Consider the following 59,597-nt stretch of genomic DNA (forward strand, 5'->3'; position numbering starts at 1 on the left):
ATTTATTTTTAATTGAAAAACATTGCTTTACAAAATTTTTTGGTTTCTGCCAAACGTCAGCACCTTAAAACTCCTCTCCCAGCTGGGTCATTTTTTGGAGGTGATTCTGAAAAAGCAGGGGATAGAATTTCAGGACAGTACCCCTGACAGATGACATTTTTTCAGAGATGGTTACAGCAAAATCTTCCACTCTTCCTGCTCCTCCACAATGTGACTTCGCCACCCCTGCCCTTGAGAGGTAGGCGACCCTGCCCCTGGAATCAGGGTGGGCTGTGACTGCTTCAACTGCTAACGAACCTTCTAAGCATTCTGGAGCACTCATCCTCAGAGTTGGAGCTGCCATATACGTCATCCGGTAAGGCGAGGCTGCCATGCTGGAGCGGCCACGTAGCATCCCATGCTCTTGAAACTTTCAACCTATATAAAAACCCTACCGTGTGCCTCATCCCCTCAGTTCTCTGCTCTCCTAAGAAACTGGGGAATCATCTGTTTAGCTGCTTCCAGTCAGAGGAGTGCGCTCTCCCAGTGAAATCTATGAGTAAAAACTGCTGTGAATGGCTCTCTAAAGGTAAGTTCACAAGGGTTCATATGTATTCTCCGGCTCAGTCATGTCTGAGTCTTTGTGACACCATGAACTGTAGCCCACCAGGCTCCTCTGTCCAGGGAATTTTCCAGACAAGCATATCAGGGCAGGTTGCCATTTCCTACTCCAGGGGATCTTCCTGACTCAGGGATTGAACCTGTGTCTCTGGCCTCTCCTGCACTGGCAGGCAGATTCTATAATACCTAAGAGCCTCTCAAGATTCTAGAATCAGTGAGAATAAATATAGCCCTCAGGGAGTTACAATATATCTAATTGTTTATTCTTCTATTCATCTTCCCCAAATGCTTCTGAGCTTGGGAATATGCAAGATATCTCTGATGTGTATCATATAAGAGTGAGCAAGAAAACATTTCATTGCCTTCAAGTTCCTCTCCCTATCATATCATCTTCCATGTGTCACTTCTCTGCCTTTATCTCTGTCTGGTTAAGTCACCTATTTGTTTACTTATCTACTCATGAACATGAGTTTAAGCAAATTCAGGGAGATAGTGAAGGACAGGGAAGCCTGATGTGCAGCAGTCCACGTGATCACCAAGAGTTGGACGTGACTGAGCAGTTGCACAACAACAGGCCAAGGAAGGAAAAAGCACATGGAAACACAGAGGCATAAACTCAGGAAAACCCACTTTGCCTGGATCACCTTTGTCAGAGATATAGAGGGGTCGACATCAGAAAATGAGCTGGGCTTGGATCAAGATCTTTAAGCAGTTGCTTTAGGGAAACTGGTATGCCTGTTCTTCAAGGCAACTGTAACCTGCAGAAACCAGGGAGTGTGTCCCTGCCTTTTTTGTTTTTTGTGGGGTTTTTTTTTTTTTTTTTTTTTTTTGGTCTAGAAATACTTACTCAGCAGGAGAATGTGGGATGCAGTGGTGAAGTGCAGGGACTCTGAAGCCAAACTGCCCTGATTCAAATCTCAGCTGTGTGGATCTGGCAAGTTCCTAACCTGTCTGTGCGCCTGCTTACTCACCTGTATATGGGGGAATAAGAGTGTCTCCCTCATGCAGGAGTTGTGAGGATTGTGTAATACAGTGCATAGCGCTGTGAGTGCTCTTCTGAGTCAGCACACACCAGTGGCCGGCCAGTTGAGAGGCATCACCTACCAGCCACACCCCCGTGTGACCTACTTTATTCCTGACAGGGCCAGCCCTCCAGTTCCACTGCTGTAACCAGCTTCTTCAAACTCAATTAACTTAGCGTGAGTCCATCTGGACTTCCTTCCCATATCCCTTTGTTGGAAAGCTGCCTAGAGGCTCTGTGTTCAAGGGCTGAAGGCTGTGCTTTACTGGTTATGATTGGGAAGAAAGTCAACTTCTACATCAAGTACCCCCAAAACATCATTATTTGCAAACTATTCTTCTTGGGCCCATTCAATTACAACAAAAGGGAGATTCGTCCTGTCTCAGGTTCGGGAAATATGATCCAGACCTCTGGCATCTGGGGAGCAGGGCAGGTGAAAGATGCTGGGGAAAGGTGGGGGGATTCCACTGTTCAGGGAGCAGACTGTACTGCACCCCCTTCTCCAGCTCTCTGCCTGAAATTGAAATTCAAGTTCAATTTCTCCAGAAGATAACCCCACTGTGGGTTGGGAGATGGGCATTGCAAGGCTAATCGTCTGAAGTGATTAGTGTGGAGTGTGGGTTGACCATCTGGAATTTTTTAAAAACTCACCTGGGGATTTTTAACATTCAGCAAGTGCTTGAGAACATTGCCTTAAAGTAAACATACCAAATGTCAGTTATTTGACTACCATCTTGTTGAACTGCTATCTACTTACAAATCTCTTAGAAGCTGGCTTTTAATTTACATTTTATATGAAAAGGAAGTGTCATATCAATAGTGTAAATAGAAGACATGCCTATCCTTTGCCAAACCTACCTAAACATATAAAAGAACAAAGAGAACCCTCTCCTTGTTCCCTTTAGCCTATTTTGTTTTACTTTTTTGAAAGATTTGTTTTGATGTATACCATTTTTAAAGTCTTTATAGAATGTGCTACAATATTGCTTCTGATTTATGTTTTGGTTTTTTGACCCCAAAACATGTGGAATCTTAGCTCCCCAATCAGGGATTGAACCTGCACCCTCTGCATTGGGAGGCGAAGTCTTAACCACTGGATCACCAGGGAAGTCCGTGTTTTACTCTACAACACTTGACACACGTGGTTCAAAGGGTAAAGAATCTGCCTGCAAGGCAGGAGCCTCAGGATATGCAGGTTTGAGCACTAGGTCTGGAAGATCCCCTGGAGAACGGAATGGCTACCCACTCCAGTATTCTTGCCTGGAGAATTCCATGGGGTCTCAAAGAGTTGGACACAACTGAGCAACTAACACTAACACACACCACCTGAAATATTGCTCATTTTATTCCCCCCTAGAATACAGGCTCCATGAGTGCAGAGGTTCAGGCCATCTTTGCCCAGGGAAGCATTCTGCATCATGGACACTAACATGGCACATGGTAAGGTCTTAATAGCTAATAACTATGGTTAAATAAGTGAATAAATAACACAAAGGCAGGAAGGTGCTTGTGCTCAGTTATGTCTGACTATTTGCAACCCTTTAGGCTGTATAGCCTCCAGGCTCCTCTCTCCATGGGATTTTTCAGGCAAGAATACTGCAGTGGGCTGCCATTTCCTTCTCCAGGGGATCTTCCCACCCCAAGGATGGAATCCACATCTCCTGTGGCTCCTGCATTGCAGGCAGATTCTTTACCCACTGAGCCATCCGAGAAGTTTAATAAATAAGAAAGTGAAAGTTGTTCAGTCGTGTCCGACTATTTGCGACCCCAAGAACTATACAGTCCATGGAATTCTCCAGGCCAGAATACTGAAGTGGGTAGCCTTTCCCTTCTCCAGGGGATTTTCCCAACCCAGGGATCGAACCCAGGTCTCCCGCATTGCAGTTGGATTCTTTACCAGCTGAGCCACAAGGGAAGCCCTGAATAAATAAAGGAAGCCATAAATAAATAAATGAAAACAAACCAGCTGGTTAAATTTCACCTAGTAGGGCTACTGTGAGATGACTATTAAGCCTGAAGCCTGTTCTTGCCCTTAACCAGAGAGAAGTGTTAAAGCCTTTCAACTCCTGAGATTTTCTCCTTCTCTATTCAAAGGACTAAAAAGGAATTGGACATGCATGTGTTCATTACTGACTTGTCGGCATCTAGAAACAGTGTCCAGCACCTCGTAGGAGCTCAATAATATTTTCCAATGCATGAGAGAGACTCAGTGTGAGCCATTGCTAGGTATTGCACAGTTGAAAATCCCCAGTGTTCTCATCTCCCTCTCTGGAAGATATTGTCTCAAGTCATTCTGACAGCCAGTCCTGACACCCAAGAAGCACCTCCCGCTGCTGTTGCAAGGCAACCTCAAGGAACAACGTCACTCTCATTCCTCTTCAGGTCAGTTCAGTTCAGTCTCGACCCCACGAATCGCAGCACACCAGGCCTCCCTGTCCATCACCAACTCCCAGAGTTTACTCAAACTGATGCCCATCACGTCGGTGATGCCATCCAGCCATCTCATCCTCTGTCATCCCCTTCTCCTCCTGCCCCCAATCCCTCCCAACATCAGGGTCTTTTCCAATGAGTCAACACTTCGCATGAGGTGGCCAAAGTACTGAAGTTTCAGCTTCAGCATCAGTCCTTCCAATGAACACCCAGGACTGATCTCCTTTAGGATGGACCGGTTGGATCTCCTTGCAGTCCAAGGGACTCTCAAGAGTCTTCTCCAACACCACAGTTCAAAAGCATCAATTTTTCGGCGCTCAGCTTTCCTCACAGTCCAACTCTCACATCCATACATGACCACTGGAAAGACCATAGCTGTGACTAGATGAACCTTTGTTGGCCTCTTAGGCGTATCCAAATTGAGGTGGGCCAGACTATGTTTCTCATCCTTCCCACTGACACATCTCTCTCCATGGAGGTTTAAAACCACATGAAGCACATTTGATTATGAGTAGGTTTTTGGTTTTGTTTTTAACTCCATGTATGGTTCAAGTAGGTAGGATCTCAGGCTAGTTACACATCTGTGCACAATGCTCACGTCAGCTACACTGAAGCCCAGTCAGCCATGCTTTGTGTAGGAGCAACTAAGTAGCCGAAGTAACCCCCATCATTAGTCTATTCACCCGGAGGAAAAAGTCACTGAGGATTGGGTTCGGGATTGAGCCATCCATTCATGACAGAAGTTTTGAAAGACAGCTCCCTTGTCTGGCCACCTTGGTCCCTGTGGAGCTATTCGCACCATGAATTGGGAACCAGCACATGACTTATAGATCAACATCTTTATTTAAACACCCTTCCCCTTCTTCCACCTGTGGGATTATCTCATCCCACAAAGAATCTGCCTGCAAAGCAATTCCATGGACAGAGGAACCTGGCTGTCTATAGTCCACGCAGTCACAAAGAGTTGGACGTGATTGAGTGACTAACACACTTTCATCTCATCCCACAAGGGGAGAGGGGACCACAGTAAAGTACTTAGAGAACTTATCTCCAAATACTTAAGGGGGACACTCTCTCCTGCAAACCTTCACTCTTCAGCTGAGCAGCCCTCTCAGTGCCCAGCAGGTTGCTCCACTGGGGTGAACATGTCTGATTCACTCTGTCTCACTCCAGGGGTCACAGGTGGGTTCACCTTCCACAATCTGAATGCACAAGGTGCCTCACAAAAGGGTCATGAGAGAGGTGGAGGGTGCAGGAGGAACCCAGAGGAACTAAGGGATTCTACTTGTCTGAGCAAAGGAAACTCCTTGTAACTTTCTGGTATATTTCCCAGGCCTGCAGATCTGAAACCAAAGGATCTGAAACCAAAGGCTGGGAAACAGGAAAAGCAAAAGCAGTGCAACATTGTTAAGGAAGGTCATAAGAACACTGTTTGATACTATATGGGATCCAGCATTGAAAAACTCAGTTAGAAAGGAACAGAGAACACATCTGTGCTGCTACCTGCCAAGCATTGTTCTAAGGACTTTACATACTTTCTAAATTCTTCTTTGCTCCTAAATACTTCAGGGAGCATTTCCTAAAAATAAGTACACCCTTCTTACATAACTACAGTAAAGTTTTCAAAATAAAAAATTCAGTAGTTATAATACAGTTACCTAATCTCTGGCCCTGAGTTGGACTTGGGCCGCTGTCCCCCTCCAACTGGTAAAAGCAATCTAAACATCAAGTGCTGTGTTAGGTTGTCATATCTCTCTTGTCTCCTTTACCCTGGACTGTTCCTGAATCTTCATTCATCTTTCATGATGCTGACCTTCTTGAAGAGTACAGGCCAGTTGTTTTTTAGAATGTCCCTTAATTCAGGTTTATCTGATGCATCCTCACAAGTAGATGGAGATTATGTATCCTTTTTGTCAAGAGTCTCACAAAAAAGATGTTGTGTGCTTAGGGTATCACGCCCTGGGAGGGGGGGCGGGGGGCACACTGATTGACTTCATAGAGTCTAAGTCATTTACACCCCACCAGAGTTCAAAGGGTAAACCTCCTCCTCCTCTTCTTCTTCCCCCTTCTTCTTCTTCTACCTCCTTCTCCTCAATCCTCTTCCTTACTTCTTCCCATTTTACAGGAGATCAGACTGAGATTTACAAATGCTAAGTAACCTCATTAAAAGGTGAAATAAGTGATGAAAGTTGGGGTCTGAATCCAGGCAAGCAGGCTTCCCAGGGGACTCTAGTGGTAAAGAATCCGCCTGCCAATGCAGGAGACACATCTTTTGATGAGGGTTCGATCCATGGGTCAGGAAGATTCCCCTGGAGGAGGAAATGGCAACCCACTCCAGTCTTCTTGTCTAGAGAAACCCATGGACAGAGGAGCCTGGCAGGCTACAGTTCATAGGGTTGCAAAGAGTCATGATGCAAAGAAATGATGGAGCACGTGTGCACACGCGGGCGCACACACACACACACAAATGAAGCTCCAGGGTGTATGCTCTGAATCACTCATTTTTGCTGCTTCTCCAAAGTCCTCTGCTGGAAGGCAGTTTTCTCTGAGACGATAAAGTTTTCAATGACACCGTTATCACAATGTTAGAAACAAGTCTCAATTATATGCCAACCACTGTGCCAACATAGCGCTTTACATGTGCTATCTTATTGAATGCTTTCAATATCCCTTCAAAGTAGTTCTGTCATCATACCCACTCTCAGGTGAACGCCCAGGCTCCGAAGAACAGAGGGGAGGCGCGGGGCCCCCCGCTTGGGTCTGACCTCACCACGTGGACCTCCTAGCACTACCTTCTCTTGGCTTCTGCACTCACGCTCCGCTGCTTCGCAACCAGGACAAGGACAGCTCCTGGGCTTTCATAATCACTGGTTACACATTCTTGAGAGTTTCCTCATGCCGGTCTTCGGCCTTCACAATACACTGAAATCATCTGATCCTCCCTTGCAGAGGAGCCAGGGCAGGCCCAGCTAGGGAACTGGCCTGGGGCTGGAAGGTCAACCGGTATCTCAGAGCACCGGAAGGTCAACTTGTTCTCAAGGTGAAGAGAAATCTGGGGACTTGAGACACAAGGCCAGGTCAACACGAGCAAGAGGCAGGAGGAAAGTCCAAGGTCAAGGGCAGGACAGAGCAAAGAGGTCCAAGATCATTGCTACAACAGGGCTGGACAGCTGCAGCCCATTCTGATTAATCTCTGGCTAGTAGGTTTCCTAGGTTTGTCTGTCCAGCTTAAAAGTACAGAGTAGAAGTATAAGAAATCCATAAAAAAAAATGATCATAGAAAAGAGAACCATCTTCCTCCTATGTAAGGTAAAAGAACCTCTACCTACTGATTCTCCCTTAAATCATCTGTACATTATTCTTTGGTAGCTTATACTAATTTTACCAGATAACACATTTATCCCACAAACATGGTGCCAGTACTTCTCCCAAACTCGTTTCCTTTTAAAGTTAGGGCATTCACATCTCATATCTTCAACTGCTTTCATCAGAACCATTTGCTCCTGCAAGTAAAGTCACACTGAAATCACGGTTGACTGGAAAAAGCACTAGATCTTTCTCATCCAGACTTAGTCCTATTTATTAATGACCTTCTCAAGGAATATGTTCTGGAGTTGACTTTTGAATGTTAAACACGATTGTTTGATGCCAATGACCCATTTTTGGACCCACAAAATATTTTAAAAATAGTATAAGTTACAAATATGCTCTGTTTCATGGGAAATAAAATTTAAGCACATACCTATTAAATAGATAGGTTGATATATAAACATATCAGTATATGAGGATTCTTCTAGCCTCAGAAGGATTCCCTGCAATTCCATTAGCAAATACCCTGACAGCTTTTAAAATATTAATAAGATTTGATCTATGTGACACTTGTCAACTTGTCAGGGAAATGGGTGTTAAAGAAAAGAACAAAAATCTACAGATGTAAGAAAAAGCCATAATCATTTGCTAGCATCACTGATTTCATTAAAAAAATTTTAAAACAATTTATAATATTAGCCAAGAAAACTACTATACAACCCCCTGAACCAAGCATTACTTTTTAAAGACATATGTGTGAGAGAATGTTTGATTTCCAAATTAATGGCAGAACTGGCATTTTAGACCTTGTACCTTTATGAACGCATATGCTACTATGTGAGGATATTGGTTATTTTTATCAGAAAGAAAAATGTAACAAACTTGGAAGACGAATGTAAAGACTGGAACACATCGCTAATCTGGCTACGCATCTCTTCACCCTTGATCTGTTCTTTGAATTTGAAGCCAAGGTAAATATAAGCTTGTAACTATCACCAGAGGCAGGAGAAGTTTTGAAGGTGTTTTGGAATAAAGACTGGGGAAGTCCTAGACCACAAAGAAAATCTTCAAACACTTAGGATTTCTCTTCCATCCTGCTTGCTATAAATATCCTTTGGGAAAAACAAACGGGCTTCTCACATGGTCTTGTGAACTGGACCTGCAGGAAAACACGAGGTCTCTGTTGCAGCATGTTCATCAGATATGTATGTGCCAGCAGCGAGACAAATGGGGAGGCTGCAGGAACCAGGAAGCAGGACAGAGTTTGATGAACTTAAAAATATTTAAGCTTTGGGCTTTTCTAGTGGCTCAGTGGTAAACAATCCGCCTGCCAATGCAGGAGATGCAAGAGATGTGAGTTTGATCCCTGGTCCAGAAAATTTTTAGATTCATGTATAAGTGATAACGTACAGCATTTGTCTTTTTCTGTCTGACTTTTTTCACTAAGGAAAATACTCTCCAGCTTCACCTATGTTGTTACAAATGCAAATGGCAAAATTTAATTCATTTTTATGCCTAAGTAGTATTCCACTGTGTGTGTGTGTGTGTGTGTGTGTGTGTGTATACCACATCTTCTTTATCCATTCATCTGTTGATAGATATTTAGGTTGCTTCAGTATCTTGGCTTTTTAAATACTGCTATGAACATTGGGGTATATGTATCTTTTCAAATTGGTGTTTTAATTTTCTTCAGATATATACCTAGGAGTGGAATTGACGGATCGCTTGGTAGTTCCACTTGTAGTTTTTTGAGGGGCCTCCATGCTGTTTTCCACAGTGGCTGCACCAGTTTACATTCCCACCAACAGTGTTCAAGGATTCCTGTTTCTCCACATCCTTGCCAACATCTATTATTTGTAGTCTTTATGATGACAGCCGTTCTGACAGGTGTGAGGTGGTATGTCATTGTGGTTGTCATTTGCACTTCTCTGATGATTAATGATGCTGAGCATCTTTTCACGTGCCTGTTGGCCATCCATTATATCTTCTTTGGAAACATGTCTGTTCATGTCTTCTGCCCATGTTTTGAGTTGGTCGGTTTTTTGATATTTAGTTGTAGGAGCTGTTTATGTATTTTGGATATTAACCCCTTATCAGTCATATCATTTTCAAAGATTTTCTCCATTCAGTAAGTTGTCTTTTTACTTTGTCCATGGTTTATTTTGCTGTGCAAAAGCGTTTAAGTTTAATTAGGTAGAAGTTACTTACATTCCTTTCATAGACTTGCACAGCCATCACCAAAATCAATTCTGGAGCATTTTATCACCCCAAACAAACCCTGTACTTATTAGCAGACACTCTATTTCCTCCCCAATATTCCCAACCTAGGTGCCCCCCATCTACTTTCTGTCTCTCTGCACCTATTCTGGACATTTTATGTAATTGAATCACACAGTACATGCTGCTTTGTGACTGACCATTTTTACTTAACATAATGCATTCAAGACTTATCCATGTTACAGCATGTGTCAATACCTCATTTATTTTTGTTGCTGAAGATCCTCTATGACCCACCTCCCAGAATATTGGAAATAAAAGCAAAACTAAACAAATGGGACCTAATGAAACTTAAAAGCTTCTGCACTGCAAAGGAAACTATAAGTAAACTATAAGTAAGGTGAAAAGACAGCCCTCAGATTGGGAGAAAATAATAGCAAGTGAAGAAACAGATAAAGGATTAATCTCAAAAATATACAAGCAACTCCTGAAGCTCAATTCCAGAAAAATAAATGACCCAATCAAAAAATGGGCCAAAGAACTAAACAGACATTTCTCCAAAGAAGACATACAGAAGGCTAACAAACACATGAAAAGATGTTCAACATCACTCATTATTAGCGAAATGCAAATCAAAACCACAATGAGGTACCATTACACGCCAGTCGGTTTGGCTGCTATCCAAAAGTCTACAAGCAATAAGTGCTGGAGAGGGTGTGGAGAAAAGGGAACCCTCTTACACTGTTGGTGGAAATGCAAACTAGTACAGCCACTATGGAAAATAGTGTGGAGATTTCTTAAAAACGGGAAATAGAACTGCCATATGATCCAGCAATACCACTTCTGGGCATACACACCAAGGAAACCAGATCTGAAAGAGACACGTACACCCCAATGTTCATCGCAGCACTGTTTATAATAGCCAGGACATGGAAGCAACCTAGATGCCCATCAGCAGATGAATGGATAAGGAAGCTGTGGTACATATACACCATGGAATATTACTCAGCCGTTAAAAAGAATTCATTTGAATCAGTTCTAATGAGATGGATGAAACTGGAGCCCATTATACAGAGTGAAGTAAGCCAGAAAGATAAAGACCATTACAGCATACTAACACATATATATGGAAATTAGAAAGATGGTAACGATAGCCCTATATGCAAAACAGAAAAAGAGACACAGAAGTACAGAACAGACTTTTGAACTCTGTGGGAGAAGGTGAGGGTGGGATGTTTCGAAAGAACAGCATGTATATTATCTATGGTGAAACAGATCACCAGCCCAGGTGGGATGCATGAGAAAAGTGCTCGGGCCTGGTGCACTGGGAGGACCCAGAGGAGTCGGGTGGAGAGGGAGGTGGGAGGGGGGATCGGGATGGGGAATACGTGTAACTCTATGGCTGATTCATGTCAATGTATAACAAAACCCACTGAAATGTTGTGAAGTAATTAGCCTCCAACTAATAAAAAAAAATTTTTTTTATTAAAAAAAAATATTTTTATTGCTGAATAAACTTCTAGTATATGGATATATCACATTTTATTTATCCACTCATTAGTTGCTCGACATTTAGGTTGTTTCTGCTTTTGGCTTTTATGCAGAATGCTACTATGAACATTCATGTATAAGATTTTGAGTGGACATATGTTTTCATTAATCCTGGGCATATACCTTGGAGTGGAAATGCTGTGCCATATGGTAATTCTATGTTTACACTTTTGAGGAATTGCCAATCTCTTTTTCAAAGCAAAGTATATGAGGGTTCCAATTTCCCCATATCCTCACCAACACATTTAGGTCAGGTTGACACATAAAATCAACTATCACAGTCTATTGCATTAAGCCTGGAAGGGTGTGGGTGGTCTGCCTTCTAAACTGATAGATGGGCAGAATGACGATCTGGGATAACTATGTAGTTTCTAGGTCACCTTCATATCTGGACTGGCTATAAAAACAGTTTCATCAAGCTGACACTTTAAGGCAGGGGTCCCCAACCTCCAGACTGCAGACAGGTACCTCATGTCAGATCATCAGCAGCATTAGATTAGAAATAAGTGTGTAGTTGGCACATTAATGCTAGCCTTAAGCAGATGATACCACCCTTCTGGCAGAAAGTGAAGAAGAACTAAAGAGCCTCTTGATGAAAATTAAAGAGGAGAGTGAAAAAGTTGGCTTAAAGCTCAACATTCAGAAAACAAAGATCATGGCATCTGGTCCCATCACTTCATGGCAAATAGATGGAGAAACAGTGGAAACAGTGGCAGACTTTATTTTTTGGGCTCCAAAATCACTGCAGATGGTAACTGCAGCCATGAAATAAAAAGATGCTTACTCCTTGGAAGAAAAGTTATGACCAATCTAGACAGCATATTAAAAAGCAGAGACATTGCTTTGTCAACAAAGGTCCGTTTAGTCAAGACTATGGTTTTTCTGCTAGTCATGCATGGAAGTGAGAGTTGGACTATAAAGAAAGCTGAGCGCCGAAGAATTAATGCTTTTGAACTGTGGTGTTGGAGAAGACTCTTGAGAGTCCCTTGGACTGCAAGGAGATCCAACCAGTCCATCCTAAGGGAGATCAGTCCTGAGTGTTCATTGGAAGGACTGATGTTGAAGCTGAAACTCCAATACTTTAGCCACCTGATGCGAAGAGCTGACTCATTTGAAAAGACCCTGATGCTGGGAAACATTGAAGGCAGGAGGAGAAGGGATCGACAGAGGATGAGATGGTTGGATGGCATCACCAACTCAATGGACATAGACTTGGGTGGACTCTGGGTGTTGGTGATGGACAGGGAGGCCTGGAGTGCTTCAGTCCATGGGGTCGCAAAGAGTCGGACACGACTGAGTGACTGAACTGAACTGAACTGATTCGATGTGTATGTGTGTATAAAAATTAAAAAAAAATGTACAGACTTTGCCCAACAATTTTACCTCACTAGTAATGCTTAAGTATGTAAGTTTATAAATAAATAGTGCATATGAATAATTTGCTAATTACAAGTTTGTTCAAAATTGTATCGAGATGGTAATTGTGCATGTTCAAGAAGAAACTACTTAATAAAATACAGCAAAAACAAACAAACCAAAAGGAAGTGTGGAGTAAAAATACTGCGCTTGAATTATCCCAAAACCATCCCTCCCCTCTCTGGTCTGTAGAAAAATCGTCTTTCAGGAAACCAGTCCCTGGTGCCAAGAAAGGTTGGGGAGCACTGCTAACCCTAAAACCTTCAATATTCTGTGGTAGAACTTCCTCAAAAGTTGATTTGCTCCCACTTTCTGTCTAATCCATACCACAAGGCCCCAGAATTGAAGCACAGATTGTCCACAGCCTTAGTTCCACCTCCATTTCAACAATGAGTTCTGAAATCAGCTGAATGAATAATAAAAACTAAGAGGAAAGGCTTTTAGAAGCAGCACTTGAGTCATTTTATGTCCTTAAAGGACAAGGTTATTTCTTGATACAATGAAGTTTAAAGTAAGATTACTATTGTGGAACGATATGCGATTTGCCTAGAACTCAAGAGATAATGTCAGGGTCTTCTACCTCAGATACATGCAAAGAGGTCAGCGCTTTTCTTTAATGTTCTAATTTTAGAATGGCTTTTTACTCATTTAACCCAGACACACCAATCTGTGACTCATAGATGGTGAGCGCCTTTGCTCTAGGCCCGCTTTCAACCTAGCTGTGTCAACAAAAGACTGCCAGACAGTTAAGAGCAATGACACCTGTGAAGATAACATGATTTCTTGGAAAAGCCTTCTATGGGAAATGAAATCAGTGTCCTGAAGAGACAGCTGTAGTCCCATGCTCATTGCAGCATTATTTACAGTAGCCAAAATATGGAGACAATCTAAGTAAGTGTCCATTGATGGAAAATGTGATATATACATGATGGAATATTATTCAGCTACTAAAAAAGAAGGAAATCCTGCCACTTGTGACAGGATGAATCTGGAAGACATTGTGGCAAGTGTAATAAACTAAGCAGAGAAAGACAAATACTGTAGGATCTCACTCATATGTAGTATCTTAAAAAAAAGAGTTGAACTCAAGGAAGCAGAGAGTAGAACGGTGGTTGCCAGGGCCTAGTGGGTGAGAGAAATGTGGAAATGTTGGTCAAAGATCTCTGGTGCAGCATGGTGACTATAGTTAACAATATGGTAATGCATGCTTAGGGCTTCCCTGGTGGCTCAGATGGTAAACAATTTGCCTGCAATGAGGGAGACCTGGGTTCAATCCCTGGGTCAGGAAGATCCCTGGAGAAGGGAATGGCAACCCACTCCAGTATTCTTGCCTGGAGAAATTCATGGACAGAGAAGCTTGGTGGGCTACAGTCCATAAGGATGCAAAGAGTCAGACATGACTGAGCAACTAACACTTTCACTAAATGTATGCATGAAATCTGCTGAGAGAGTAGATACAAAGTGTTCGAACCATTATAAAAAAAAAAAGGTGACATGTGAAGTGATATATGTTTTTATTGACTTGATTGTGATGTGATAGTCATTTCACAATACGTATGTGTATCAAATCGTCACGTTGTACACTTTAAGTATGTATAATTTATTTGTCAATTATACCTCAATAAAGTTGAAAGGGCAAAAAAGAAAAGCCTTCTGGGGATATTCTGGATGCAAAGTACCCATGGTCCAGAGGAGAAGCTTCGCAGAGAGCAGATGAGAGTTTGCCTGGGGTTGTGGGGGGTGAGGTGGCTGGCTTTCAAAGGGCACAGAAAAATTTTGGAGTTATTTGATTGAGCTGATGGTTCCACAGACTTATGCTAAAACTCATCAAGTTGTACATTTAAATATATACAGTTCACGCTACATAAATTATACCTCAATAAATCTAAAATATTTCAGAGGGATAAAAAAAGACTTAGTCTTATAGAGAAAAAAAATCTTACAGAGCTCTTTCCAAACAAGATGGATCATCTACACTTGAGGTATTTGCCAGAAAATCTATCTTGACTTACTGTCAAAACCAGGTTGAAATGAATGGTATCTGAGAAGGTCAGGCCACAAGAATACTAACCATCCATTTGCTCATGTTTTGATCAGCAAAAGGAAAACATATGAACCACATAAGCCTGGTACCTCATCAAAACGTTCTCACTTAACCACAGTTTCTCATAATGTTCTCAATTATTTTTAATCAAGGCTTGATATAAGAAGGAGCAATGTAAAAAAAAGGGAGCAACGTGAATATTTTTGTTTTGAAAAAAAAAAAGGAAATAAGAAGAAAGATGGAAATTTATGATAAGTAGAATTATAGTCCCTCAAAGATGTCCACTGGCTTCCCCGGTGGCTCAGATGGTTTAAAAAAAAAAAAAAAAATCCACCTGCAGTGCAAGAGATGTGGGTTTGATCCCTAGATTGGGAAAGTCCCCTGGAGAAGGGAATGGCAACCCACTCCAGTATTCTTGCCTGGAGAATCCCATGGACAGAGGGACCTGGCAGGCTGCAGTTCCATAGGGTCACAAACAGTTGGACAAAATTGAGTGACTAACACTTTCACTTTCGAAGATATTCACATCATAATCTCTGGACCCTGTAAATATATTACCTTACAGAGCAAAGGGGAATTAAGGTTGCAGGTGGCATTAAGAATGTTAATCAGCTGACCTTAAAATGGGGAGATTGTTTGGATTATCCAATAACCCAGTTACCTGGGGTAGGCCCAATGCAATTCCGAGAGCCCTTAAATGTGGAAGAGAGAGGCAGAACAGAAGAGCCTGATGGAGATGTGACTGTGTAGAAAGGTACAGAATGATGCAGCCATTTCTGGCTTTGAAGACAGAAGAAGTGGCCGGGATCCAGGGAATGTGGGCTGACTCCAGAAGTCCCGAGTTCTTCCCTAGGGCTGCCAGGAGGAACACAAACCTGCCAGCTCCTTGATTTTAGCCAAGATCCCTTTCAGACTTCTGACCCCCAGAATTATGAAATAATAAGTTACTGCTTTCAGTCAGGAAGATGGTGATACTCTATCAGAACAGCAATAGAGAACAGAGTCCTTCCAGTGAAGTAAAATAGCACTGGTTTCATTTTACTCACACGTTCACTTAACAAATACTGAAAACTCTCCCTGGGCAAAGCATTGAGTTGGGTGCCCTGCTGGGAACAAAGCAGGTACAGGTGGAAATGAAATCTATGGTGCCCATGAATGTAGAAGCCAGACAACGGTCAGATACTGGAAAGAGAACAAGGAGAGGTACCACGCAGGATGAAGTGAAGTGAGTGAAAGTCGCTCAGTCGTGTCTGACTCTTTGTGATCCCATGGAATGTAGCCCGCCAGGCTCCTCTGTCCATGGAATTCTCCAGGTCAGAATACCAGAATGGGTAACCTTCTTCAGGGGATCTTCCCAACCCAGGAATCAAACCTAGCTCTCCCGCATTGCAGGCGGATTCTTTACAAGCTGAGCCACAAGGGAACCCACCACACAGGGCTTTGGTCGCGAACCCTACAGGGCCTGCATCTCTTCCATCTACAAACTGCTATATGATGTGGCCCAGCCTTCAGTGATCACTTCTCTCCTATCTCAGAGAAATAGAAGGTCCCTCTATTCCCACCTCATTTTAGGTTGCAGGCCCTTTCCTCCAGTTATAAACGTGCCGAGAGCATTTGAAAACCTCAGTCAAAGGTGGAAACTACAACCCGCCACAAGAGTGTGCACGCGAGGTGACTGCATTTTTTTTTTTTTTTTTCCTTTCCTGCCAAACCAGAATTAGCCGGTATGGGAATGAACAAGCGTGCAGATTTGAAATTGCACGGATTGGAAGGAAGCTCAGGTTAGGTTCGGGCACCTCCAAACGCACCCCACCCCCTTTTTTCTTTTTAAAAAAAGCCACATGGACTGAGGTCTCGATCTCCAAGCTCCCCAAGACGGAGCTGGCCCGGCAGCGAGAGGCGGAGGCGCCGGGAGCCCGCACCGAGCGCCGAGCCGGGCGGAGCGCCGAGCCGCGGGCGCAGGCAGCTCCGGGATGATCCGCGACATCGCCACAAATCTCTCCGCCCAACCGCTCCGGGGACTCCGAGGAAGGCAGCGAGTTCGGAGATCCGGGCCGGGAGCCGAGTGAGGCCGCCGCCCGGCGGGCTGTGGGCGGTGAGTATCGCGGGCCGCGCTGCGCCGCGGGCCCGGGGATGGAGAGGCGCCGGGGGCATCTTGGACTGCGGTGGCCGCTGCGCCCCGAGAGGCCCGGGAAGCGGCGGTGCGGGCCCCCGGGCCGGATCCGGGAAGGGGCTTCGGGCGATCGAAGGCAGGGCTGCGCGGAGGCGCGGCGGTCCAGCCCAGGCCACCCGCCTGGGGGCTCGGGAGCCGCGGGCGAGGTCACCTCGGGGCGGGCGGACTAGCGCCCGGCCGGGGCGGAGCGTGGGGACACGCGTAGCTCCCACCGCGGCCAGGGCCCCGCGCGCGTCGTCCAGGGCGCACGGCGCCCCTCCGCACTCCCGCGCGGCCCGGGAGGCGCCCTCGGCCCCGCGCTCAACCTCGCCCCCCGCCTCCTCTCCCGACCCCCGTTAGGGACTCGAACTACAAGTGGTGGGGCGCGGGGAGGAGGGAGCGAGGGGACCCGGGTCAGGGGACTTTCGGGGTTGCGGGAGGACTCCTGGCGCAGGCTGCCGGGACTGCGATCGGCCCCGCTTCCCCGCGGAACTGGGGGCTCCCAGCGTGTGCGGAGACGCGGGATGGAGAGGGGTGAGGGGGTCTCGAGGCGCTGGGGAAGGGGGAGCACGGAGTGTCCCGGAGAGGGCGGCTCTTAGGGGGAGGCGGGTGGCGCGGAGGCCGGATCGCTGGGGTCCAGCCCCAGACGTGAGATTAGGGTCCCTCAGAGCGGTTCTGATCGAGTCCCTCAGTAAGGGAAGGGGAGACAAAAATGAGGCGAGGGGCCGGGGGCGGCCTTGTTGGGACTGGACGCCGCTGAGGCCTCGGACGGTGTTTTAGGAGCTCAACTCTGCTTAACAATCAAGCCGTTTTCTTTCCACGGAAAAGCTGATCTAGGCTCATTAGCGAGGATGAGTGAGGGTTATTATTGGACATTAGAAAGGTTCCTTTTCGCTTTGCCTGTGATGTGTGTGTTTGTGTGTGTGTGTGAGAGAGAGACAGTCGGTCAGTCAGTTAGTTATTCACCATTCACTAGTGATGGTGGATAAAATAGGCTTTGGAATCCCTCAGACCCAGGTCCATATTTGGCTTACCACGCAGGTGGCGCCAGCAGTAAGAACCCACCTGCCAGTGCAGGTAGACTTAAGAGAGGTAGGTTCGATCCCTGTGTTGGGAAGATCCCCTGGAGGAGGGCATGGCAACCCACTCCAGTATCCTTGCCTGGAGAATCCCATGGACAGAGGAGCCTGGTGGGCTATGGTCCATAGGGTAGCAGAGTCAGACATGACTGAAGCAACTCAGCACGCCTGCGTCTGGTAGTTTAGCCTCTCTGAGCTGTGTGGCCCCCATTCTACAAGTAGCCTTGATTTCCTTATCTGTGAAATGGAACATTAGTATCAACTGGGCAGAATCGTGGTGAAGCCACCGAGCACAATCCCTGGCCATAGGAGGCACTTAGGTGTTCAGTTCCCTCTAATTCATCGTGAACTAGGGGTACCCGACAGTCGTTTCTGCTGTGCTGTGGTCTCCGCACTAGCTCAGCTGCTGCAGGCTCTATAGCCTGTTGACCTCAAGTGCACCCTCCAAAGGCTGGATATTTCCAGTGCACACCAGGTCTAGAGTGCAAATATTGATAGAGCCAAATTACAGAGGGGCCCACTACATACCTACATCTAATGACGAACCTGCTACCAGCTTAGCCGCCCACCTCTGGGGAAGACTGTATTTTAAATTTTATTTTGGAGCTTTCCCTTTCACGTCTCATTTATAATGAACTCCTTACATGCTAACATAATTGACCCTGATGCTGGGAAAGATTGAGGGCAGGAGGAGAAGGGGACGACAGAGGATGAGATGGTTGGATGGCATCACTGATTCTAGGGACATGAGTTTGAGCCAACTCCGGGAGATAGTGAAGGACAGGGAAACCTGGCATGCTGCAGTCCATGGGATCACAGAGAGTTGGACCAAACAACATCACCATAGTCAAATTAAAAATCGATGACTTGCTTATAAAACTTACTCCTCTAAGAGCGGTGTGGAAAGTTTAATTTCCTTTTAATCTCTGAAACACTCCAGCAGGCTCTGAATTATTTTCATTTCTGCCTGTTACCAGGTAAATATGTAGCTGACTTCCATGTCATAGCTTGTGTGTGTTACTTCATTTACCCCATAAGGAGTTTCTCTTTCACTGGTAATGAACTCACTTTAGGGAAGGATGAGAAGTTGACTATTGGTCCCTAATCTTTCCATCTCCTTCCTTCAGCTTCTTCAGTGCACGGCCCTAATGTGATGGGCAGAGCTTCTATTGTAGGTAAGCCTAGAATGGGTTACATTTTATACTTCCCTTTCTATCATTAGGCAGACTATCCTCTCATGGGGGAGAAGAGGGTGTTGGGGAAGCACATACACAAGTCTACATCCCAGTGCAGACTAGTATTCCCAAGGGAAATGGCTCTGAATTGCCACTAATCTACTGGTGGCAAGAAGCTGAATCAGTTAAAAGATAGAGGGACCTTTACTTTCTTATAATAAAGTTTGTTATTCAGTCACTAAGTTGTGCCTGACTCTTTGCCACCCCATGGACTGCAGCACACCAGACTTCCCTGTCCTTCACCATCTCCCGGAGCTTGCTCAAACTCATGTCCATTGAGTCGGTGATGCCATCCAGTCGTCACATCCTCTGTCGCCCCCTTCTCCTCCTGCCCTCAATCTTTCCCAGCATCAAGGTCTTTGCATCAGATGGCCAAAGTATTGGAGCTTTCAGCATCAGTTCTTCCAATGAATATTCAGGGTTGATTTCCTTTAGGACTGACTGGTTTGATCTCAATATATATTTATTTAGAACTCTTCCCAAAAATTTAAATAAAGAGAGAAATTATTTGAAAGACCATCAACAGGTTTGTTTCACTCCAGTCTTTTTTTCCCCCCTAAGGATAACATATTTTTAAAAACAACCAAAAAGGAGTCATTTCATGCACCCCATTTTGTGACCCCCCCAAGTATAATTCACACCTTGAAAGTGAAAGTGAAGTCGCTCAATCGTGTCGGACTCTTTTTTGTGACCCCATGGACTGTAGCCTACCAGGCTCCTCCGTCCATGGGATCTTCCAGGCAAGAGTACTGGAGTGGGGTGCCATTTCCTTCCTTTATAAATCTTCAAAGAGCCTGTGTAGTTTTATTTTTGATGGTGCACTGGCATTGCATAGCTATGGCATGAGTGATTGATTTAACACTTACTGTAATGTTGGATATTAGAGATATTTGTAAAGTGTTTCCCCCCCCCTCATTCTTTCAAAATTTCACTAATTAGAATTCAGTTAAACCTTGAAGGATGAGCAGAAGAGGAGCAGGAGATTAGAAGAAGAGAAGAGTGTTCCTGAAAGAAGAAAACATCATGCACAAAAAGTTCCAAGGCTGTGCCAGGTTCAGGGAGCTGCAGGTGCTTCCACCAGCCTGGAAAGTAGAGGGCAAAGGTGAAGAACGGGAGGAGGGAGCTGGCAGGGTGGCAGAATGCAAGAGGAGAACCTGGGGGCAGACAGGGCAGTTCGAACTTGATCCTCAAGATAACCTGACAGGGTGGGGAAGTTACACGGTAAGATAGCATTTTATCGCTCCCAGCAGCCTGGGTAAACGAGAGGTGAACCAACAGAGCAGCATTGCGGGCAGGAAGTGTAGTGACTGAGAACTGCCCAGCTGTTTAAGAGATAGAATCATCTAAAAGATAAAAACAATGAGTATGAACGGAAGAGTCAAGATGTGTTAATTGCTTGGTGGTGTCCAACTCTTTGCAACCCCACGGACTGTAGCCTGCCAGGCTCTCTGTCTGTGGAATTTCCCAGGCAAGAGTACTGGAGTGGGTTGCCAGTTCCTTCTCCAGGGGATCAAACCCGGGTCTCCTGCATTGCAGGTAGACGCTTTACTGTCTGAGTCACGAGGGAAGCCCAAAAAAGATAAAAATAATGAGTACAAGAGAAAGTAAGAGTCAAGATGAGCCCCAGGATAGATCCTTTAAATTGCTCTTCCACTAGCATCCCTGATCCTTTAGTGCCTGTTTCTTCCCAGCAAACTCTTAGTCTGGGGATTAGTGAACTTTTCCTATAAAGGGTCAGAGAGTAACCATTTTTAAATTCTGCAGTCGCATAGCCTTCGAAAAGGTAAAAACAATTCTTTGCTCAGGAGTGTACAGAGACAGGCTGTGCAAACGGCACAGGGTGCTTCCCTAAAGGAGGTTGGGTGCTGGGTGCTTTGCCACAGTCTGCTTCTCTGTCCTCTCGTCCATGTACCAGTACTGCACAGAACAGCCCCCCAGCTGGAGGTGTTCCTAGTGTACTGGGACCGTTTTTTACATCACCTTCCTCCACTGCAACAAAAGGATTTTCAGTAATAATCACATGTCATGGTCAGTAATAATTGTTTTCTGATTTGCTCTTCTGGTTTAAAATAATTACCTGAAACAAAGAATGCATTTGCATTTTCAAGACATTATTCAACTGAGTAAAACGTTTCATGCATTGACTACTTTCCAGACCCAAGTTTTTCACCCTGTGGTCTTGCACTCTGTTTTGCTCTTTTAAATTTTAAACAAAAATAAAGACTGCAGGTGGGCATGTGGAGGGCAAAAGTCAAGTAGCTGGCATCCTGCCACCATCTCCACCATCATGTGATGTCAGGGTCCATCTCGGATGTCCTGCTAAAGGCAGTGATGTGTAACACTGCAGGCATTGCAGATCCAAATTGAGCTGAGGTGCGTGTCAGCAGTTCTAAATTCTTAGAAACTCTTACTGTCAAAACAGATATGTGCATACAGATGGTCAAAAGACACAGGAAAAGATGTTCAATGCAAATTAAAATTTCAGTGGTCAGAATAGCCACCACCAAGAAGTCTACAAATAATAAATGCTGGAGAGGATGTGGAGAAAAAGGGAACCCTCCTACACTGTTGGTAGAAATGTAAATTTGTGCAGCCACTATGGAAAACAGTGTGGAGATTCCTTTAAAAACTAAAATTAGAGTTGCCATATGATCTAGCAGTTCCACGCATGGGCATGTATCTGGAGAAAACCATAATTCAAAAAGATACATGCACCCAAATTTTCACTGCAGCACTGTTTACCATAGCCAAAACCTGGAAGTAGCCAAAATGTCCATCAACAGAGGAATGGATAAAGAAGATGTGGTACATATATACAATGGAATGATATTCAGCCATTTTAAAAAAATACAAAATAATGCCATTTGCAGTAATATGGGTGGATCTAGAGATTGTCATACTGAGTGAACTATGTCAGATAGGAAAACACAAATATCATATGCTATCACTCGTGTGGAATCTAAAAAATGAAACAAATGAACTTATTCACAAAACAGAAACAGATTCACACTTAGAAAATAAACTTACGGTTACCAAAGAGGAAAGGTCAGAGGGAAGGATAAATTAGGAGTTTGGGATTAACATATACACACTACTGTATATAAAATAGATAATCAATAAGGACCTATTGTATAGCATAGGAAGCTACATTCAATATTATATAATAACCTATAAAGGAAACTGAATTGCTGTGCTATACTCCTGACACTTACATGATATTGTAAATCAACTATACTTCAATAAAAAGATTTTTAAAAAAGAAAAAAGCCAAAAGTGTGCAGCTGGGGCCCTACATGTGTCAGTTCAGATTGGTCACTCAGTCGTGTCCAACTCTTTCTGGCCCCATGGACTGCAGCATGCCAGGCTTCCCGGTCCATCACCAACTCCCAGAGCTTGCTCAAACTCATGTCCATTGAGTCAGTGATGCCATCCAACATCTCATCCTCTGTCATCCCCCTCTTCTCCTACCCTCAATCTTTCCCAGCATCCGGGTCTTTCCCAATGAGCCAGTTCTTCTCATCAGTGGCCAAAGCCAAAATATCACCATTAGTTCTCTGAAATAACTTCCATGTAGAACACAGTATTTAGAAAATGATGCTAATATGACGCTTACAGACATAATATGAAAACATCGTTGTTAAAAAAAAAATCATTGTTTGAAACTCTGACCAACAAAGGATTTTTTCAGGGAAGAGTTTTTTGTCAGTGACATCTAGAATTACTGGCACAACAGTGATGACAAAAAAGCAGACCAACTTATAGTTGTTTGTTCTTGCTTTTTTTGTTCTCGTTGGTGGTTTCTGGGGCCAAGTGCCCCCTCTGCTCTGTCCGTGGTGCTTCACTGCCCCGCAGGGCTCAGCTGCTCAACAATCATTTCCACTTGTTGTAGACAGTAGTTTGTTTCATTATCCTGAGCACTGAGGCCCCAACATGGCCACGATCCTCTTCATTCTCAACCAATGAGCTAGCTTCCCTACTTCACCAAAGAAATTAGACTAACAAGCATGACTTTCCACCCCATGCTTACCATCTTATCTCTATCTACCTGCTGCTTCCTCCAGTCGTAGAGGATTGGTCACCCTTCCTGATCAAGACTAACCCTGTCCCATGACCTCTGGGGTTAGTCATTTTCTGTCTCTCTGGGCTTCCCAAGTGGCTCAGTGGGTAAATAATTTGCTTGCGGTGCAGAAGTCGCAAAAGACTTGGGTTTGATCTTTGGGTTGGGAAGATCCCCTCGGGGAAGGGCATGGCAGTCCACTCCAGTATTCTTTCCTGGAGAATCCCACCGACAGAGGAGCCTGGCAGACTACGGTCTATGGGGTCAGAGAGAGTCAGACCCGACTGAAGTGACTTAGCACGCATGCATCTATGTCTGTCTCTGTCTTTGTCTCTATCTCTATTTTTTTCTTTATCCTCAGCTCCTATGCACATGCTTCAATCTCATCCTACAAGATAAAACCAGAGACCTTCCCTGACCTGGTATCATCTCCCCTCTAGCTCCATCCAACCTCCATCCTGTTGATCGAACAACTTGAGAGATGGGTCTATGCAAACCACATACCCCATCTTATCTCTTCCTTGTGCAAATGCAGGTGCCAGCTGTTCATTTTGTAAAGATAAACTCCAAGATCCTTTTTTGACACATAAGGGCCTTCAAGATCTAGCCCCTGGCTTTCTGGTAACCTGAACATCACTGTAGTGTCCAAATTTCTTTAGCCTGATTTCCTATTAGCACTTTTCTAGCTTCCCAGCTAAATGCTCAGAATGGGGATGGACAGAGGGGATAAAAGTAAGTCATGTATGTCAGACATAGCATCAGCATTATTAAAAAACTTTATCGCCCCTTGTCAGATAACAAATTAGCCTTCTTCTTTACCAGTCTCCCCTGAGTTGGGTTCCTATGAGTCAGTCCCCCTGGGGCTAAGCCACTGTAGCTGTACTGAACAAATTGAACACCTGGACCCACAAAACTGAGAACACTATCAGGCCAAGAGCCTGCACAGGACCGGGCTATCCTACTTAAGGCCAGGCGCCTTCCTTCTCTGACATCTGTGTTATCTGTCAGTTTCCATCTCAGTAACGGACACAAGGTTTGGGTTTTGAAATCAGGAATAGCTGGGTTCAATTCCCAGGTTCCTATCTAGCCATACTATCTACTGGCCTTGAGAACTTGGGAAAGGTGCTTAACTTCTCTGAGCCGATTTTCGTTTCTTTGAAATAACCATCATAGCATTTATATATAGGATGACTGTAAAGATGAAAAAGGTTTCATCAAAGCACTTGGCCTTGCGAAAAAGCAAAGCATGTTCCCAAATCTACATAATGATGAAGACTAAAGATCCAGTGTGACGGTGGGGTGACTTTGGTTTTGATGGGGAGGTAGTGCTGTCCAAAGAAGAAGGAGATATTTTTTGTTCTGATGTTCCATGAAATTATTTGTCCTTATGTATTTCAGATCATCTTGGAAAATGTATACAAGTCATGAAGACATTGGGTATGATTTTGAAGATGACCCCAAAGATAAGAAAACACTTAAACCCCACCCAGACATTGATGGCGGCTGGGCCTGGATGATGGTCTTGTCCTCTTTCTTTGTTCACATCCTCATCATGGGCTCCCAGATGGCCCTGGGTGTCCTCAACGTGGAGTGGCTTGAAGAATTCCATCAGAGCCGCGGCCTGACGGCGTGGGTCAGCTCCCTCAGCATGGGTGTCACCTTGATTGTGGGTATGTTCACATGTGACCTGTTGTCAATTATAATTATATAATTATAATATGACAGTCCCTAACTGTAAGTCATGCTTTATCTCGTTGAAGTACTAGAGATTAGATGTTAGTGGATGTTACTCTTGTTTTTATTGTGGTCAGATATACCTAACATGAAATTTACCCTTTTAACCATTTTTAGGTATACAGTTCAATACCATTGAGTACATTCATCACCACCATCCATCTCCAGAACTTTTCTCATCTTCCTAAACTGAAATCCTACCAATTAAGCCATAAGTCCCCATCACCACCTCTCCTCTCAGCCCCCTATCTCTGGCCACTACCATTCTGTTTTATGTCTCTATGAATGTGTTTACTGTAAGTACCTTGAATAAGTAGACTCAGACAATATTTGTTCTTTTGTGTGATACTCCTATTTGAGCACTGTAAACATTTTGAGCATTTAAAAAAATGATCATTTAAAATGTTTGCCCCTGTTTTCTTAACTATTATACATCATTACCTACCATTACAAATCTGTTTTTAAACACTTATCAATATTTTTAAAAGATAAGAAACTTAGAGAAAAACACAGTAAAAGTAAATAACCATCTTATTTCAGAGCCCTGGTGTTTTACATTTGAAATATTGATCCCATGTCATTGAAAAATCTATTAAGCTGTTTTTAGAAAGGTTATTGATACAGCTAACAGGAAGGAATAATAACATATTCTTGTATTTTGTAGTTTAACCTAACCACCCAGCAATCTATGAAAGCAATTCTTATCTCGTTGGAAATAGTAAATCAGAAAGCTGGAAAAAAGTGAAAGTGGTTAGTCACTCAGCTGTGTCCAACTCTTTGTGAGCTCATGGATTGTAGCCCGCCAGGCTCCTCTGTCCGTGGGATTCTCCAGGCAAGAATACTGGAGAATGCTGCCCTGCCCTCCTCCAGGGAAAACATAAATGGCCTCAAATATCTTCCTGGTTGTGAAAGTATGTGGATGACAGGCATATGTGTGTTTGACAACAGTCTTTGTCTTGTCAGCAATTTCCACATTGGTAATTAATTGCTTGAATTCAATTCAGAGATTTGTTGATCTTGGCTGGCATTCAGCCAGTTTTTTTTTTTTTTTGGATAATACCAGTGACATTAGTAACGGTGGCAGTGCTAATGACAGAAAATAAGGACAAAATGTTATTTCTCAAGATGTGTGCAGGGGGTATGTGTTTATCACAGGGAATGGTTACTGATCTAGTTTTAAAATTAAATAAGGGCACCATTATGTGTGTAAGTGAACTGTTGATAAATCATTTTTGCCTGTAACTGTGATGAACTGACTGACTCCTTCAACCCTGCCGTGGCCTTGTTCAAATCAGGACTGTTGTATCATATAAGAAGTGCAAGTAGGTTAACCTTAGTGCAGGGAATTTGCTAGTTTTATGTTGGATATGGGCTTCCCTAGTGGCTCAGATGGTAAGGAATCTGCCTGCAATGAAGGAGACCCTGGTTTGATCCCTGGGTTGGGAAGATCCCCTGGAAGAGGGCATGGCAACCCACTCCAGTATTCTTGCCTGGAGAATTCCATGGACAGAGGAGCCTGGCAGGCTATATAGTTCAGGGGGTTGCAAAGAGTCAGACGTGACTGAGTGAATAACACTTTCATGTTGGATATAATTTTACCTTCTCAATGAGTAAGTAAAGGAAAACTAGTCTTCTGAAATACTTAAAATCCATTTTCTCATCTTTTTTAAAATAAACATTTAGAGGGTAGAACAAAATACTTTCAGATTCAAACTAGGAAGTGTGTGTGTACAACAGAAAAGAAAATTCAGCCAAAGGCCAGGATATTTGTCCCAATATTTTCCAAATCATCCAGTAAGATTGTCTCTGGTGTTACTTCATGTTTCACAAGTTCCACAGGCATAAACAATGGAAATCAGTCCTGAAGTTATTGGATGTGGTTCTTGGACTTTTTTCATAGCTCAGCTCGTAAAGAATCTGCCTGCAATGAGGAGATCCCGGTTCAATTCCTGGGTCAGGAAGATCCCTTGGAGAAGGGATAGGCTACCCATTCCAGTTTCTTGGGCTTCCCTTGTGGCTCAGCTGGTAAAGAATCTGTCCACAATGCGGGAGACCCGGGTCCGATCCCTGGGTTGGGAAGATCCCCTGGAGAAGGGAAAGGCTACCCACTCTAGTATTCTGACCTGGAGAGTTCAATGGACTCTCATGGCATCACAAAGAGTCAGGCACAACTAAGCTACTTTCACTTTCACTTTCCTGAAGATGATCCCCCAAATCAGAACACCTAACTCAACAGTGGTGATGAAATGTGATTCACCTTTAATTGGGAGGTAACCGTGGATTCTGAATTCTGAGAGTCCTTGAATTCCAGACAGTGAGCTTCCGACAGTAGAATAACCTTTCTTCAGGAAAGGTGCCTGCCAGATAAACATCTTTTATCTTGTGCTCAGAAATTACAGCACAGCAAAGCTCATAGTTATATAAATGAAAGGTCTTTTATTCTGTCTATCATGACCCTAAATTGCTATTCATTATCTAAGGTGCCTGATACAGGTGGCAGCAGATACGCTGGGTGCTTTCCAAGGCAGAAGCCAGCAAAAACAGCTCTCCTTTATTTAACACTTATTACACACCACGTGTGGGTTTCCCAGGTGGTGCTAGTGGTAAAGAACCTACCTGTCAATGCAGGAGATACAAGAGAGGTGGGTTCAATCCCTGGGTCAGCAAGCTCCCCTGGAGAAGGGTATGGCAACCCACTCCAGTATTCTTACCTGGAAAATTCCATGGACAGAGGAGACTGGTGGGCTACAGCCCATAGTGTTGTGAAGAGTCGGACAGGACTGAAGCTACTTAGCATGCATGAACTCATGCACTTGCCAAGTGCATATGATGTACATGATCTCATTTGATTCTCTGGCAAGCCTGGGGGCCAGACCATCATCTTCATCTCACAGAGGAGAACATGCAACACTCAGAGACATTACGTTACTGAAGTTAACTTGTAGCCTTTAAGTGCGGGACAGGCTTCAAATGTGGTCCACTGGACTCCAAAATGATGCCCGCTCTACCACCCTGCCTGCCTGGACACTGAATGAGAACCGAAAATATATTTGAAGTGAATAAGTATAAATTGTTTTCTCTTTCTCATCCTTGTAAGGACACTGAGTTACACTTTTAAATTAAAAATGCCATGAATTGTGTCACAGAGTTGAAGGCACTCTCTCGGGCACTGACTCGCACATGGGAAGTTAAGTAAACTCATTCTTTTTTTTATTTGGCTGCGTAGAGTATTAGTTGCAGCACTTGAGGTCTTCCTTGTGTCATATGAGGTCTTTCATCTCAGCACAGACTCTCTAGTTGTAGCACATAAGCTCAGTAGTTGCATGGGCTTCATTGCTCCACGGCATGTGAGATCTTAGTTCCCTGACCAGGGACTGAACCCCTGTCCTCTGCATTGCAAGGCTGATTCTTTAACTGCTGGATCACCAGGAAGTCCCAGCTTAGTAAGTTTTTAACCTGAAATAGTCCCACCTGAACATAGGGTTTCATAACTACATAAAGTAATAATGATCGAAAAATGTGATGTCTTTTTTATTTTTATTTTTTGGCGACACTGCACAACTTGAGGGATCTTACTGCAATAAGAGTAGAGTGCTGAGTCTTAATCACTGACTGCCAAGGAATTCCCTAAGATGATGTTTAAAATGCATGATCTTGGACTTCCCTGATAGTCCTGTGGTAAAAACACCCTTCCAGTGCAGGGGACTTGGGTTCCACCCCTGGTCGGGGAACTAAGGTCCCACATACCACACAGCAGAGTCAAATAAATAAAATGGATGATCTTACTGAATGCTCCAATACTTTGACCACCTGTTGTGAAGAGCCAACTCACTGGAAAAGACCCTGATGCTAGGAAAGACTGAGGGCAAAAGGAGAAGGGGAGGCAGAGGATGAGATGGTTAAATAGCATCACTGACTGAGTAGATACTCATTTGAGCAAACTCCAGGAGATAGTGAAGGACAGAGGAGCCTGGTGTGCTGCAGTCCACGAGGTCGCAAAGAGTCAGATCAGATCCGACTTAGCGGCTGAACAGCAACAACACTGAATGCTGAGTACAGCCTCAAATGGTATTACTAAAATATAGATTGCTGTTTGAAGAAGGAAGCACTTATCCCAAGACAAGTTGCCACAAAGGCAGGAAGAAAAGAGGGTTGACAAAAATTTTAAAAAAAGAGAGAGAGAAGTGTATTCCTGAATCTCCACACAGTGTCATAAATGCATAGCCTGATGGGTCCCATTGGAACTGAGAGTCAGCAAAGGTTGAAGTATGTGTGAAGTCATGAGAAGTTCTTTCCGGCTTGGTTTGCATCTAGATGTCCTCATGAAAACAGGCTACAAGTGCCTCGCCTGAAGCATGGACGTCCCGAGAGCCCTCTTCCATACTCCCTTAAAGCCTGGAGGAAAAACTCAAATGTGAACAGAGGCCAAACAAGCAATGTAAATGCGACCAGGAGGCCAAATAAGAGATTAACATTTGGGTGGGGGCTGCGGCAAACTGGAGAGGGTGTGACACAGCTAAACGGGATCACCTACCGCACAGGGCCAGCTGCTTTGGGCCGTATGGGGAGGATTTTTGTGAATAATCCTAATTTTTAAATGTTGGCAACTGACTCAAAACATTTAAAATTTTCTTCTCAATAAACAAAATGTATCCACAGGCTGGGTGGAGCCTCTGGATCTCTAGTCTAGAATCTGTTGTAGACCAGAGAATGAATCAACATGTCTATTTATTTCAGGTCTGTCTTTCCTGAAAATATAGAACCTTGTGTCATTTGGGGACATTATTGAAACCTGTCTTTGAATGCCAAAAGCTCTCTGCACATAAGGCCATGGCGGGGGGTTTGGTTTGTTTTAGTTAACAGCTCTAGTAATGTTTTGTCTTCATATAAAGATTCTCTAAGAAAATAAAATGAAAATAAAATGCTACTCAGTTCAGCTCAGTTCACTCAGTCACGTCCGACTCTTTGCAACTCCATGAACCGCAGCATGCCAGGCCTCCCTGTCCATCACCAACTCCCGAAGTTTACTCAAACTCATGTCCATTGAGTCAGTGATGTCATCCAACCATCTCATCCTCTGTCACCCCTTTCTCCTCCCGCCTTCAATCTTTCCAAGCATCAGGGTCTTTTCAAATGAGTCAGTTCTTCACATCAGGTGGCCAAAGTATTGGAGTTTCGGCTTCAGTGTCAGTCCTTCTAATGAACACGCAGGACTGATCTCCTTTAGGATGGACTGGTCGGATCTCCTTGCAGTCCAAGGGACTCTCAAGAGTCTTCTCCAACACCACAGCTTAAAAGCATCGATTCTTCGGTGCTCAGCTTTCTTTATGGTCCAACTCTCACATCCATACATGACCACTGGAAGAACCATAGCCTTGGCTAGACGGACCTTTGCTGGCAAAGTAATGTCTCTGCTTTTTAATATGCTGTCTAGGTTGACCATAACTTTCCACTAGTCAGTTCCTTTCTTAATGTTCTGTGGCAGGACCTTTCATCGGCTTGTTCATTAACACCTGTGGGTGCCGCCGGACGGCCATCATCGGAGGGCTGCTGAACTCGCTGGGCTGGGTGTTGAGTGCCTACGCCGCAAACGTGTATTATCTCTTTATTACGTTTGGACTGGCAGCTGGTAAGCATTGTGGATTTCCTTCCTTTTTTTTTTTGGCCACGCTGCACACTGTGTGGAATCTTAGTTCCCAACCAGGGGTGGATCCCACACCCCTTGGTTTGGACGCACAGAGTCTTGACCACTGGGCCTCCAGGGAAGTCCCCATAAGTGGTTTTCCTAAACTTGACTTTATGTGTTTTTGTTGAGCATTCAGGCAATGAATTTCATCATGGAGAAAAGAGACCCATTAAATATTTAGTCCCTTTGTCTCTACCCCACCCTACCCATATCCTATCCTCCAGGTAATACTTTTAATATAAGATGTTAAATATACCTGAAGCATGAGGAGACAACCTAACAGCTGTACTTGGCCTCCCTAATAGAATTTAATTAAATTTTCTATACCTCGTTCTAAGTGCTAGTCCTTCTCTTGTAACAAAACCCACGTACTAACAACATTCTCTCATTTAAGAACTGCAGAATCCAGCGTGAATCAGAGAAAAATCACGTTCTCCTTTGGCTCTGTTCAAATTAATGAAATAGCAGCAAAACCCACACAGATTTAGAGACTGTAAGAATCAAATCCAGAGCAGAGTGGCAGTCCCCAGGAGATATATAAAAATTGGCTGTCAGGCAGCACAGTTTGCATATCCATTTTGCAAAATGTATTCCCAGCCATAATTTCTTCTATCAACAGACAGCAGAATGCACGCGGATAAGTAGTTTCTTACTCATACAATTGTATTTCAGTGAACCAGATCCAGCCTGACCTTTTTGAATACAGAGCTATAATCGTCATAAATGGCACCTTGATGGCGGTGTTTTCATAAAGAGTTCAAAGTTAGAATTGGAACCCTTGCTTTTTTTCCCCCACTTATATGTGTGACTTTGGGAAAATTACTTAACTTGCTTATGCCTCAGTCTGTTTATCTGCAAAATGGAATAATTGAATGCTTGGCTTACAGGGTTGTTGAAAAGGTTATATGAAATGATCTATATGAAGCACTTAGCACAATGCTTGGCACATAATAAAGTCTTAAGCAAATGTTAGCTAATATATAATTGTTATTATATATGATATAACATTTTTAGTATAAGCTTAAGTTTATGCTTTAAGGTAGCAGAAGAAGGTGAACATAAAAACCAACTGTCCATATAAGTTGACAAGTTGGTTCTCTATGATGTATCCACATATACATCTTTAGGTGTAAAAAGCACTTCTGTATTCTATGAAGCCTAGTTTGGAAACCATTGATCTGAAGGACTTGACAACACTTCTTAAAGAACAATTCAACATGTTTTTCCTGAGGTGATTTAGAAACTGCCCCATAACAGTCCAATGCATAGAGCTGGCACAGGGATTTTACTTTTGCTAAAACTAAGGAAGTCACACCAGGGTTTCTGGGCAGACACATGGGAGCCCCTAGGAACTTTATCCATGTTGTCTGGACATATGTACTATGAATCGATCCCCAACACCAGTACTTGAGGGAGTTGCCTGGCGGTCCAGTGGGTTTACCAGTGTTAGAACTTGGCCTTTCACTGCCATGGCTTAGGTTCAATCCCTGGTCAGAGAACTAAGATCACACAAGCATGGCCAAAAGAAAAAACTAGGACTTGAAATTTATTCCCATCATTTAGAGATGCCTATTGTCAGACTCTTTGTTTCAGACTCTTTGTTTAAATGGAATTTTATATCTTGCAATTAGTTGCTTTTGATCCTCAAATAATATGATCTCCATATTCATTCATTTACTTATTTATTCAACAAGTATTTATGGATCCAAAGAAGTAGGAAAAAGATCAGGAGACCAGTGAAAGGAAAGTGTTTCTTAAAACACTTTTTTTTATTGCACCCACTTTTTATACAGGAAACACTCAAAGAAAGTCTCTGAAAATAAATGTATCCACTTTCTCCACAAATATATATTATAATTATATTTAAGTGGAAAATCCAGCTAAATCAGCTAGCTTGTATATTGTTGGGCTGTCATTAGTGAGACATTTTGAAACTGATTGACCCCTATTTTATAGAAAAGAAAAAAGCTAGATGCAAATATCTGCAAGAAGTGAGTGATGAAACAACAAAAAAAAAACTAAATTAATTTTTAAATTTTTAAATAAAATTTTAAGGCAAGTTATTGAGATATCTATGTGTGTATGCATGTTTATCACTGTACAGTGATAAACATATTTGTTTATCTGTATGTACATATCTCTTTATGTTTGAAAGAGACTTTGTTGACATCCTTCTTCATTACAAGAAGCATTTGAGGCAGATTTTTTGGTATTTGTTTTTTTTACATCTAGGCAATTAAAATTGCATGGATGTCCTCTTAATGAGCAGAAAATTAACATCTGTTTGAGTGATCTTACTTACCCAGGAGAGTGTGGACAAATTTCTTCAGCTCTGCCATTTAAGGGCTCCATTTTCTTACTCAGCTCCTGGAAGAACCTTTCCCTCCAATCCGTGCTTTTTACTCAAAACCACAGGATTGATTCTCCCCTGCTCTGGGCCTTCTTCTCTTTCCTGGCTTATCTGGGTACAAAGTGAAAGTGTTAGTCACTCAGTCGTGTCCAACTCTTTGCAAACCCATGGACTGTGGCCCTCCAGGCTCCTCTGTCCATGAGTTCTCCAGGCAAGAATACTGGAGTGGGTTGCCATTCCCTTCTCCAGGAGAGCTTCCCCACCCAGGGATTGAACGTGGGTCTCCTGAATTGCAGACGGATTCTTTACTAGCTGAGCCACCAGGGAATTGACCTGATGTGGTGAAGAATTGTTCCAGGGCCCTGCTTGACCACTGCGCTTGGGCCTCAGTATCCCCAAGGCCTGTCCTACACACTCATAGAATAATTGTGCCAATTACGAATCACAAAGTCACATGAGGAAGGGGGATATTGTTCAGGACATGGAGAGGGTAATAGATGCTTATAGCATCAGACACAGAATTTTTTTCTCACACGTGGGAGTATTTATTATTTAAATGATGTTATAATTGGTGCTACTTTTATGCTTTGGTCTCTTGATTCGGCTCCTTATTAGTCATTTCATTCTGTTGCTGTTTAGTGATCCGTAACCACATTTAATTTAGGATGTTGGTTACTGTCAGTGACAAATCAGACTTTGAAAAGTAAACTTTTGCACCTCCAGCAAAATGCAGAAGGGCAAATTTCAAAGGACAAACAATCCAGTTTCCTCAACAAGTAAATTGTGAGGAAAATAAAGAGATAACTTAAGAGACTTAAAATGTATATGTCAACAAATAGCAATGTGTGGGCCTTACTTGATTTAAACAGATCTTTTAAAAATATGGTCATTTTTGAGACGGTCTTTCCCAGTGGCTCAGCGGTAAAAAAAAAAAAAATCCACCTGCAAATGCAGGGTACATGGGTTCGATCCCTGGGTCGGGAAGATCCCCTGCAGAAGGAAATGGCAACCCACTCCAGTATTCTTGCCTGGAGAATCCCATGGACAGAGGAGCCTGGCGGGTTACAGTCCACGGGGTCGCAAAGAGTCGGAAATGACTAAGCAATTGAGCAGCAGCATAAGACAATTAGAAATTTAAATACCTTCTGGATATTTTATGATATCAAGGAATGATTCATTTTTCAGATAAGATAATGATAATATTATCCAGTTTAAGGAATTCATCTATTTTAAAAGCTGGAGCAAAATGCTTCTGCAGCTCCATCCTGGCAGCCAGGGGATGAGCAGTTAAGGGTGAGACAGAGCACAGACAATGGAAAGGGACCAGACCCTGCAGTTGGGTCTGAATTCCAATCCAGATTCTCCGGCTACCTGCTGCAAGGTCAGGGAAAGTTTCTTAATCTCCATGAGGTTCAATGCTCCCTTTAATAATTTGGGCATAACCACAGGTAGCTTTCAGGTTATTGTGTAAATTAAACCAGATAAAACCTGAAAGACAACAGGTACATCATCGCCACTCAATTGGCGGTAACTGTTATATTTGCGTGTATGACTGCTCTGGTCTCCTTCCAAATTCAAGTAATTCTGAAACTGTTAAATGATGCAGAACTAGGGAAGCGTCTCAGCTTTGGAGCATGCTGTTAGTCACAGTCTCTTCTCTGCTATTAAGCTGCTATCCTAATGTCAGGAGGTTGTAAACATTAGAATGCAATGGGACCCCTTGAACAACTGAAGCAGAGTTTTATGGTTTCCATCCATCTGTACCTAGAAGTTGAGAACGCAACCCTCAACCTCTTGGCCAGTGCTTTATTTGATTTGATTTCATATTTATTTTATTTTTAAATAAACTTCATTTTTAGAGCCATTTTAGGGCTTCCCAGGGGCGCTGCAGTGGTAAAGAACCCACCTGCCATTACAGGAGACGTAAGAGATGTGGGTTCAACCCCTGGGTCAGAAAGATCCCCTGGAGAAGGAAGTGGCAATCTACTCCAGTATTCTTGCCTGGAAAATTCCATGGACAAAGGAGCCTGGTGGACTTCAGTCCATGGGGTCACAAAGCGTCGGACACGACAGCACAGCACCACGACTGTTAGGTTCAGCAAAATTGTGCGAAAACACAAAGTGTTCCCAATACCCCCTGCCCCCAACACTCACCACCTTCCCCAGCAGCGTTTTAATTTTGTCCATGTCAACCACCAGCTGTTCCTGTTTTCTAAGAAAAATACAATTAAGAACATCAGAGCTACAAATGAGTCTTAGGTGGTTTTGACGTCTAGTGGCTATGTGTACTCATGGGTACATTTTAATTCCTTTTATTCTTCTGATGAATTTGGGAACACACTGGCCCATTCCTGAGGCTTCTGCAAATTGCCTGGAGTCACTGCCTCCCCTTGTCCATGAATACTTCCTGTGTATTAAATGCAGTTAGCACTGACAGCAGAACACTCAGAATGCATGCTATCTTTCAACAAATCACTAAACACATGCTATGTATTCTGGGCAATGCCCAGCATACCAGGGGCGACAATACCCACAGTCCTGCCCTGGTGGAGCTTATATTCTCATGTGAGAATGCAGACTTACTTTAGTTGTTTATTTAGTATATATAATTTATCTAATGTAATTTATTATTATTATTATTATTATTATTATTATTGGTGTAACCTTTGCTGAAAAGCCTGTTGGGAGAAATGGTGGACTAGAAAAAGGCTTCTGTTGGTGATGGTCTTGGTACTTACCTCCCAAGCTCCTTTTTTTTTTTAAACAATCATGATTGTATCTTTGTTTAAAAGAAAAGTTAAACAAAAGAAGAGAAAACTTGGGGTGGGTGGAGGCCACAGCAGGAAAAGCCCAAATTTCGGACGACAAAAACACACCTGGGTTGAGATTCTTTCTGCGTGTCAGCTTCTCCAAGTACAAAAAAGGGCATAATGGCATCTATTGTGTAAGATGTTACCTTTTGATAGAGCGGATTTCCTGTGGTATTGTCTGTAAAGCGCATGGACTCCTGTGAGTGGTCAGTAAGTACTGGCTATTGTTATTTGGAGAAGGAAATGGCAACCCACTCCAATATTTGGTCTGGAGCATCCCGTGGACAGAGGAGCCTGGCAGGCTATATCTAGTCCGTGGGGTTGCAAGAGTGGGACACGACTTAGCGACTAAACCATTGCTGTTATTCAAAAACAGTTAGAGAGATGAAGGTAATGAGATGCAGATGATCTCGAAGGCTGCCAGCCGGGGCTGTGGCCGTTTACCTTGTCTGCGTTTTCTCCCCTCTCGGGGCCGCAGGCTTCGGCAGCGGGATGGCCTACCTGCCGGCCGTGGTCATGGTGGGCAGGTACTTCCAGAAGAGGCGCGCGCTCGCCCAGGGCCTCAGCACCACCGGCACCGGCTTCGGCACGTTCCTCATGACGGTCTTGCTCAAGTACCTGTGCGCGGAGTACGGCTGGCGGAACGCCATGTTCATCCAGGGCGCCGTGTCCCTGAACCTGTGCGTCTGCGGCGCGCTCATGAGGCCGCTCTCGCCTGGCATGGACTGCGACGACCCCCAAGGGAAGGCGCCGCACCACGTCCTGCCGGCTCACTCCACCGAATCGGTCGGATCCAGCGGCCACCTGGGGGAAGCCGAGGAGAAGCCGGGGGGCCCCTGCACCGAGGACACCTCCCTCGGGGACGCGCCTGCGCAGGCGTGCCAGGAGAAAGCCGCACACACAGACATGTGCGCCTTCCGGCTTCTGAAGACGGTGAGCCAGCTGACCATGAGGGTCAGGAAGGGCTTCCGGGACTGGTACTCGGGCTATTTTGGGACAGCCTCGCTCTTTACTAATCGGATGTTTGTCGCCTTTATTTTCTGGGCTCTGTTTGCCTACAGCAGCTTCGTCATCCCTTTCATTCACCTCCCAGAAATAGTCAACTTGTACAAGTTATCAGAGCAAAATGATGTGTTCCCCCTGACTTCGATCATAGCCATAGTTCACATCTTTGGAAAAGTGGTCCTGGGCGTCGTGGCCGACCTACCCTGCATCAGCGTGTGGAATGTCTTCCTGTTGGCCAACTTCACCCTGGTCCTCAGTATCTTTATTCTGCCCTTGATGCACACCTACGCCGGGCTGGCAGTCATCTGTGCCCTGATAGGCTTTTCCAGCGGTTATTTCTCCCTGATGCCCGTGGTGACGGAGGACTTGGTGGGGATTGAGCACTTGGCCAATGCCTACGGTATCATCATCTGCGCTAACGGCATCTCCGCGTTGCTGGGACCACCTTTTGCAGGTAAACGCTTCAAGGCATTAAGAGCTTAGAGTGCATGTAGATAGGTTGGGTTCTCATTTATATTAAAAGCCCAGGATGAATATGAAGTAAGTTTCCATGTGTGCACATGCTCCTTTCTAACCCCCTCCCCATTCCTGCCCCCAATTTCTCGTGTATAAATTTTAGCAAGTTAAAGGTCATTCATTCCCATAGAATGTAGATGAACTTTTGGTCCTTAACCTGTGAGATAAATGACCAGTCTGGTAAAACAGACGGTGCCATAGCGCAGAGCCTGTGCACCATTAGAAGGAGGCAGTCTCTGCCAGTTCAAGCTGATCTCACAAAGAAATAACAGAAAATCATGACTGGCTCTTCTATTGTTAGCCCCCTCCCCACCCCAACAACCCACGAGAAGCTAGGACTCTGCACTCTCAGATGACTTTTCCAGATTTTCAAAACACATCTGTAGATTCAATAGATCTGTGGGCTGTAAGAGTTTCTATGTGTGTGCTAAGTCGCTTCAGTCATGTTAGACTCTTTGCGATCCCATGGACTGTAGCCCACTAGGCTTCTCTATCCATGGGATGGGATTCTCCAGGCAAGAACATTGGAGTGGGTTGCCATGCCCTCCTCCAGGGGAATCTTCCCAACCCAGGGATCAAACCGGCATCTTTTATGTCTCCCGCCTTGGCAGGCGGGTTCTTTACCACCAGTGCCACCTGGAAAAGCCCAGGAGTTTTCTACTGGTGCTGTAATAAATCGCCACAAACTTAGTGGCTTAAAACAGTACAAATGTATGATCTTACAGTTCTGGAGGTCAGAAGGCTAAACTGGATCACAGTGTGCCAAAACCAAGGTGTTGGTGGAACCACATTCTTTCTGGAAGCTCTCTGGAGCATTCTGTTTGCTTGCCTTTTGCAGCTTCTGGGGACCGCCTGCTTTTTTGTCCCCTACCCTTTCCTCCATCATCTAAGCCAACAGCAGAGCATCTTCTCATTTCTCTGGGGTTCTGACTCTGCCGCCTCCTCTCACTTTTATTTTTTATTTTTTTTCCATTTATTTTTATTAGTTGGAGGCTAATTACTTTACAATATTGTAGTGGTTTTTGCCATACATTGACATGAATCAGCCATGGATTTACATGTATTCCCCATCCCGATCCCTCCTCCCACCTCCCTCTCCACCCGATCCCTCTGGGTCTTCCCAGTGCACCAGCCCCGAGCACTTGTCTCATGCATCCAACCTGGGCTCTCCTCTCACTTTTAAAGATACCTGTCCATGGGATGGGACAGGCATTGGGTCCACTGGATAATCCAGAAAAAACCCCGTCTCAAGAGACCTCCAGTTGCCAACATCGAGGATGAGATCTCTCACATACATTCACCCCAGTTCACTGGAGAATTTGCTACTTGCATCAGGCATGCCAGAAGCCATAGGCTCCCAGGAGGAGTCCCATGCCTGGCCAGGTACCTCTCTGAACCTGTCATTCTGGGTGGATTTTAAGCTTTGTGTCAGGTTGACCCAGTCCCCAAGAGGCCAGGTGCTGGGCAAAGTCACAGAGTCTTTCCATGGTCCTGAGATTGAAGGCAGGAGCCTGCAAAGCATGGCAGAGGCTGGAGTCAAATGTTAACACCAAAGTGGTCTCTGGAGGTGGCTGTTGGGGCATCCAGGCCAGGACTGGCAGCAGTTGTCAGAGCTACCAGAAGTTCTGAGCAAGGTTTTCACCGGAGGAGCCTCACCTATTCAGATGTCCCTCCCTCTCCTTTTCTGGCTGCTCCTGGCCCTTTATTCTTATATCCTGTGCAGAAATACTTCTTCCCAGTAGCTGGGGAAGCTCATGGATTCAGGCCAAAGCCCTCCCACCCCTTTCTTCCCAGTCTCTCTACAGACCCACAGTCATCTCCTATCCTAGGGCCCCACTGGCAGAGGGCTTGTGCTAACTAACCTACCCATCTTTATGTCCCACCTCCCACCCCAACAAGATTTGAAGCTCCAGAAATTATATATATATATATTGTTTTATTCAACTGATGCTTGGAAAGATTGAGGGCAGGAGGAAAAGGGAGCAACAGAGAATGAGGTGGTTGGGTGGCATCACCAAATCAGTGGACATGTGTTTGAGCAAACTCCCGGAGATACTGAAGGACAGAGGGGCCTGGCGGGCTACAGTCCATGGGGTCGTAAAGAGCTGGACACACCTTAGCAACTGAACAATAACAGTTCAGCTGACAACGCTGGCAGCTGGCTGACTAAAGGTTTAAAATGCAAGAATTGCTTTAGGAAACCCAGAGGCTACATATGGGGCCCCTTCTGAGTCAGGCTGCTCCTATTTTCTGCTCATACACAGAAGTGCAAGCCAGCATTTCTAAGTGACAGTGAATATCTATAGCAATGCAGTAGACTGTTGGCAGCTGAAAACTGTTCAGTGATCTCATAGTATAGAATTCTCTATCAGTTAGGGATGCATTTTGTTGTAAAATCACACCCCAACAATAGTAGCTTAAATAGAGATTTAATTGTGTCACATAACCAGAAATCTGGAGTTCAGAAACTAGATGATGATATTGAGACAGTGTCTCAAGATCCTCTTGGCCTTTTCCTCATGCTGGTTGCTCACAGTCAGGGAGTGACTCCAGTGGCTCCAGTCACTACAAACTTATTTATAACAAGAAAGAGGAAGGGATGAAAGAGTCCCAGCAGACTTCCACTTATACCTAATTGGCCAGAACTGTATCTCACAGTGAGTCTAAGCTTCAGGGGAAACTGAAAATTGGAGAACTTTGCTTTCTAGCCTCGGGACTAGAGGAAGGAAAGAAGAAAAGATTTGGAATGGGGGTCGGATCAATCAACCAGTGGTAACTTCCAAAGAAGTTAAATATCCATTAAGGGGATGGGGACTTTATCAGTGACTCATCCACCCTCTTGTTGGAAGTCCTTCAGATATATTGTGTGTGGTAATAGAATCTGCCATTGATGTTTCTTTGCATGATCAGGGGGTACTTTCTGCTTCTAATGGTCAGTCTGGAATTATTTTATACTGATCCATTAGATTGCAATGGGCTTCCCTGATAGCTCAGTTGGTAAAGAATCCACCTGCAATGCAGGAGACCCCAGTTCGATTCCTGGGTCAGGAAGATCCCCTGCAGAAGGGCTAGGCTACCCACTCAAGTATTCTTGGACTTCCCTTGTAGTTCAGCTGGTAAAGAATCCACCTGCAATGAGGGAGACATGGATTTGATCCCTGGGTTGGGAAGATCCCCTGGAGAAGGGAAAGGCTACCCACTCCAGTATTCTGGCCTGGAGAATTCCATGGACTATCTAGGCCATGGGGTTGCAAAGAGTCAGACATGACTGAGCGTCTTCACTTTCACTTTTTCACTAGATGGCAATAGCACTATCACAAAGCAGCTGTGAGGTCCAGCATAAGTGATTCATGATCAGTGTTAATTAAAGCACCAAGGTTTGACAGCATGGTTTTCTTATCCCATCCCTATGGTCTTCTTATCCCATCCCTATGGTCATTTCCTTTTCACACATTTGAATTCTAGTGCATTTTCTTGAGTGGAAGGGAAAGGAATTACAACTAGAAAATAGGGAGTTATACCCAACTCTCAGTCCTTGGGTCTGATCTCTGCTTCAAGGTTCCTCCCTAGAAATGGAGTCTGTAGCTGAATTTGATCCATGATGGATGGTAGAAACCACTGTATTAATGGTGGATGTGTGTTAAATGCTGCCATGGTGTAGCCCCCCTAGTCTCCTTTGTCCTTGGGATTCTCCAGGCAAGAGTGCTGGAGTGGGTAGCCATTGCCTTCTCTAGTGGATCTTCCCAACCTAGAGATCAAACCTGGGTCTCCCACATTGCAGGCAGATTCTTTACCATCCGAGCCACCAGGGAATCCTCAAAATGCTGCCATGGAAATGCTAAAATCAATGTTCTGATGCACGTCTCCAGGCCAGCAACGTAAAGAGGCCTTTCCTTCTTTTTGTTTATTTCTTCTTCCCCTGAACCTATGTGCTGAGAAATGCTGAGCAGCATGATTGACCAACTGCATTGTGTTTAATTCATTGATCTTCCAGGCCAAGGAGCCAATATTGCAATGAGACACAAGACCAGCCTTTATGCATTATAGCATATGAGTGACTAAATAACCACATTAAATTCTTGCTAGAAATTCCAGGTGGGCTAGAAATTATTACTTAGCTTGAAGTGCTATAAGGAAAATTACTGTTCACATTAGCTTTTTCTTTTTTAATGGGTTTAAAAATGAATGTGTTTTACATTTTTCAAAGCAATTTCTACTGGCATAAAAAAAATCTGGTACAATTTAGTAGCATGTTAGATAATCACACATTTCCATTTAGTAGAAGAATATGCAATCAAAGATATTGAACAGTCACTTCAACTGTGTCATTTAGCAACACAAACTTCTTGATGTAATTCATTGTATAATGTTCTGGGCATTCAGTTTGTCTCTTTTAAAAGACGTAGTAATGGTAGATCCTTTTTTAGATGTTCCCAGGGTAAAGTATAGCAAAACTCAGCCACCAGATTTGACTGACCAAGAATCCACAATTATCTCCAGTATTCACACAAAATGTAACAGGCTAGCAATAATTGGTAATGTTTTTTCACGAAGAACTGGGAACACTTATTTATTAAGTAAGAAAAACAACCATCACTCCTCATTTGATAGACTCAAATGAAAAAGGAATGCAAATTAATAAGGAACCAGATTTTACTTTGAAGCTGTTGATTTCAGTTGATGGTTGGATCAGGACTGCCAGGAATTCCGAGCTCCAAACCAAGGGACTGATGTCAGACCTATAGGGAGAGATGGGTGATGGATGAATGAGGTGTGCGTCTTCTCTGAAATGTGTCGTTTCTAAAGAGTTTGTCCTCATGTGCTGGACTGAAGCACGTGATAAAAGTGCTGTCTCCTGACCTGCTTTGCATCAGACTCAGGACTGGGTTGAGTTCAAACTAGCGGAGATGGCAGGATCTGGAATCATTTCAGAATAAATCCTAAAGGTAGATTGGAGAAAACTATGGAATTAATTTAATGTAAAAATTAGGGCTACTCCTAACAATTTGCACTGTTTGGTAAAGTTGGTTGCACTTTTTGAAAAATTGAGTTACTTTTAAAGATTGGGACATGTGAAGATGCTTTTACAGAAGTTTATACTTTTAGAGGAAAGGTGAAAGACTTTAAAATGTAACTAATTCAGTGTAAGGCTATAACAATATTTAGCGCTGTTTTCTATAGTCTGCAGGCAAGAGGAAGGATGGAGTGGTGCAAGGAGATGGTAGGGTGTTCTCTAAGGATGATGGGTTTATTACTGTCCCCCCAGAAGGAGTAATGGTACATGTACAGTCAGGGTGCCAAGACAAATGTGCTTGAAACTCCAAAAAATTCGGAATGGCCTATGCCTGTGGTTGAGTTCGGGGCATCAAGAGAGGTGGATAGGGGCCTTTTCACAGAGCCCTGGAGCTTGAACTCAACCACTTCTAACAAAAAATAAATAAGTAAATAGTCTGAACTAAGTACATATTAATTTTCTAATAAGGATTTTGTCCTGTCTCCGAGTTCATGTTAAGCAATGGTGGGAAACCAACCTGTTCGAGCTGTTGGTTGTTTAGAGGCATCACTTTCTAACTCCCAATGATTTGATCATAGAAAAGTGAGGAATGAACTGTTAAACCGACAAGATCAACGTTCATCTGGAATGAGTGGACTGTTAGGAGAACCTCGTTTGTATGTATTGATTTTTTACAAATTATAACTTAAGATAGTGCTGTCTTGTACTCTGCTTGTGAACATACCACTCAGCGTTATCTGCCAGTAAATTCTTCACTTCATCATAATTCATAGTGGTCCACAGCTGACAAATGGAGGCACGAACAAAGATGGATGTGTTTTTGTTCCTATGTCCGTGAACTTTCTGATTCAGTGCTGAAGCTGAATCACGGCTTCTGGATTATATGCGTAATTTTATCTGTCCCTCTTGTCTCAAATTGGAGAGTAAAAAAAGATGATAGAACATTTACTAAGCCACATTTAAAGATTCTGATTTTCTCTTCTTTTATGTATCAAATAACAGACTCAAAAGCTTGGTTTACTTTTAAAGTATATCCAGAATTCATAGTCTGAGGGATTTTTGAAAAGTGTACATTTTTGGTGTTTTTCTTTATGATGGCCTTGACTCATTCAGGCACATTAAGCGCTGGCTACAATAAGCAAGATATACAAATAACCCCCAGGAAGTCAGAGGTATTAGTTTACACATTTAGCAGTTGATTTTGTTTAGCTATTTGTTGGTGGGAGAGGGTTGTAAGTTACATTTATGCATTCATTTGCAGTATCATTAGATACTTTTTTAAAGTGGCCATGGAATACTATTGGTCATTAAATCATTTATATTTTTCTTATGCCTCTGCTAATTAATACCCTTGTTGAAATGGGAAAAAAATGAATGTTTACATTTTTACCATAAATAAAATTCTTTGTCTAGCTTAATCCTCTCAGGTTGCATAACTGGCAGTGTGGGGACCATGACATGTGACTGATCCTTAGAATTAATCACTGAAGTGAATGAAACATCATGCTTCATAGTTTCTGAAACTTTTTTTTTTCACATTTTAGCTTCTCAGAAGTCAGAATGCCTTTTACAGAGTTCTAAGAAAACATCAAGTCATATTTTAATTGACAGTGTATTCCTTTTTAATTGATATGTAAGATAATGATGGATGACATCACCAACTCGATGGACATGAGTTTGAATAAACTCAAGGAGTTGGTGATGGACAGGGAGGCCTGGTGTGCTGCAATTCATGGGGTCACAAAGAGTCAGATACGACTGAGCGACTGAACTGAACTGAACTGAAGATAATGATGCATCATGTAATTCATGGTATCTTGGAATCCATGAAATATGGTAGTGTTTTACGAAGTCCCTAGTAAGATCATTATACGAAAGTATCAGACTAATATTGTTGTTGTTGTTTAGTTGCCGAGTCTTGTCCAACTCTTTTTGCGACCCCAAATACTGTAGCCCACCAGGCTCCTCTGTCCCTGGGATTTCCCAGGCAAGAAACCTAGAGTGGGTTGCCATTTCCTTCTCCAGTGAATCTTCCCAACCCAGGAATCAAACCCGTGTCTCCTGCATTGGCAGGTGTATTCTTTACCCCTGAGCCACTGGGGAAGCCCATAAGACTATAACGTTAAGAGTAAAGTATTTTTAAAAGAGCTGATAACTTAGCATTTAAGGCTGTATCTTTGGCAATTTAAACTTTCATAAGATTAAATGTATATTAAGGTTTATAGCTGTAAATGTGAATTTCATAAAACCTAGAAATTCTGATTCCTTCTCAGACAGATGTTTACCCTCATATACTTCAGAATGAGTCAAAGTTCAAGTATCTTCCACTCAGCCTCTTTGGATACACACTAGAAACTTCTTCAGAAATGTTTTGAGGTTTTAGAAAAGATTTGTGTAAAAAGAAAATCATTAAGAGTCACTTTTCACTGTTGGCTTTGTGCCAGCTTAAAAGTCACCCTCATATACACAGTGGAATATTACTTAGCCATTAAAAAGAATACATTTGAATCAGTTCTAATGAGGTGAATGAAACTGGAGCCTATTATACAGAGTGAAGTCAGCCAGAAAGAAAAACACCAATACAGTATACTAACGCATATATATGGAATTTAGAAAGATGGTAATGATGACCCTGTATGCGAGACAGCAAAAGAGACACAGATATATTGAATGGTCTTTTGGACTCTATGGGAGAGGGCGAGGACGGGATGATATGGGAGAATGGCATTGAAACATATAAATTATCATATGTGAAACGAATCGCCAGTCCAGGTTCGATGCATGAGGCAGGGTGCTCAGGGCTGGTGCACTGGGATGACCCAGAGGGATGGGATGGGGAGGGGGGTTCAAGATGGGGAACATATGTACACCCATGGAGGATTCAAGTCAATGTATGGCAAAACCGATACAATATTGTAAAGTAAAATTTAAAAAAAGTTACCCCCAAGGGCTATGAGCCACATTTTCCCCATAGGTCGGCCAGCTACTGTTTCATTGCGTTTAAAAGCACCCCAGTGGCTTTAAAGGTAAATGTAGTCATTCCTAGGCACGGAGAACTCAGGTTCCAACAGACCAGACTTAAAAATGGCTACATGAAATGTCTGGGGCATTAAATGACATATAATAAATTCTTAGAAAATTACTTATAGTAGCAATAAATGTTTGCTTTGTGTTCTTGACTTTGTTACTCAACTTCGTTACGCTGAATATATTCTTTTCTGTTTTGTAGGGTGGATCTACGACATCACCCAAAAATATGACTTTTCCTTCTATATAAGCGGTTTACTCTACATGGTAGGAATCCTCTTTTTACTCATTCAACCGTGTATTCAAATTGTAGAACAATCCAGAAAAAAATACATGGATGGTGCAAATGTGTAGTGTCCTGTGATGTTCCATGTCAGGTGTCCTTGTCCTGCTCATGCATCCCTCACATGGTTACTGTGGGGAGCCTGTGACATATCGTGGGAAAGCGTGTTGTCCTGTCACTGACACTGTTGTTTTAAATGCCGTTGCCATGGTTTCATGTGAAGGCAGCACTGCCTTTCCGTGTGGGGAGAGCGCTATGGACCACGTGCACCTTAGCGAGGAGAGTGTCCTGCAAAGACAGCCTGTTGAATCACTGGTAGAAATGCCCTTCTAAAAACTATCTCATCATCCATACTCGGACTAGGGTTTTAGACATAGCTTTTAAAACAGAATGATAGCTTCTCAACCTCGTTACTTCTTTGTAAGGTGAAAATAAAGTGTTTAAGTGCTTCCGGAAAACTTAACAGTTACAGGTTTCCCCTGCTTTTTGAAAGCGCTTTTCACTACTTTGCTTTTACAAAAGACCTGCATTAGTTTTTGCTCACAGGAAAAACTAGAGGAGGATTTTTGCGTTTACAAAAATGGGGAACCTTGTTCAGCATTTGTTTTGCTGCGAGCCTTTGCAGAGTCGGTGCCAAGCTCCCTCCCAGGAACCACACGGCATCTCAGCATCAAGTCGCCAGAACTTTGGATGGTGTCTATGAGCATCCGTGCTTGATCTCAGTTTATTTGTGCATCCATTAGCAAGATGTGTCCGGAGGTCCTGGCTTCTTTGCTTTATGCCATTTCAATTAAGGTTTCATAGAATGCTCTCTGCTTTCAGACGGTGGAGAAAACCTGTAAATGAATTTTAAGCACAAGAAAATGCTAGACTTCAGAAATTATTACAGGGAGCTATTGCTCTACCAGTGTAAAACAAAGGCAGACCCCAATTTCAAAGGCAATGCATTTAGTACAATTAAAGAAACACAGTTTATATTTTTATTAAAGAATTCTGCAGCTAGGGCATACAATTTCTAAATCTTTCTCTAAAACATAAACATTTGCCATTACTCCTAATGCAGTAGTATCTAGTTATAAACTGAATCTTGAGGCAAATCTTAATAAATAAATAATATAAATAATCTCCTTAGTGAAAGTCTTATTTGTGCATATAACCATTGAGTCAAGGGCTAAAATTCAAGCACTTTTATTCATTTTATTGGCCTCTTAGTTTATCTGCATGATCTGGGGCCTATAGAAATTTTTTTCTAGGTTTCTCTTACCCAGTAAATAAAGTGGAAAATGAATTGCTGATTGACATGTAAAGCTGGTTGTTTAAGTCATTTGTAAAGCATGTTACTAATCCCAAATATAAGACTTTCACGTTGTGAGGATAATAAACAAAAGGCCCTTGGTCCAAACGTCTGTGCACCAGACATTGGAGTGGTGGTAACCAGCAGCCCTTCTCCAATGCCTCTTGCTGGGCTATGGGCAGTTCATTCGCCTGAGCTCAGCACAGTTTTTAAAATAGTTCTCTTGATTGATTTCATACCGAAGATAACTATGATTCATGACATCGAGTAATGCTCTTCCTCTATCGGAGATCTCTATTTTTCTAAGCCAAACATTTTTCAGACTGCAAAATGTTCTTCCGAGAATCGTTTTGAAATTTCTGGCTGCCTAACTTGTTTACACCTATTTTAGAACTATTTAAATTTTCACTCACGATTTGCTTATCACACACACACAAATATTTTAATATCCTTGCCAGTGTCTTGGGTCAAATTTATCTAAAGTGAGTACAGACCATTCTCAATTATCCTTGGTGATTAGACAGGAATGGTACTAGAAACTGGAGTCACAGAATGTTACCCCAGTCTAATTTTAGCCAGCTGTTTCAGTCTTTTACTCCACCAAACCCTTCAGAGCTGTTAACAAGTGATTACATGCACACATTTCCTTTTTGTTTCATCTCCATTATTTCCTGCTCTAATGTCTAGTGGGAGGGGTTGTGTAATGAAAGGGACCACCAAAATAACAATAATAATAAAAGGCAGCTAATGGAAAGGAGGAACAAAAGCATGGCTAATATACCCACACAATATTACCTCCAATGATTCGAGAATTGCCTGTAAAGTATGATAGATAATAAATTGCATGTCATACTCCATTTGGTCCAACACAACCTGTTTGTTATCGTGACAGCTTTGGTTGCTATGAAAAGATCCTGCTGTCTGTTTTTGATAAAGGTAATCTTCAATGCTGACACAGTGTTTTTTTCTCTCAATATATATTTACCATTAAATTAGGATGATTAGATTGAAAATCATGTTGTGGGTTTTAAAACTGACAACATTGCTTCCTTACTTTCATTTACTGACACCATCAAATTAACAAGTTGTTGTTTAGTCATTCAGTCGTGTCTGATTCCTTGTGATTCCATGGACTGCAGCATGCCAGGCTTCCCTGTCCTTCACTATCTCCCTGAGTGTACTCAAATTCATTTCCATTGTGTTGATGATGCCATCCAACCATCTCATCCTCTGTCACCCCTTCTCCTCCTGCCCTCAGTCTTTCCCAGCATCAGGATCTTTTCCAGTGAATTTGCTCTTCACATCAGGTGGCCAAAATTTTGGAACTTCAGCTTCAGCATCAGCCCTTCCAATAAATGTTCAGGTTTGATTTCCTTTAGGATTAACTGGTTTGATCTTCCTTGCAGTCCAGGGGACTCTCAAGAGTCTTCTCCAGGCAGAGTTAAATATTTGGAATGGTGCTATATAGCCAGTGTCAATGTTTGCACTGTTAGTTGTGCATCACAAATACAAACTTTTTATCCAATGATCCAGCTTTGGTTAACTATCCAAGTTAGACCTGCTCATGTTCAGTTCATCCAGTTGTTTGTTGATTTACTGTATTTATGGAAGTGATGATTTCCTCCAAATCAAGTCTTCATTTTACAAAAACAAAGTAAATCTTACTTGCAATATTCATGTTGCCAACAGAAAAAAAAACAGAATGCTTGTAAAGAATTACAGCAAATACATTCATATATCCTGTTTAAAATATTATTTACAGTTCTCTGAAGATATTATAAAGAGTTGATTGTAATGTTATATGCTTTATAGGTTTCCCCTCATGTATTCAAATAATTTTATTTACATATAACTAAATAAATTTTGTCCTCTTTAAAGTTGGTCAGTGAGTTTCTGTACAAAATCTTTATTTTCTTGGTTTTAAGAGGAAAATGCCTAAGTGATGATTATCATTTCGGTTCTTTCCCTGGAAAAGAGTTTTTCTCTAGGTGTGGTTACCAAACCTGCTTCCCAGGTGGCACAGTGGTAAAGAATCCACCTGCCAGTGCAGGAGACACGAGACGTGGCTTCGATCCCTGGGTAGGGAAGATCCCCTGGGGTAGGAAATGGCAACCCACTTCAGTCTTCTTGCCTGAAAAATCCCATGGACAGAGGAGCCCAGTGGGGGCTACGTAGAGTTGCAAAGAATCAGACATGACTGAGTGACTGAGTCCCAAACCACCTGGAGAAAATTACCTGACACCAACTGTTAGAAGGGCCAGGTTTAGCTCCAGAATTTAAAAGGTTAAAAACCTTTTAGCTGAGCAACTACACTTCTAAAATTTTTTGTACATGAACAAAGACAAATGAATAAGGGTTGTTTGATTTATTGTTTGCTATAAAAGACTGGATATAATTTAAATGTCCATCAGTGGGAACTGCTTAATAAAGTATGGTATTTATGCAAACATTACAAAGAGACAGATCCATCTATAAAATTAGAAAATAGGATTCAAGATATATTGCCAAGAGAAAAAAAGCAAGATGTGTTTAATGTAATCCTGATTACATCTTTGCTAACTACAAAAAAGGTGATTCATGGCTTGTGTGTGTGTGTATATATATATGTACATATATATATATAGAACGTTTCTGGAAGGAAACACAAAAAAACGTTAACAGTATTCAGCTCTGGGGAGGAAAGTTTGGGTTCTGGGGTGGGACTGACATTTTCCCTTATACACAGGATGTTTTTCCAATTCAAAACTTGTGTCCAAATTTTTTTTTTGTATTTCATCTATTTATTTATTTTTAGGCCACAAGCATGTGGGATCTTTAGTTTCCTAACCAGGGGGTCAAACCCACACTCTCTGCATTGGAAGCATGGAGTCTTAACAACTGAACTGCCAGGGAAGTCCTCAAAATTGTTTTAAATGCAGGTTCCTGGAGCAACATAAAAACCTAGTGGGTTGGAGTCTTGGATGGGGCCAATAAATCTTCCTTGTAGATAAGCTTATCAGTTGATTCTTGTTGTTGACGGTCACTCAGTTGTCCTGACTCGTTGTGACCCCACAGACTGCAGCACTCCAAGCTTCCCTGTCCTTCACCATCTCCCAGAGCTTGCTCAAACTCTTGTCCACTGAGTCAGTGATGTCATCCAACCACCTCCTCCTCTGTCACCACCTTTTCCTCTTACCTTCAATCTCTCCCAGCATCAGGGTCTTTTCTAATAAGTCAGCTGTTTGCATCAGGTGGCCAACGTACTGGAGCTTCAGCTTCAGCATCAATCCTTCCAATGAATATTCAGGATTGATTTCCTTTAGGATTGACTGGTTTGATCTCCTTGCAGTCCAAGGGACTCTCAAGAGTTTTCTCCAAACCACAATTCAGAAGCATCACTTCTTCAATGCTCAGCCTTCTTTATGCTCCAGCTCTCACATCCATACATGACTACTGGAAAAACCATAGCTTTGACTACACGGACCTTTGTCGGCAAAGTAATGTCTCTGCTTTTTAATATGTTGTCTAGGTTTTCTTCCAAGAATCAAGTCTTTTAATTTCATGGCCATAGTCACCATCTACACTGATTTCATTGTTCTGTTTTCATTGTTCTGTTTTCATTGTTCCTCCATCTATTTGCCATGAAGTGATGGGACCAGATGCCATGGTCTTAGTTTTCTGAATGTTGAAATTTAAGCCAGCTTTTTCACTCTCCTCTTTCACTTTTATCCGTAGGCTCTTTAGTTCTTCACTTTCTGCCATTAGGGTGGTATCATCTGCATATCTGAGGTTATTGATATTTCTCCTGGCAATCTTGATTCCAGCTTCTGCTTCATCCAGCCCGGCACTTCACATGATGTACTGATGTAGTCTGCATATAAGTTAAATAAGCAGGGTGGGGAGGGGGGATCGGGATGGGGAATACGTGTAACTATATGGCTGATTCATGTCAATGTATGACAAAACCCACTGAAATGTTGTAAAGTGATTGGCCTCCAACTAATAAAATAATATTAAAAAAATAAATAAATAAATAAATAAATAAGCAGGGTGATGATATACAGCCTTGACATATTCCTTCCCCAATTTGGAACCAGTGTGTTGTTCCATGTCCTGTTCTAACTGTTGCCTCTTGACCTGCATACAGGTTTCTCAGGAGGCAGGTAAAGTGTTTCCATCTCTTTAAGAATTTTCCACAGTGTGTTGTGATCCACACAGTCAAAGGCTTTAGCGTAGTCAATGAAGAATAAATTAATGTTTTTCTGAAATTCTCTTGTTTTTTCCTGTGATCCAACGAATGTTGACAATTTAATCTGTTTCCTTTGCTGTTTCTAACTCCAGCTTGAACATTTGGAATTTCTTGGTTCACATACTATTGAAGACTAGCTTGGAGAATTTTGAGCATTACTTTGCTAACATGTGAAATGAATGCAATTGTGCAGTCATTTGAACATTCTTTGGCTTTGCCTTTCTTTGGGATGGGAATGAAAATTGACCTTTTCCAGTCCTGCATACACTGCTGAGTTTTCCAGATTTTCTGGCATATTGAGTGCAGCACTTTCACAGCATCATCTTTTAGGATTTGAAATAGCTCAGTTGGAATTCCATCAGCTCCACTAGCTTTGTTTGTAGTGATGCTTCCTAAGGCCCACTTGACTTTGTACTCCAGGATGTCTGGTTCTAGGTGAGTGATCACACCATTGTGGTTATCTGGGTCATTCAAATCTTTTTTGTATAGTTCTTCTGTGTATTCTTGCCACTTCTTCTTAATATCTTCTGCTTCTGTTAGGTCCATACCATTTCTGTCCTTTATTATGCCATCTTTGCATGAAATGTTCTGTCGGTATTTATAATTTTCTTGAAGAGATCTCTAGTCTTTCCCATTCTATTGTTTTCCTCTATTTGCATTGACCACTGAGGAAGGCTTTATCATCTCTCCTTGCTATTCTTTGGAATTCTGCATTCAGGTGGATATATTTTTCATTTTCTCCTTTGCCTTTAGTTTCTCTGAACTTCCCTGGTGGCTCAGACGGTAAAGCGTCTGCCTGCAATGCGAGAGAACTGGGTTCAATCCCTGGGTCAGGAAGATCCCCTGGAGAAGGAAATGGCAACCCACTCCAGTACTCTTGCCTGGAAAATTTCATGGACTGAGGAGCCTGGTAGGCTATAGTCCACAGGGTCGCAAAGAGTCAGACACGACTGAGCGACTTGACTTTCTTTCTTTCTCTTGTTTTCTCAGCTATTTTTAAGGTCTCTTCAGACAACCATTTTGCCTTTTTGCATTTCTTTTTGCATTTCTTCTTCTTGATGATGGTCTTGATCACTTCTTCCTGTACAGTGTTACAAACCTCTGTCCATAGTTCTTCAGGCACTCTATCAGATCTAATCCGTTGAATCTATTTGTCACTTCCACTGTAAGGGATTTGATTTCAGTCATACTTGAATGGTCTAGTGGTTTTCCCTGCTTTCTCCAGTTTAAGTCTGAATTTTTCAATAAGGAATTCTGATCTGAGCCAGTCAGCTCCCAGTCTTATTTTTGCTGACTGTATAGAGCTTCTCCATCTTCAACTGCAAAGAATATAATCAATTTGATTATGGTATTGACCATCTGGTAATATCCATATGTAGAGTCATCTCTTGTTTTGCTGGAAGAGAGCGTTTGCTATGACCAGTGGGTTCTCTTGACAAAACTCTGTTAGCCTTTGTCCTGCTTCATTTTGTACTACAAGGCCAAGTGAAAGAAAGTGAAAGTTGCTCAGTCATGTCTGACTTTTTGTGAACCCATGGACTATAGTGTCCATGGAATTCTCCAGGCCAGAATACTGGAGTATGTAGCCGTTCCCTTCTCCAGAGGATCTTCCCAACCCAGGGATTGAATGAACTCAGGTCTCCCACATTGCAGATGGATTCTTTAGCAGTTGAGCCACCAGGAAAGACCAAACTTTCCTGTTACTCCAGGTATCTCTTGAGTTCCTACTTTTGCATTCCAGTTCATTTATGGTCACTAAAATTGGAGACCAGCTTTCAGTATATTTAAGAGTAACACATTCCAGGGACTTCTCTGGTGGTCCAGTGGTTAAGACTCCGTGCTTCTACTTCAGGGGCTATGGGTTTGATCCCTGGTCAGGAAACTAAGATCCTGCATTCCCTTCAGCAGGACCAAAAAATAAGGCATTCCAGACAATTTGAAAAAGCAACAACAACAAAAAAGAAAAAGCAACAGTGAGTTTATTAGCATGGTTTTTTCCTTTTGCTAATCACTACCAGTGTAACACTTTGATAAAGAGAAACTTGTGTTATTATTGTATTTTAACAAATTAAAGATAATTTGTTTTCCTGTTACACCAGTATTATGTTACATGTTCATTGATATACTGAATTTGATAAGCATATAAGTATGTATTAGTACACTGAAATTAGAATAAAAATAAGCAACAAGAAGAAAAAAATGTAAATGTAATTCTAATACTCGGATATAGACATTGCAATATCTTTTATATCTTCTTAGTCTTTGTTGTTTCACAAAAATCACTTTTATACTTTAAATTATAATTTATAATTAAATGTCATTATTAAGCAAATTATAATGTGTTCTTTGCATGAACACTGTGTCAGTGACATCTCTCTGTGTCAGTTGATATGCATCTTCAGTCCAATAGTCTCAACCAGCTTTTTCACTCCAGCACAACTGAGGGATTAAACATAGTTTTGATAATGGTATTTTATGTCAACTCTTTCTTAAGGGGCAAGGAGATGGGGCAGCACGGAGGGAGAAAAAATGGTCAATTTATGTCCAAAAAAATTCCATGTGACAAATACCTATCTGCAATATCACTTTTAACTTTAATTGTATAAATTATGATATTTTAAAAAACAAACTTCCCTGGCAGCTCAGTGGTAAAGAATCCACCTGTCAATGCAGGAGACACAGATTTGATCCCTGATCCAGGAGGACCCCACATGCCATGGAGCAACTAAGCCCGTGTGCCACAACTGCTGAAGCCCATGCTAGAGGCTACACTTTGCACAAGAGAAGCCACTACAGTGAGAAGCCCGTGCACTGCAACTAGGGGGTAAGCCCCTGCTCACTGCAACTAGAGAAAAATCCAAGCAAAGCAATGAAGACCCAGCCAATGAAGAGCCACCAAAAATAAGTAAATCTTTTTTAAAAAAAATAACAACAAAGAAAAGAAAAAGAAAAAAAAAATTAACAACAAATTCCTGATTGTTGGCCACTTAGGTTGTTTCTGATTTTTAACCATAATGTGTCATGTTGTGATAAATACTTCTCTCAACCTCCAGTTGATTTCAATTGCTCATCCTGACTCCCTTGTTTTGATTATTTCCTTCTTTCAGGATGAAATTCTGGTCAATTACTATCTATGGAGCATTCATAGTACATAGTATTTTTATTCCACTGTGTGCCTCCATAGTTCCTGTCCATTCAACAGATATAAACTGGGCTCCTAATAGAACAGGGCCAGCTCATGCAAAGTGCTTGCCTGCATGCAAAGGAAGCTACTGTTGCTAAAAGTGACAATTTGATAAGAAGCTAGGGGAAATTAGACTTGTGACCTGCTTAAATGAAATTGTAATTAATAATGTAAAATACATAAAGGCTCAAGAAAACAATTGAAGAACCATCCCTAGGTATGTCTACTTATCAAATGAAGGACACAGACTACAAATCCTAGACTTAGTGTTCTCAAACTCTTGGGTCTCAGGTCCCCAGTGAAGTCCCAAAGATCTTCTGTTTTTATAGGCTATATCTTATTGATATTTACCATATTAGGAAACAAAACTAAGAAAATTTAAAAATATTTATGTTATTACTTCATTCTAAAATAACAATGAACTCTCACATCCATATAAAACATTTTTTGAAAAGTAACCATATTTCTCAAAAAAAATTTTTAGTAAGAGTAGTGACATTGTTTTACATTTTTGCAAATTTCTTTAATATTTGGATTAATAGAAGACAGTTGGGGGTTCTCATGTTTGAGAACAGATAGGGTTCTCGTGTTTGTTTCTGCATTCGATCTGTTACCTCACACTTTTTTTAAAACCCTCCCTGGAAAGCTAGCAGAATTTGGGTCTTTTAAGCATGAGCTGCCTGTATTCCTTTCTTGCACCCTGAGATAAATACTGTATTTTCCTTCACCACAACCAGGTGTCAGTAGATTGGCTTTGCTGCTCTATCAGACTCAAGTTTGATTCGGTAACAATTTTGTCACACTGGATATTCAAAAAGATGTGAAATCAAGAGTAAAGATTTCATAAAAGTGATCACTTTTTACTGTTTCATCAAGGATGCCCTTAAGTGAATCCGGCCCTTATTTGACTGCAAGCATGCCAATGAAAAATACAGTGGCTTCTGGTATGTTTGAGTGGCCCTGCTCTGACTTGTGCCAAGGCAGTAACAGTAGCCACCAATGCCCTGTGTCAGCAGTGCAAACCTCAGCACAGGTACTCCAGGGTCAACCACGAGACCGAGTGAAGTTATTCAGTATTTTGAACGTCCCAGCACCCCTTGTGTTTGCTTCTAAGCATTCACATAAAAGATCTTTGTCTAGTCGGTGTAATACTGGTTGAACACAAGCAAAATGGTGAGTCTGGACACATCCGTTGATTTGCCCATTTGTGAGACAAAAGTGCCATTCTGCAGAGATGGTATTAACTCAGCCTTCCTGTTTGCAGCTAAATCTTTGATCTCACAAGCTACTGTATCATTATAAAGTGGTGCCGCTGTGACATCTTCTACTGACTCTCTGGCCAGCCAGCAGTCAGCAGTGTCGGCTTGAAGGCTCACATGCTTTTCTGCCAGAGGAACTTTCTGTGATGGCGCATACCACGCAAGTTACCTACCTACAGGGTACTCCGATGGCTTTGCCTTCCTGGGTTGAAAAGCCATAGTGAACAATTTTTGGCGTTTAATGAACTCATCACATCTGCATTGAAAATATTCAATTCTTTTTTCTTTAGACTCTGAATGATTTCTCTTAACATGATGCCACAACTTATGAGGTAACACAAAGGTAAAATTTTAACATTGTAAAGCCAAGGAATAGGTAGCTTTTAAGTCATATTTTGTTTCAAATCTATACTTTTTTTTTTTTTTTTGAAATAGGCCCAGTCAATGCCATTTATTATACATGTTGAACAGCCTCTGAGACCCAAGGGCTCCCATATGAGGTTTTTTCCTTTTTCTTTTTTGCATCAAACAGGTTCTTCCAAGAGCCTGCTTACAAGGAAGACAAAAACAGAGTAATCCTCAATAAAATGAAACAAACAGGAAAAGCTGAACAGATTTTACATATGAAGAACAAAAGTTAAAAAACTCACCAGACAAAAACCACACCACTCATCCCATTTAATTTCCTGTTACATGCTCTGAAGAAGCTGAGAACACCAGGCCCCAAGGCAGCAATGCTCTTGAGGCTCTAGCTCAGGCTCCCTCTATGTGACAGATTCATGCACACGCACCCGCACATACCACAGATCCAGGCAGAAGTACACATGCATGGACAGGTGGCCAGAGAACCACAAGGGAGATGGAGAGAGGTTGGCGGGGGGAGGGGGCAGTCAAGGATATACTATCAACTGGAAACTGGGGACCCAGAGAACCCTTCTGCTGTAGGCTGAGTCAAAATTAAAACAAAGGCAGAACACAGGATAAATGTAGAATGCTCAGATAAGAGTTGGACAGATGAAGAGGGAAAGATGCAAGGGGAGTTTCGGGAAAGCAGCCTCAGAAGAGGGGTTTTTCTTTATTGGGAAATCAGATGGTCAGAGGTCCTGTGTCTCCAGGGATATACTGAGGCTGAAGGAATATGCCATAGCATGTTCCTTTGCATTCTGTGCTCTCTCCCAAGGCAGAGAAAAACCAGAAACACCCACCCTCTAACCCTCCCCATTGCCACTCTTACCAACTTTCCCCAGTACCTGCCCCAAAATGACATCCACACACACACAGTTAGGCCCAGCAAAAAGCCAAGCATAGAAAGAATCAGTAACTCTTCTTGGTGGAACCAAAGCCAGAGAAGCCCATCACAGCCGCCATTTCATCATCCTCCTCAAATGTCAAGTCCTCCTCAGCCCTCCTTTTCTTCTCCTTCTGCTTCTCTTTCTTGTAGGCTTTGGCCTTTTCCTCCTCTTCTCTGAGTTCCTTCATCCTTTCCTCAAAATCATAATCCTTCTGCTTCTCTTCCATCTTCTTGTTGACTTCAAAACGTTTCTTCACGTGATCCAAGGTGGAACGTTCCACACGCATAGACATGCCCAAGTTTCGCTGATGATACTTTTTTTTTCAATAGATTTTAGATTCATCTTTTTCAGCATCTTTGCCATTAGATGGTACAGCTGTGAACCAAGGAAACAAGATTTCTAATCTTCCTTAAAGTTAATGATCCATGCTTAAATATAACAATAAATGGAGTGTGACTTAAATGTAACACTGAATGGAGGGTTATAAAGCCAAAATGTTGGAGGTACAGTGGTGGGGGAGAAAAGGTTGATGTTGAATTGCAAAGATGGAAGCAGCAGCATTTGGCATCAGGAAAGGGAAACTGAGTCAGGGCAGAGAGCAGATCACTGGCAATGCATTAAAGATGCCATAAATGAACTGTGTGGATCTCCCAACAGTCAAAGCAGGATTGGGCTGAGGGTCTCACCTTGGCACTGGGGAGCCTCTTCCAATGTCAGGTAAAGTGGGAAGAGGTGTGAGTTCTTGGGAAGGCCTGGTCTTTGGTGGAGGAAAGTAGCAGGAGGAAGTTTGGAAAGATACCAGTGAGACATGTTCCACTCCATGACTCAGTCCTTTCCCTGGTTTGCCCTTAGAGCATGTGAGGGCCTTGAAGAATATGCTTATTATTATTTAAATAAATGTATAGCAGTATGCTTGCTTCCCAGGTTGCGCAGTGGTAAAGAATCTACCTGCCAATGCAGGAGACAGAGGAGACATGGGTTTAATCCCTGGGTTGGGAAGATCCCCTGGAGGGGGAAATGGCAAGCCACTCCAGTATTCTTGCCTGGGAAATCCCATGGACAGAGGAGCCTGGTGGGCTCGTCTGTGGGGTTGCAGAGAGTCAGACACAACCGAGCAACTGAGCGCACACACATGCACGTATGATAGTATGCTTATGGAAAAGTGGGCAGTAATCTAGTTCATCAAAGGCTTGGAACCGGGACTTCCCTGCTGGCACAGTGGATAAGAATCCATCTGCCAGTGCAGGGGACATGGGTTCCATCCCTGGTCTAGGAAGATTCCACACGCCACAGAGCAGCTAAGCCCATCTGCCCCCACCACTGGAGCCTGCTCACTCTAGGGCCCGCGAACAGAACTACTGAGCCTGTGCGCCTAGAGCCTGTACTCCACAATAAGAGAAGCCACCACAATGAGAAGCCCGTGCAGTAACAAAGATCCAGCAAAGCCAAAAATAAATAAAATTAATTTTTTTTAAATTGGAGATCCCATGTAATCAAAGTTTAATGCATGTAATATACTAACATCTTCAGGAATAAAAGCAGTACTAAAAGTTGACATGGAGTAAAATATACATATTTCTTTAGTTTATAAATTAAATATTCAAATATGCGACTGTTAATAAACTATTTTTGTAACACTAAACATATGAGTCGTTGGAGAATATCGGCATTTTACTTTTACAGTTACAATGGTGAGTGATAGCCGGGCAGAAGCACTTTTGAGTGAAAAGATGAAAAGAGACAAAAGTATTAACTGCTGTGACATTTCAGTCTGAAACGATGTGTCATGAACAAAGCAGATTTATCCGTCCACACAAAAACTGTTAGCACAGGTGGAGAGGCAAAACCACCATCGCCTCCCCATGGAGGCGGGGGAGAGAGGCAGAATGATCGACCACTGAGGTTGCTGGTGTCTTATAGGATTTTAGGTTGATTGATACTGTTCCTATTTCGGTAAAAATAATTTCAATTAGGTAATAAGGCACTGAAATTATAAGGCCAAATAATTATTAAAATCATCTAATAACCTATATTGTTTAACTATTAATAATAGCCAACATATAATAACTCATTTTTAACTATTTCACTTTTAGCATCTATTTTTATCTTATAACCTTTGATATAGACAGCAAGTTTTTAGACAGCCATATTTGTGTTCTTATTAAGGCAGGTTGAATCTAGCTTATTATGCATGCCCATAAGTTTTCAGAACTCAGTTGATAAAACATTGCACATGAAATTTTTAAGCTGTTGACATTTTGCATCAAGGTCACAAATGGGTTGTAATTTGATATTCACACAGTTATGTTGACTTCCCATCTTGCACATGCATACAGTTGCTGTACGCACATGATAGTAACCTGTCACTGAAAACCTGGCCGGGAGTGAAGTCTGGAACTTCCAGGTGAAGCAAAGCAGTAGGAGCCGCACAGAGGCACGAACCCTCTGCCTGCCTGCCAGCCACCCTGCCTCGGTCCTGGGCAGCACCGGAGGCCTGGGTCTCTCGCCAATGAAATCTTTGCTCTGTGCTTGGACTAAATCCAGACGCCACTTTGACAGACGCTTCATCTGCCAGGAAGCAGACTGCGTTTGATTTCACAGACGTCCCTGGAAACCCAAGACTGAGTGTTAAGGGCGTCTGGATGAGGGTTAAAATCTGATCTGGTAGGAATCCAGGTTTAGTAAAACAGGAAGAGAGAATCTGTCGCTAAGCCATGGCTGTGGAGCTGTTCCCAAGGAGTGAGGTGTCGAGAAAAGCCAGAGTCCACGTCTAGCTCCCATTTAGGATGTCCCAGGGCATCACA

The 59,597-nt window shown here is 42.7% G+C and overlaps 1 protein-coding gene across 1 annotated transcript; it reads left to right on the plus strand.

Annotated features, from left to right (window-relative positions):
- The first annotated feature begins 16,299 nt into the window (after positions 1 to 16,299).
- Positions 16,300 to 48,533, plus strand: SLC16A14 (solute carrier family 16 member 14). The gene is made up of 5 exons (XM_065930380.1): positions 16,300 to 16,683; positions 24,510 to 24,781; positions 30,331 to 30,474; positions 36,170 to 37,150; positions 45,456 to 48,533. The coding sequence occupies exons 2-5, from the start codon at positions 24,523 to 24,525 to the stop codon at positions 45,605 to 45,607; spliced, it is 1,536 nt and encodes a 511-aa protein (XP_065786452.1). The 5' UTR covers positions 16,300 to 16,683; positions 24,510 to 24,522; the 3' UTR covers positions 45,608 to 48,533.
- The last annotated feature ends 11,064 nt before the right edge of the window (positions 48,534 to 59,597 follow it).

Source organism: Muntiacus reevesi, chromosome 3 (genome assembly GCF_963930625.1).
Source record: "Muntiacus reevesi chromosome 3, mMunRee1.1, whole genome shotgun sequence".
NCBI lineage: Eukaryota > Metazoa > Chordata > Mammalia > Artiodactyla > Cervidae > Muntiacus > Muntiacus reevesi.

Coding starts and splice junctions, on each gene's coding strand:
- SLC16A14 (XM_065930380.1), top strand. CDS start 24,523: ATGTATACAAGTCATGAAGACATTGGGTATGATTTTGAAGATGACCCC. Junction 24,782..30,330: donor GGGTGTCACCTTGATTGTGG/GTATGTTCACAT, acceptor GTTCTGTGGCAG/GACCTTTCATCGGCTTGTTC. Junction 30,475..36,169: donor TACGTTTGGACTGGCAGCTG/GTAAGCATTGTG, acceptor TCGGGGCCGCAG/GCTTCGGCAGCGGGATGGCC.